The sequence below is a fragment of the Ylistrum balloti genome, unplaced genomic scaffold (genome assembly GCF_031769215.1).
Source record: "Ylistrum balloti isolate Yb309-2 unplaced genomic scaffold, AGI_CSIRO_Ybal_v1 Utg371010, whole genome shotgun sequence".
Lineage (NCBI taxonomy): Eukaryota > Metazoa > Mollusca > Bivalvia > Pectinida > Pectinidae > Ylistrum > Ylistrum balloti.
Genome location: NW_026782562.1, coordinates 1 through 52,818, shown reverse-complemented (window position 1 = coordinate 52,818; position 52,818 = coordinate 1). Strand labels below are relative to the sequence as shown.

Here is a 52,818-nt window from a genome sequence, read left to right as displayed (position 1 = left end):
TAAGGTCACGATCACACTATTCCAGAACGTCCAGGCACCAAAACTGAAGATGAGACATTGGGTCCTGTTGACATGCTTTGTAATGAAACAGAGAACAGCTATGAAAATTCAGGAAAAAGTCAGCTTCCACTGAAAACGTAACCATGAAAAATCCTCAGTGAGTCGAGCTGACGTTATCTGTACCCAAATCAGCATCGGGTGTAATTCTCAAGTGCAGGTCTCAAAGGCGATCAGTTATTATCCTAATAAAACACAATTGTCACTCAAAAAAAGTCAATTCACATGTTTAATGGTGTCGCTTGCCAAGTTAATTTTTTTTGTCTAGTGTTTTGCTATATAAATCATCTCTTTCATGCAGAATATAATACTATTGGTTGATTAATGTTGAGATGTTTTACAGCCATTCAAAATATCTAGATGCATAAAGCTTGTGCTGTAAGGTAAAAATAATACCAAGTATAAAAAAATTAGGAAAATTATTAGAAAATGTTTTCGAAATAAAAAGTATTAAAAATTATATCAAAAGTTAAAAGCTGTCACAATATAAATATATTTTAAAAGGAATTTGTCCTGAATATGTATAGTAAAGTCAGCAGTTATACAATTTGTCAATGATTTTAAGCAACACTTCTCAATAATATCACTTAGAACTTTCAAAATGTTCATCCATGGGCAGAAGTTACTTAATTTGATATCTCTGGTAAAAATTCATCGTCAAGTGTTCATAAGATCTTTGATTTTTTTTCTCCTTCAAATTTTAAAGAAGCTAATTAATTATTGGCACATGTTTGTTAAAAAATTAAAATCCGCTTTTTTTCCCAGGTCTCCATTCATGATTATTCTCGACTTCCTACACACTTAATCCATGCTTGTATTACTACTGTTGTAATATGCCCATTCATACATATGAAAACTAGTACACTATTCACTCAACTGTATTTCAACTCACAAGCTTTTCCGACTTATTACACACACAAGGATAGTAAAAAAAAATTGACCAATCAGATTCATGCTATGATGTGCCTAAATCAGACTGATCTGTTTCAGCTGGACTAATAAAGGACTGGAGTAGTTATCTGAGGGAGCATATAAGCTACCCACAACAGGTGGCAAAGAAAACCTTTATCTCCCCTCAAGAGAGACAAATTAATCACTGTAGCAAATCCAAATGCAGGAAAATTTTGACATGAGTAGGAACACACTCTAGTATGGTAGTGTCTCTTCCTCCTCCTCCTCCTCCTCATCATCATATACAACATCATCACTGTAGATTAATAGCTCAAACCAATACCTGCCTAACTTTCTGTTCCAGTTTATTTCAGTAAATTTTGCGATCTCCAAGGTAAAATTTCAATTTCAAACAAGAGATTTTTAAAAGCAAAATCTCTTAAATTTCTTAAACTGATGTAATAACAATAAAATGAGATGAATATTTACTAAAATTATTGAATGCAATTCATATATCTGACAATATCTAATTTGTGAAACACCTTCACACTGGAGATTTCCAGTGTCCCAGTTTTGACTCCTTGGCAGCTATAGATATACAAACCTTCAGAACATGATATACTTAACAAATTCAAGGGCTTCACCTCTAATATATTTATGAAATATTATCAAATTAGCATCTAGAAGTGGGACATTTAAGGTACCTATGAATTAAGGTTATCAAAGAGCTAATTCAAAATAAAGCCCCGAATCATTATTGCATTGCTTAACAGGAATTACTTTATCTTCACAAGCTTTGTTGGGTTTCATTCTAAAACATCCTGGTTCTATCATATCTATAAGGCTTTTGATTAATCAGAATTAGTCATTTAAATGTTTTAACAAGTTTTACCTCTGTGGCTTTGAGTCAGGGTCAAAGTGACTTCTTTCAGAAAGCTTCATTTAGGACATATATCATAATTCTAGGTCTTTGGTTTAATCAGGAAATGTTGTTTGAGGGAATTGACAATCTTTTACCTCTGTAAATTTTAACAGATAGATGTATAAAGGTCATTTTTACCCAAAAATTGCTTGACATGATACATGAAACATACTGGGCAAATATTATTTGTGTGTGTAAAACTTCCTAGGTTTCATCCCAAGTTAATCCCAGTTAATGAATAGACAACAAATAACTAAAGATCCAAAACTTAAGTTAAAAATGTGTTTTTAACTTTTTGATATGTATTACTTGACTTTCAGTCCTTTGTGCTTTATGAAGCCTATTGTGGTAAGATTAATCAGTTTTTATTAATTATATACAAATTTAACTAGTCAATGTATCAAAGTCTACCATACAAAAGAAAATCAGTCTTTTGTCATTGATGGCCACTAATATAATGATTTCCTCTCTATCTTTATCACAACAGTATCACTGTTTTCTTCATGGTCCATAATAACTATGTAGTGCTTATCCAACTATGATACTGAAGGTACAGTCCCTCACAGTGAAAAAAGTACAACTAACTGGTGGCCCTCTGTGAGTGTCTATCTGTGGGAGCATACAACAGGACAAATCTGTCTTAGTGAAATACATGTAACAGAGCAGGTATATATAGTATACCTAGTATATAGTACATACCGTATACCTCAGTAGTACATACAGTATACATTAGTAGTTACATACAGTATACATCAGTAGTACACATAGTATACATCATTAGTACATACAGTATACATCAGTAGTACATACAGTATACATCAGTGGTACATACAGTATACATCAGTGGCACCTACAGTATACATCAGTGGTACATACAGTATACATCAGTAGTACATACAGTATGCATCAGTAGTACCTACAGTATACATCAGTAGTACATACAGTATACATCAGTACATACAGTATACATCAGTAGTTCATACAGTATACATCAGTATACATACAGTATACATCAGTAGTACATATACATCAGTTGTACATACAGTATACATCAGTAGTACATACAGTATACGTCAGTAGTAAATATACATCAGTAGTACATACAGTATACATCAGTAGTACATACAGTATACATCAGTAGTACATACAGTATACATCAGTAGTACATACAGTATACATCAGTAGTACATACAGTATACATCAGTAGTACATACAGTGCACATCAGTACTACATACAGTACACATCAGTAGTACATACAGTATACATTAGTAGTACATACAGTATACATCAGTAGTACATATACATCAGTTGTACATACAGTATACATCAGTACATACAGTATACATCAGTAGTACATACAGTATACATCAGTAGTACATACAGTATACATCAGTAGTACATACAGTGCACATCAGTACTACATACAGTACACATCAGTAGTACATACAGTATACGTCAGTAGTACATACAGTATACATCAGTAGTACATACAGTGCACATCAGTACTACATACAGTACACATCAGTAGTACAAACAGTACACATCAATAGTACATACAGTATATATCAGTAGTACATACAGTACATCAGTATACATACAGTATACATCATTAGTACATACAGTATACATCAGTATTACATACAGTATACATCAGTAGTACATACACATCAGTAGTACATACAGTATACATCAGTAGTACATACAGTATACATCAGTAGAACATACAGTATATATCAGTAGTACATACACATCAGTAGTGCGTACAGTATACATCAGTAGTACATACAGTATACATCAGTATTACATACAGTATACATCAGTAGTACATACACATCAGTAGTACGTACAGTATACATCAGTAGTACATACAGTACATCAGTATTACATACAGTATACATCATTAGTACATACAGTATACATCAGTATTACATACAGTATACATCAGTAGTACATACAGTATACATCAGTAGTACATATAGTACATATACATCAGTTGTACATACAGTATACATCAGTACATACAGTATACATCAGTAGTACATACAGTATACATCAGTAGTACATACAGTATACATCAGTAGTACATACACATCAGTAGTACATACAGTATACATCAGTAGTACATACAGTATACATCAGTAGTACATACAGTATACATCAGTAGTACATATACATCAGTTGTACATACAGTATACATCAGTACATACAGTATACATCAGTAGTACATACACATCAGTAGTGCATACAGTATACATCAGTAGTACCTACAGCATACATCATTATACCTACAGTTTACATCAGTAGTACCTACAGTATACATCAGTAGTACATACAGTATACATCAGTAGTACATACAGTATACGTCAGTAGTACATATACATCAGTAGTACCTACAGTATACATCAGTAGTACATACAGTGCACATCAGTAGTACATATAGTATACATCAGTAGTACATACACATCAGTAGTGCATACAGGATACATCAGTAAACATACAGTATACATCAGTAGTACATACAGTATACATCAGTATTACATACAGTATACATCAGTGGTACATACACATCAGTAGTACATATAGTATACATCAGTGGTACATACAGTATACATCAGTATTACATACAGTATACATCAGTAGTACATACACATCAGTAGTACGTACAGTATACATCAGTACATACAGTATACGTCAGTAGTACATACAGTATACATCAGTAGTACATACAGTATACATCAGTATACATCAGTGGTACATACAGTATACATCAGTAGTACATACAGTATACATCAGTGGTACATACAGTATACATCAGTAGTACATACAGTATACATCAGTGGTACATACAGTATACACCAGTAGTACATACACATCAGTAGAACATACAGTATACATCAGTGGTACATACAGTATACATCAGTAGTACCTACAGTATACATCAGTAGTACATACACATCAGTAGAACATACAGTATACATCAGTAGTACATACAGTATACATCAGTAGTACATACAGTATACATCAGTAGTACATACAGTATACATCAGTAGTACATACACATCAGTAGTACATACAGTATACATCAGTAGTACATACACATCAGTAGAACATACAGTATACATCAGTAGTACATACAGTATACATCAGTAGTACATACACATCAGTAGAACATACAGTATACATCAGTAGTACATACACATCAGTAGAACATACAGTATACATCAGTATTACGTACAGTATACATCAGTAATTCATACAGTACACATCAGTAGTACATACAGTGCACATCAGTAGTACATACACATCAATAGTACATACAGTATACATCAGTAGTACATACAGTATACATCAGTAGTACACATAGTATACATCATTAGTACATACAGTACACATCAGTAGTACATACAGTGCACATCAGTAGTACATACAGTATACATCATTAGTGCAGAGAGTATACGTCAGAAGTACGTACAGTATACATCAGTAGTACGTACAGTATACATCAGTATACATACAATATACATCAGTAGTGCATACAGTATACATCAGTAGTACGTACAGTATACATCAGTAGTACATACAGTATACATCAGTAGTACATACAGCATACATCAGTAGTACATACACATCAATAGTACATACAGTATACATCAGTAGTACATACAGTATACATCTGTACTACATACAGCATACATCAGTAGTACATACAGTACACATCAGTAGTACATACACATCAGTAGTACATACAGTACACATCAGTAGTACATACAGTATACATCAGTAGTACATACACATCAGTAGTGCATACAGTATACATCAGTAGTACCTACAGCATACATCATTATACCTACAGTTTACATCAGTAGTACCTACAGTATACATCAGTAGTACATACAGTATACGTCAGTAGTACATACAGTATACATCAGTAGTACAAACAGTATACATTAGTACATACACATCAGTAGTAAATACAGTATACATCAGTAGTACATACAGTGCACATCAGTACTACATACAGTACACATCAGTAGTACATACAGTACACATCAGTAGTACATACAGTATACATCAGTAGTACATACAGTATACATCAGTAGTACATACACATCAGTAGTACATACAGTATACATCAGTAGTACATACACATCAGTAATACATACAGTGCACATCAGTAGTACGTACAGTATACATCAGTAGTACATACAGTATACATCAGTAGTACATACACATCAGTAATACATACAGTGCACATCAGTAGTACATACAGTGCACATCAGTAGTACATACACATCAGTAGTACATACAGTATACATCAGTAGTACGTACAGTATACATCAGTAGTACATACAATACACGTCAGTAGTACATACAGTATACATCAGTAGTACATACACATCAGTAGAGCATACAGTATACATCAGTAGTACCTACAGCATACATCATTATACCTACAGTTTACATCAGTAGTACCTACAGTATACATCAGTAGTACATACAGTATACATCAGTAGTACATACAGTATACATCAGTAGTGCATACAGTATACATCAGTAGTACCTACAGTATACATCAGTGGTACATACAGTATACATTAGTAGTACATACATACACATCAGTAGTACATACAGGATACATCAGTAGTACATACAGTATACATCAGTAGTGCATACACATCAGTAGTACATACAGTATACATCAGTAGTACATATATTACATAATAGTAGTATATTGATTGATATGATCTTCAGAGTGTGCCATTGTCATTCATTCTATTAAACCTTGTAACCCTTTATCCCAGCATGCTACTTGCCTAACATGATGACCCTTGTTGATATGGATAAATGGTTCATAAAAGATTTTGAAGCATTTAACACCTCTGACCATTAATGTTGGTCAAGGTCACCTGCTACAAACTTTCATCCAAGCAAGTACAGTCCCTGTATAAATCATGGCCCTTGGACTTTTGGTTATCGAGGAATTGTCTTAAGATTTTGGTACATTTGACCCATGTGACCTTGTAAGTGGATCAAGGTTCTTTATTTGAACAAAATTTATAGTCAATGAGCAGTTGGGTGGTCTAATGATGAAACCTTTGCTTTTCACTTATGTGACTAGGGTTTGATTCACATAATTGAAAAGAAGGTATGAAATCACCTGCCTAACATGGGTTTTTCTAGAAACACTGGTTCCTACCATATAAGATTAGTATATACACTTTATGTGCTTCAACCCAGGCCAATGAGAATGATTAATATAACCTGTTAGCTTGTTTCACAATTGATGTAAAAGAAAGTTCATATTTATAGGTTGTTGTCTTTTTACATTAAATATGGTATGAATCCCTTACTTGGATATTTTTATTTTTATTGTCAATGTATTGCTGAGCTACTAACATCCTTACACTACAAAACAAAACCTTTATATTCTGACTGTTTGTCTTACCCAACCATTCAATTTTATATTCCAAAGGTGGTCAAACTGAACAGGATTGACTCTATTTTTATTAACATTTTTACATTAAATGTTGCAATCAAATATCTAAGAGTATAATATATTTTTATCTCCAGCCGACACATTGATACATCTCAGCAGTCTGTTGTGTTATCTCCCCTCCTGGTCTCCCATAGCTATATTGATACTGTGATTGATACCGGCCATTACCCAAAGTAATTCCTGATAGCTCGCCATGTGAACCATGAAGATATCACACAGACTAAAAGCAAACCGATTTTCCACCATTTCTCAACTCTAAAACAGTTTAATCTCATTTTAGATTTCTAGTCAAAGAGCTTGACTTTTAAAACAAACGAAAAAATGAAAAAATGCGTAAAGAAAAATACCAGGTGGCAATTGACACATATGTTCTATTTCACTATAAATATACTTAATCTAACTTTATGCTTGGAGGTCTCACTGAAGGGGAGATAACACACATTAAAGTACTGTGGCCTCACTATTTGACTTCTGCATGACCTGAAGATGACCTAATGACCTCTACATTACAGTATCTTTTGAACATAGTGTTTGAAATTAGGTAGAGAAGTCAAAGTGCCTACCATTTCTGCTTTACTTTGAACTCATAAAACTCAGTTTCAGCAATGGTAATTGTTTTAATTGTATCACAAATCATTTTTTTAATCTACTTCTGTGGTGGTATTCAGTGAATAAAATTAAAACAGCTAAGTAAGCATATTTTAAAACAATTTACTGAAAAAATCCAATTCATTCAATGATATAACAAGCTGATTTTGGACAGACTCCAGAAAACTTGGAAGCATTTATCCAGACAATTAGAGCTGGACCATCAAAAGAAAGCTTCAAAATTTCCAATCAAATATCTTATACAAGCTGAGAAAAATATATTGTGGATATTCATTGTCATCTCTGAATTCTCAACTGGAACTTTATTTTGAAATTGCGAAAAGAAATATGTCAATCTGTAAGAATTATTGCAATAATGAGAAAGCCAAAGATTACTGTAAATTCTTTTGTGCACTACATTCTTACCTGACAAGCCACATGATGTCCTGGACAAACAATATAATGGAATTCAAAAAATGTGTATGTTGTAGATTATTTTTTGTTGACCTTTTAGTTTACATAAATAATTTCTACATAAATCTGATTATATAATTAAAGAAACCATATGTGAATTAAAATTACTTTCGAGTGTAAATATGAAATCCAGATGAAAAATCAGTTGTTTTTTTTCTGAGGATGCAGGTTCCCTAAAATAAGTCTCAAATTCACATCAATCAGGTCATACAAGGCGCTGAAGATTTCCTAAATTGAAAAAAAAAAATAGTACATACTATACCCTATGATATGAACAGGACATGTCTAAATGTATTCCTTAAAGTATAGTTGACCTTTCAACTCATCAACATAGAATTTAACAGCTTTAATTTGTACTTACAAATCTTTTCCATCCAACATTACATTTGTTCTCGACCAAGGGTATTAAAATGACATGTTGAATTTCTGTCAAAGATTGCCCGCCTTCACACTTCTCCCGGGATACCAGATCATTTTCACTGACAAGTGTGAATGGGCCCTGAGATATACTGCTATCCCCATAAAGACACTCTACAGATCAGTTGAGGTGTCCAGAAACAGTAACACATTGTGAATCATCACTACAGATCACATATATCCTAAAGTAAATGAAATTTTTTTGCAGACATATAAAACTGAAAATCTATATATTTTACACTTTTAAAGCTTACAAAATATCTGACTGTGAAATCCAAATCAGTTTAATCTAATTCAAATAAAGATCTTTTTTCTTTTTTTTTTTTGAAAAATAAGTGGTATCATTGATCCCCGTCTCTATACTGTATCTTGGCATTAGAAACAGTTAAAAAAAACCACCTCAACTTTTACAAGATGGATGTTTAAATAAGAGATAAGCATGTATCACAACTGATTTGATTATTTCATCTATACTGACCAATATATAATTTATACATCACTGTTCTCTCTCTCATAACAAAATACATTAGCAAAATGTGCCATGTTATACATGTATATCTAAAATATCTAATACAAGTCAATAAACCAATAACTTTAGAATTGTTCTGAAATACAATAAGGCCCACAAAGTGCCAGCTCAAAATTCCTGGATCAAAGTCTGCAGTAGATTGAATTCATATAGAAAAAATGCAATTAAACAGCAATGGATTTGAATTGTGATTTTTACAGACATAGAAAGAGGCTTCTTATGGCTGAGATTTAAAAAATGACAGTTTACACAAGGGTCAGATTGGACAGGGTGCTAGGACACTTACATGTCAGATTACACAGGCTGACAGGATATACAGGGGTCAGATTAGACAAGTTGACAGAAAACTCATAGTTCAGATTACAAAGGCTGATAAGATACACAGGATCAGATTAGACAGGTTGACAGACTCTCAAGGTTGAGATTATACAAAATGAAAGACAATTCTTGGGTCAGATTACACAGGCTGACAGAAAGTGCCCAGCTCAGATTAATCAAAATGACACAGGGGTCAGATTGGACAGGGTGCTAGGACACTCACATGTCAGATAACACAGACTGACAGGATACTCAGGGTCAGATTAGGCAGGTTGACAGAAAACTCATAGGTCAGATTAGACAGGATGCTAGGACACTCACATGTCAGATGACACAGACTGACAGGATACTCAGGGTCAGATTAGACAGGTTGACAGAAAACTCATAGGTCAGATTAGACAGGATGCTAGGACACTCACATGTCAGATGACACAGACTGACAGGATACTAAGGGTCAGATTAGACAGGTTGACAGAAAACTCATAGGTCAGATTAGACAGGATGCTAGGACACTCACATGTCAGATGACACAGACTGACAGGATACTCAGGGTCAGATTAGGCAGGTTGACAGAAAACTCATAGGTCAGATTAGACAGGATGCTAGGACACTCACATGTCAGATGACACAGACTGACAGGATACTTAAGGTCAGATTAGGCCAGTCGACAGAAAACTCATAAGTCAGATTAGACAGTTTTATATGATTATCATGGGTCATTTTAGACAGGTTGACAGGATAAACCAGACCAGATTAGACAGGTTGTGTAAACCATCAGTGGTTACTACTGTAACACAATGATAATTCACACAACACAAGTCTTCAGTATTAAATAAAGAAAGTGACTTAATTAAAATAAATAAGTATTTAATCAACACATATCAAACACATGAAATAAACTTAAATAATTCTAACTTAAATTTTCAAATATCTCTGAAATGAAATACAGCATCCCCATCACCACCCCCATCCCCATCCTCGTTCCCACCCCATTCTTTTTTATATATATATTTTTTCTATTATAGGCCCTCAACAGTTTAATATCAAACCTTTTCCCTGATAAAGCACACTATTGATAATTACAGTATTACACAGGATTGGGAAGGTGTGTGATGTGGTTACACATTAATTAATATCATTAATACCACCAGGTGGTATATTAATTACCAGGACCAGAAAACTTGAATCAATCTTATACTTCAGTCAGAGTTGAAATTATAGGAAACATTTACATTTTAAAGATAATGTTTCAAAAATTTTGCAAATTGATTTATATTTCAAATATCAACTTACAGAAATTCTAATGATGAGATAATGAAGTTTGTAATTTTTGACAAGAATTGTGATTAATTATTTTATGATCCTAAGGCTAGGCCACATCAAGTTATATGTTTCCTTCAATGTTTAACACAAATCAGTAAGGACATGTTTTTTTTCAATACGGAGGAGGATTTTCTGCCAAACTAATGCAACCTTTCATTCTACTGTAAATATCTTTTATCATTATGAAATGAAACAAACAAAATGATATGTCATTACTCTGTGTTGTAATGTACATGAACAGAACTCTACAACACAAAATTATTACAGCTTCAGACGCTTGTAATTCGTATAATACAGAAGGGAAAGAATATATTATCTTCAATCAGTCAGAACTACTTCAAACAAGCAATAATATTTGAAACTCTTTTATCATTTCTAGTTTGTGTCTAATGTTTGACCCAAAGAAAAAAACAGCCATTCAGAGGAACTCATTACTTTTGAAACCCTGCTCACAACTCACTTTAAATAACCATCTGTATATCAAATCTCTACATTATTTACAATTGATATTCTACCAACTTGTGAAGTGGATCCCATCTGTGAGGTGTTTAAACATACATTTGGTTTTGTGACGGTACTGCTGAGAAATTAAAAATTAATTTCGAACTGTCTAGCTAACTTTTTATTATTAAGCATAATGAGCCGACTTACTTTTCATCAAAGTTCGAGTCAGTTCATCTTCCTTGTAACATGAACCAGAAAACGTAAAGTAATCATCAGTCCGGAACACAATCAAGAAAACCCCAACCTCAATAAACAAATTAAATAAAATTTTCTGAATCTACATCTAGAACTTGTATTGCAGACATTAATGTCATTTTCTAATTTCGGAAAAATAAATTATTATCCTTAAGGTACATGTATGGACAGACATGTCCTTCATTTCTAAAAATTCTTGTCTGATTCCATCAGTGTAAATTAAATCAGATTTGAAAAGATAGAATATATTGCGAAAAATACAACGTATATTAATCCTGAGGGAAAAAAACTTTAATATATAAACGAAAAATCAATACAATGCAAAACCCGCTTATTATCATGTTCTATTTGTCAAAAAGATGAAATATATATTTAGTAATTTGTGTTGAATGCTGAACAGCATTACTGAATGTCTGTCTACTTTGGCAGAAGTTCAGGACAAATAGCACTTAACTATTATAAATTATTACTTTTTTTTTTAGATTTAATATGAAATTCAATTTCACCAGTTTCAATGACATTATTTTAGAAAATACAAGTAGATCTTAATCCTTTTTATCATGCCGATCAGAAAATAATATGCACATGTCAACGAAAATTTTCACATTAAAATTTGCACAAGTACGTATCTAGTTCAAGGTTGCTGATTTTTAAATTAGTGATAGCAAACAAAAAATATATCAGATTGCATGAAAAATCTTTTACAATTGAAGTAAAACGATTTCGCTGTAGTAACTCTTCCAACCAAAGCCAATGATAGGTTTAGCTTTGCATTGGGAAACATATTAAACAGATCAAGCACATAATGTGCAGAGTGTGTAATAAATCAAATAGTCAATGAAAGTCAAATTAAGTCTGTGGTGACTTTTAAATCAATGAAACAAGAATTTCCTGAAAGAGAAAATGGACTGTGAGATTTGGATGGCCATGTGGTTGTTGATGAAGTGACACATACAATTAGCCAGCTGATCGTTAGAGACATGAAGGAAGTCAGGTGTAAATTTCATCAAAAAAATTAGAAATGGATGGAAATCAAATTAGATTACACTTAAACTGAACGATTCCATTCAAAGTTTTATACTCAATTCATTGAATTCAGTTACCAAGGACAATTAGTTTCATGACTTGTTAGCTTGACGACAATCCTGAATTCCTTATACTAAGGAATGATTGATTTAAAAGCCAAAGTATTATATCAATTTTCAAATATTTTTTTAAACTACATACGCATTACACAATAAATTTCAGTAGAAAATCCTTATATATAACAACTTTCAAAGGCAAATTTCTTCTGCTTTCCCATGATATACTAATAAGGCTTTACAAAACAGTCTGAACATTTTGCATCAAGCAGATTTTTTTTCTGGCAAGAAAGAATCACTTTACAGATGTTTTTTGTTGCAGATTTACATGCATCATTTAAAAAATACTGGTTTAATTCAATTGTTAAAGAAGACTTGTGTTTTATTTGATTGATAATTTTGTTTACAATGATCTGGGAATTTGTAAAAGCTGTGTGTGTTCCCCAGTTGTAGAGATTTGACTCTAAATTACATGTAGATGGTGATACACCAGCTGTTTGTTTAAGTCTAGATTTACATTTTTGTTCCTTGGTTGTATAACTACAACACAAATATGGTTGAAAAGATGAAATAAGAAGACATATATGGGATTCACAGGTGAAGACATGGCATCTAAGAGATGAAAGGGCAGAAGATAGGAGGAAGATAAAAATTGATGGATAGGATAAGAGGAGAATGGAGGTGACAGACAGATTGAAGAGAGATAGAAGGGGTGAGGCAGATAGACAGAAGGACTGAGAGAGATGGTCAGAAGAGGATGTGGTAACAAGCAAAGGAAAAGATAAGTGGATACACATAAGGGTTTAAGTCAGTAAGTAGTGGAAACAAAACTGAAAGGCTGAGGCAGACAGCAGAAGTAATGAAAGACAGAAAGACTGAGTCAGAGAACAGACGAAATGAGACAGACAGAAAGGCTGAGTCAGAGAACAGACAAAATGAGACAGACACAAAGACTGTGGCTGAGAGCAGAGGGAATGAGACAGACACAAAGACTGAGTCAGAGAACAGACGAAATGAGACAGACAGAAAGGCTGAGTCAGAGAGCAGAGGAAATGAAACAGACACAAAGACTGTGGCTGAGAGCAGAGGGAATGAGACAGACACAAAGACTGAGTCAGAGAACAGACGAAATGAGACAGACAGAAAGACTGAGGCAGAGGGCAGAGGAAAAGAGACAGACAGAAAGACTGAGGCAGAGGGCAGAGGAAAAGAGACAGACAGAAAGACTGAGGCAGAAGGCAGAGGAAAAGAGACAGACAGAAAGACTGAGGCTGAGAGCAGAGGAAAAGAGACAGACAGAAAGACTGAGGCTGAGAGCCGACAAAATGAAAGACAGAAAGGCTGAGTCAGAGAAAAGAAGAAACAAGACTGACAGCAAGACTGAGTCAGACAGCAGAGGAAAACTCACAGAGATACAGAAAGACAGAAGGACTGGGGCAGGGATCAGCAGGAATGAAAGACAGAAGGAGAAAAGGGATGGGTAGAAAATAAAAATGAAAAAAAAAAAGTCAGAAAGACAAAAAAGGCAAAACAGTGAGATGAGTGGAAGGGAAAGAGGTAACGTCAAAGCCAAGTGACAGTTCTAACTCTAAATTCATTTTAAAATGTGCCATTCACTTGTGTGTCTTCTGTACAATCATTTCTACAGTATTTACCGTATAGATTTCCTGTCATAATCTACACAAACTTTTCTGTTCTTTGCTGTAATGATACAACACAGTGTCTATGTGTTCATACTGAACAGTTAAACCACTGTTACAGTATCCAGCTACCTAATGGACAGGATTTGGTTTCCGATCTCATTTTATGGCCTTTTTATGTTATCCCAGGACTCTTGATCAAAGAAAACAGGACTCATGGTGTGCCCAGACTATACAAGAGATAGACTCCTTAAGGAGCTGAGGCGTGCAAAAAGCCTGACACACTGCAAGGGATCAGGAACTGTGTTCTTCTATGGTGGCATCATGATGGCTCACGACTTTCATTCACGATGACCAGTCAATCACTATCACCCGTAATTCAACCCCATATTTGATGAGCAGAAATAAAAACATCCCTTGTAAATAAATCCAAAACATTATACACAGGTAAATGTCGTTTTCGTTTGCTCATACAATGGTCGACAGATCAGAGTGGTACGGAAGTTGAAATATACAGACCCCCAAAGTCTATAAAACTGGGTTTTTTCTTTGATGACAGATACAATGAGATGGTTTTTAAGACTATGTCACATATTTTTGAGACCCCTACAATTTTGAGGTTTTCTATATGATTAGCAAGCAACCACCCAATAAACATCTGGTTTCTGTATCAAAATCACATTTTCCTTCCTTTTTTACACACAACACAGGGAAAATATGCTGAATTTTAAAAAAGAAATATACAAGTCTATAGAAATCAATTTGTGAGTTTGGGATAGTGTTGCAGGGAATTGAACCCTAACTTTTGAGATTTCTCAGCATGCTAATTTAAAAGACCTAGAATATATTCCAAAATATTTACCTGTAATGTAAATCTTTACTGAAATTCACAGTAGATTTAATATCTTCCCTTTAAATAGTGATTGAATGCTGTGTACGTATATATTTGTATCATCTTCATGAGAAATAAGCTACCTTTTAGTGCACTTTAAATGCTCAGTGTTATGAAATCAGTAGAAGTTAACATCTGAGATATCCGAAGTGATTATACATGTAAGTATCACACAAAAAGTTCTAAAAAAAAACAAGACGAAAAACAGCTGTAGTTTCTTTATTTTTATTTATCTTCTCAATACTGATGATACAGTGCTCTACATTTTTGTCTACAATAGTCAGCAGCCGCAAAATTTCAAATGCAGGTAATATTTTTAAAATCAATTTTGACAGTTAAGATTTGGAAGCCAGTTTATTGGTGCAACATATGTGCATGTGTTTTACAGGAAAAAGTTCCTCTAGCTTCAGCAGCAGGTAGAATGTGAATGATTTTTTCAATATTTATGATGAATATTGTAGGAGTTATAGCCCTTACTTTTACAAACATTTGTAAGCAAACCAACTAATAAGTAAATGAAATGAGTTTTATTTCAATATTTGACATTATCAATAGTGAAAAACAATAAATAATTTTTACATCAAATAAATTTCCTTTAATTTTAAATAATGTAAAATGTTAAAAATAGCATCAACTCCCTATTTCCATTGATTATACTTTTTATATTTTCCCATTCACTGAGAAAATGGATATGAAAATGATTATGAGATAATGGTGCAGTACGGTTTAAACAACAACTTGCACCAAATAAACCCTAAAACAAAGCACTGTTACAATGAGTCAGAAGAAATAGAAGACAGGTATGTTATGCACTGACAAACAAACCTACTAATGATATGTATTATGTTGTGCTTGTTTTTTTTTCCTGCAGTGATATACAAAAATTTAATTTCGGTAATAAAAGTCATATTATTTGGTAATTAATCAAGAAAAGTACAATACTTCACCTGTTTCCTTTAAAAGCTTTTCTGAATTGTACAAAACATTAAGCAGGAAATTGGGTCATAAATATGACTCATTTCAAAGAGACAACAGGATTTAGCATATAGTTATTAATTCCCAGGTGTATGTCATCATTTTGAAAATGAACATGCATTTTTTGTAAATGGATTATCTCTGAAAGGTTTATAAGTTTTAAAGAGTCGTTTTCACAAAATCCTTACAATACATGTACTTTAGTCATATTTGTCCTACTATAAACTCAAGGTCACTGGCAGTAGGACTTAATACAGACAGCAGAAAAACATGTATGGTGTTAGTCATACTAATTAATAGTGTATAATTCAGGACTTTTTCAGTATATTTTTTCGGTAGTGATAAGTACAAAATCAAACAAAGTGTTTATTTGATATGAATGAACTTTTTGTGTTCACTAGAAAACGTCTGTAAGACCCCCTCCCCAGTCCCTCCTTTTTTCTCCATGCTTCTAAGTATTACTGTTGGGTGACTTTTCGGAAGTAGTTAAATGTAACCTATGACTTTTTTACCTTAACTAAGATAACCAACTTGATATATGATAAGGTGCAAAAAATGATGCTATGATAATGTAGGGTAAATATAAACCATTAAATCTTTTGAGAGAATCTCAAGATATGACACTAATTCTGAACGGGATTTGTCACAATGGGGTGCGACGGGACGCGACAGACACACATGAGTAACACTATATGCTCCCTCGTCATAAAATGCAGGTGTCATAAAAAGTAAAAGATAAATGAATCATAAAGAAGATGGCTTAACATATGCAACATTTTTTCCAAGGCAAATTAAGAAAAAAGAAGATAAAAGGTAAATCATAAATATAAGTTATAAATATGAATTGAAAGTAGGGACCTAATTTGTTCCTTAAAAACAAATACCTAGAAATGGGCACAGAATCCAAAATATCATTCTGGGAAAAAAATCTGTGGAATGTTTACCATTAACTCTGGCAGGTACAAAATTAGATAAGGGGGATAACTCCCATAAAAAACACTTACTGAAGATCCATGATTCTAGAACATTCCAAAGTGTATAAAACTGTTGGGGAGTGATGCAGGCAAAATATGGTCAAGATTTTTTTTTAAATCATTGATAAAAAAGACTCTACCGGACAAAATGAATGTACTACACAGCTTCAGAAGGTTGCAGTAAAAACAGAAATGAAGATTTTGTAAAATGTACATATATTCACAGTTCTTTGATTAAAACTCTTCAAGTATTAACTTCATTCCTTCATTCAAAAGAAATGTTTTGAGAAAAAAAATATGATGAATAATAGCAAAAAAAATGTCCTTCAACTACAATGTATCATTTCTTGACAGTAAAAATGAATTGGATTGCAAATTAATACTTTATTTTTAAAGTCTAAAACTAGTTTATACTTCTTACACTTTTAATTAACATAAGTACAGGAACAATTTTCAAGTTAAAAAAAAAGTAAAGTAAAATTTCAGAAAGCAACAAGTTTTCCAAATGCATGTGCGTAAATAATAACTAATTTGGTGTTGTTTTGTTTGCATTAAGTTTTATGGAGATATATCCTAAAAGAAATAGACATTGTTCAACGGAACACGTACATTGTCGGGGTGTTATTATAGTACCATCCTACTGAAATGTATAGACTTGGGCAATTTAACACAACATTCCATCCAGTCGTACTTTACAGACAAATGAGTTAATTCTACAGACAAAAGAGTTGATTTAAGAAGAAAAAATATTTATTAAAGTGTCAAATATATTTTGCATCAAAACACATATGTAAAATATGTCAAGCCATAATTTCACTTATGAGACATTAAATTCATATTTATTTAAAACATACAAGATATCTGAACATAAAAAAGTCAAAGGAACACGTATGATCAGATGCGATGGTGATTGTATGGCCTATCCCTAACGACAACTTGTCCAACTCCCATCATCGGAATAATGATAACATAGCAAATATATTAAATTTCATCTAAAATACATTTTTCATTAAAAAAAGGAATAATAATGAAATAAACAACTGAAGGATGATGAACGGTGCAAGCATCGTGATGTTGCCCACCAACGACAACAGCCAGGGAAAGACATATACAAATGCACTTGTGAGGATGGAACAGGAGTAACGAAATAAAATGAAGGGACAGGGGCATGTTAAACGAGATATCTGTTTATCCATCGACGGGCGAACAGTTTCATGCCATTTCTATATATGTATAACCAACACAGATTGAAAAAAACTCACCTGTTACATTCATGCACAAAAACATCGTCACAACTTCCGTTCACGTGATATGCACGTGATAACTATAAAAAGACGGAATGCAACCGAGATTTTGTATATTTAGGCCATTTGAATTTCTGACCATTTAAGATGAGCTTTTCATAACAGTGAAGTTTAGATCTTCCCATATTTTCAAACGTGGATGTGTTCGAATGACTATGTCCCGCCGGAAACGTTTTTGCTTTTCGTAAGGTCCAATTCAAAACTTACTATAAAGTAACGCAAGTGGAAACGATAAATGAATTAAATGAAACGCATGCATGATATGAAAACTACACTGGCATACCTGAAACTCCATATGCCATAATCTGGACGTAAACATGTATAAAAAAGGTAGATCTTGTGAAAAAAAAACTGCCTACTGTTGATTATTACCATAGAGGAACAGCAATCATTTTCTATATTTACAAGTCTATTAATCTTGATTGTTATATCCACTTTCCATTTTCTCTCTCTCTAGAATTCTTCAGCATTGCATTACTTTTTCCGCCAGAGGGAAAGTAATTCTATTTTCCGATTTTAACGTCCTTGCAACAGCTAGGGATATATTGGTACGTGTGTCGTGAGGAACGCAAAGAGTGAAAAATAAACCACACAAAGAAAGGGCAGACAGGAGAAGGAGGAAAATATCAAGGGCCCGAATGCTGCAATGGGGAAGCAGGTCTATTTTGGTCGCTTCAATGTTCTCTTGGTAGAAGACAAGGACGACATATCTTATTTTGCTCTAGACCTAATCTTAGTCGCCTGTTACGAACATCCACTGTAGCAGACCCTGTTCTAGGGATCTGTAATGTCCCTCTGCACAGAAACCAGCTCTTATCGGCAAGGTAACTCACTTCTCACGGCAAGCAAGGATTCTAGTGTCTTTTCTTACCAGGTCATAAAGGTGTCTTTTCCTAACGGGTCATGAACGCGTCTTTTCCTAAGGGGTCACGGGCGTCTTCCCCTACCAGGTTTCGAACGTGTATTTTCCTAACGAGTCACGAACCCGTTTTTTCCTAATGGGTCACGAACGTATTTTTCCACCAAGCGTCACAAACGAGATGAGCTCTTTGGCCGGTTCAAAATCTATACCCTGCACCAATATGGCTTCCATCTATTATTTAACATATTACGTAGGCTCGGTACCTGTACCTTGTACATTCAAGTTAGATTTTGTTAGATGTAATGTTATTTATCATTAGCAAAAATAACCAGGTTTGTTTATCTGTCCTTTATTTCAGTCATAAACGTATTACAGTAAGGTTTTAGAGGATAGAAACTTTGATGGCTGGTTTACAGTATCCTGATTTGTTAACAGTAAGCTGTCTACTAGATCGTTTAGGAGCAGGTGAGAGGAAAAAAACAAACAAAAAACAAACAAACAACAAAACAAACAAACAAAACGAATGTTTGTATCCAGTACTTTACAAGAGTAAGGTTCGTAAAACATGTGCTGTATTATAATAGTATTTGTTTATCAGAATTACTGGTATTCGTAAAGGTATTTAAATACATTCCACACTTTTATACTACATCGCATTCACATGTCGTTTGGATTTTTTCTCCTCCAAGCTGTATAATTATATTGTCGGGGAAGTATTCACGTTTATTTAAGGTTAGTACCTTTCTCTCTAAAAGTGCTTGTCGGGTCGGTCTTTAGCAGCTAGCTCTGTAGAAGTTTTTACTTAATTATTATCAACTGTTTTTTGTTCACGAGGACGTTTATAGCGCCTGTAAATAGATATTAACACTAGCTTTGAGATATTGTATGGACATCTTTGATTTAGTGATGCTGGGACTCCGTATTCTGGACGGTACGTAGGTGGAGATTGCCTATATCTACTTACTGGTATACAGGTCAGTATTCGGGGCGGAGCGATGTCATTTTTGCAGTTATATTATACTATAATAGCCATATACGGAAGCTGCCTCGTGGCAACAGTGATATTTCATCGGCTACATAGTCATTAGAAAAACATCTCACGTTTCACACGAAACTGAATAAACTACTAAAATAGTATATGTTTTAAAACTTATCACAAATTATGATATAATGTTTTGCATTCTTAAATCTGTAGATATTTTGCCGGGGATATTGTGAGGATATGATTTATGTGATAAAATGACATGAACGGATACAATTTAAGGTCTATATACAACTAATATACACACACAACAGGGAACTCCCAGACCGTTACCGATCATGATTTCATCACCCACTATTTTTTTTCTCTAAATACCAGTCCCTGGGAAAGGCGTGCGCCATGCGCCATAGTCCCATAAAAACCGAAAATGTCACATCGATTTTGGCTACTAATGCGCCGTGTCTCTTTTCGATTTTTATGATCCGTTTTGGGTACGAAGTTTTTGAGTACGAATCACGCAGACGCTTTGATTCGCTCCTTTCATTCAAAACAAGCGCTCAAGTGATTTACACATATTTCAATGACGTCACTGGTCTGCGTGCTCGGTAAAATAGTCAGCATCGTCTGTATCTACATCCCTGATCGAGAACGTAAAGAAAAAAGTAAAAAGAAATTAAAGAGACCGTTTGATCAGGGTCCCATCAGTAAATTCTTTCAGTCGTCATCTAGTCAAAATATGTCAAACGATCAAATTTCATCGGAAACACTGCCCGATCCCGAGTCTGATGGACAAGCCGTCATTAAAAAATCAAATGTCGCAGATGAATCTACCGCGTCACCCATTGTAGATCAAGACTTAGTGGCCCCGTCTGAACAAAATGTGCCGTCTATCAGTATTCCTACGTCAACTGAAAATGTCAAAGTTACGAACACTAGGAAAATTCAAGATAATTGGTTGAAAATTTGGCCATGGCTCTATGTTGAGCAAGGTGCACTTTTTGTCGAATTTGTGTTGAAAATAAGCCGAAGAATGTGTTTGCTACTGATGGCTGTAAGGTATGCAAAACATCCTCAATGGCACGTCATGAAAAGTTAGATGAACATGTAGCTTCTGTAAATTCTCCACAACTTGCAACAGCTTTTTCACAGGCTTTACAACAGGCTATTACAAAAACTGATAGTAAGCAAGATGTTGCAATGCGGAGGTGTCAGTAAATTGAGTTCAGTTCAGTAACAAATTTAAGTTTCTTAGTGGAACGAGGGCCAGGTCTTGGAAAATTGAAATTTAAGGGCATTAAGTGTTTCTCAAGGACATTCACTTGTGTGATTTGATATAATTTTATTTGTGGACACAGTCCAATTTTATGTCAATCCTCTATGTAATCATGTGAAGGTTATGATGATTATTCAGATTTCAATAAAAGATGTGTGTAAATTATATTGTTATTTATGATATGTCACATAAGATTTTGAAAGTGTCACATAGGTTTTGAAAATTGATTTTGGATTAAGAAGAGCCATTGTCCCAGGCACTGAAATACTGTCTAGTATCGAGTTGGTAATTTGATTTATTGAAATATTAAAAATATATTTATTTAAAAATTAACAACTATGACAGTGAACGAAAGATTGTGGTACGTTTGATAGAAACGCTGGGAAGGTGTATAATAATAATGTGTCTCCCTTCCTTCCAAGTCATTCATCGCAGAGCACTTAAAATCATCTGTTGGTGATAAAGGCATACACCAACTTTCATTAAGATATCTTTATAAGTTTAAAAATGATTGTCCAGGTAAGAAATTATTGGGAAAATTTGTACTTATTTGACATTTTAACTTGAGGTCAAGGTCGTAATGATTCAATGGCAGAGTACTGTACTTTCCTTGCGAGTGAAAAAGATGTGAAACAGATATCTTTAATCGTTTATGAGTTACTGACAGGATGAAAAATAATTGTAAAAAAATCGCGGTATTCTGCAAGGTTTCTCAATCTATCTGCAGCGGTTTAGAAGGAACAATCCCGACTAGAAATTATCGGAAGAACCAGAATAACTCGTATTTGTTTAAATAATCATTAATGAGATTCTTGTTAACCTGTTCATTAATACGACCTCATCGTATACTCTGTGACAGTATAGATTTAGGCAACTGATACAATGCATACTTATATGCGTGGGCAGGTAAAGTTTTAGGGAACCAGATTAACGTGAAATAAATTTCAGAACTGTTGAATGGTTCCTGGTTTCATTTTCTGTTACTAAATCCTTGCTTTATGATTCGTCAAAATTGTCCAATAATTGACCAATGCCCCTAGCGGCAGTCGTATGCAATAAAAACAATGCGGGCATCTTTCAAATAGTATGAGACAAAATGTGTTATACTACGAACTTACCAAAATAGACAGGTTAGGTCTTAGTTGAGATTGACGTCAATCACGTGCTAGAATTGCTCTTGATTGCAGAGAATTCTCCGTGGCGTGGCGATATGCAGAGGATTATGGGATCGTTGACCTTTGACGTTCAGGTCAAGGTCACAGTGACCAAAGAGAAGTGCACTGCATATCGACGTAAGTGTGTTGCAATGGTATACTGCAAATTTCTTCATGTTATCTTCAGCAGTTTAAAAGGAATTGCGCAATCAGATAATCAACATTGCTAGCGACATCATAGATATGATCACAATACACCTTTCTACTAAATTTTAGGTTCGATATTTATAAAATCGTTTGAGTAATATAGAGTTTATTTTCCTCGATCGCCGGCGGCACATGGATACTTTGTGTATCACAGTCGGGGTCAGCGTATTCAGCTACTATGGAAATACTATATAAAGTAAGTGACATCAAGATGTATGTACTTAATATGATTATAATAAATTAATAACGATGTTTCAGTTATATATATGAAAACAATAACCATGGTTAATCGTGATACGCCTTCAGCCTAAATTCCTCAAAGTTAGCAACATCAGACGATGTATCATTTACATCGTTATTATAATGCATCCTTGTCCCGGGTTTCAAGTTGATATTTGTAAAATCGGATGAGTTGCGGAGAGATACCTCGGTCACCGACGGTACATGTGTGTATTGTGTATCACCTTCGGAGCAGCAGCTTATTCTTATTTTTGATTTAACTTGGAATAAAATCCATTATAAGAACGAATTCATCCCAGAATCGTTTTATAAGTTTGATCAGAGACATATTCATAAGACGTTAGCCTCGTCACACAATATTATGCACAAAGCAGGTAACTGCAATCTCCGTGAGTAAAATTTCCTCCCACCTCTGTACTTTAACGAAGAGTAACTGTCTTGCACTACACATATTCATGAGATAATTGTGCGAAACTATCCTTATTATGACAAATATGCTATTATATATGCTAAGTAAGAATAATGAGACCGATTTTAATCAACAATAAATCCGTAGTCTTAAGAGCAATGCAGACTCCGCATACTAATTTGGCAACGCTAACTTCCGCCACCGAGCACCTGGTTCTCTGTCGTGATATACCAATGAGAGGAAGAATAGAATACCTGTCATTTCTTAACAGTAAGTGTTTCAAAAGATCATAATATAAAACGACATATTTTTCAATGTTCCACTCAGGTCTTTACAGTTCGACAATTTCCCGCCTTGCATGTTGCAGTCACGTTTTTAAACGAAAAGGGGCCTCGCAGAATCTTTGATCTTTAGACGGAAAAAAAGTGCGCACTCCCCACTTTGAACTTTTGATTTTTCAAGCAAAATTACGGCTTAACGTGTGGGGTTTGACAGTAACAAAATAAACCTTCTATAATACATGTATGTTGTTGATTTTTGTTCTGGGTTCAATCTCTTGATTTGGAACTTTGAAATGGTTGTGTTCGTGTTCTTGTTCACTTTACACTGATTTCACTTATTTGATATGGAATGAATCCAAAATTTCAAAATTTAGCTGTTGATAGTTATCTTCTATAAAAGGGTTTGGTTGTTTTGCAAGGGATGGATTATATTTCATATTTAAAGTCAACACACACACACACACCCCCTCACCCTCCCTCACACTCACACACACACACACACACACACTCTTACACACCCTCCCTCACACTCACACACACACACACATAGGCCTTCTATACCCCGGCCGAACAATCAATCATATACAAACGAGGCAGGTCAACATCATTTAAACTAGTGCATTACGTGTTGTTTTTGGAAAAAAAATAACATTTGTAGGTAGGAGTTTCCCTTTGTTATAAAAAGCAAGAATCGCTTTATACTAAATATCGGAATCATTTTACCGACTAAAGGGAGACAACTCGAACAAGAGCTGCAGTTTTTAAGCATTTCAATTTTGTGGGTTAAGTAAATAAGTGTTTTCCCTGATAACCAAATTTAATTTTCTCCACCATATGTTTTTATTCAGATAGATTAAGATTTCACATTATGATTTTTTTCTTTTGATTTTTTTTTCTCAGGTTTTAGTTTCGTATTTTAACGGGTCTTTTTTGTCTTCATTACAACATTATGACGTGTTCAATAAATCATATCGATATTGCTAATATATTTTAAACCGAATAAGATGTAAGGAAGTTAGCAATTGTTACGTCGAGTTGTCTCCCTTCAGCCTGTGCCTGTGTCGCAGTTTTTGTATTTTACCTTTTTACCTGTTCTAAAATCGTACAAATTAATCAGCTTCGGTATTCTACGTTTTACCATGCTTGCAAATGGCCGAAATTAAACTGTGGCTGAAGTTTCCGTATATTCAGTTAGAGGGATACACAAATATATACATTGTTCTCGCTGTATAAAGTCCAGGGATAACACATCATCCTAGGATCATTGCGTTGCAGATCTTTGCCTGTGTCAAGCCGGAACACGTGTACCCATCGCAGAACACTTCCTCATCAAACAATAAGTTATCATTCTACCTTACTTATGAAATGATTAGACTATCTATTGCGAGCAGAGGTAAGAAGAAAGTTGTTAAACTCAGCTTTTAAATCGCCACAAGGAGAGGCATGTAGAACGAATCCAGAAAATATTATTACAACCTACTAGCCTACCTTTATTTCGATCAATCCTCTTTGTACGGACTGAAAATTAAGGTGTTTCATTAACGCTTTTGTAAGATATGATTTGTAGGTGCTGAGCTGTAAAATAAGGTGAACAATAATTATGTAAATACATATTTACATTTCGCCGTATGATGCTGTATGAAAACAGTAGATTATGAATTAGATCAGCGTCATATAAATATTTCGTCTTGATTAAACGCTACAAATTAGTTTAGACAAACACATTAACTGCAGTACCGTAAATACAGTTTGGTATGGTGGCTGTTTTCATCCATCTCGCTTTATTACGTTGGCAGGGGCGACAAATGCGACAAAATCAACGCAATAATGCGACAGTACGACAAACAATACGCGCCAGCACGACAGTTTGATAACGTGACCAGGAAACAATCGTTGTTCCCAGTCAAACCGACAAAGGTGCCCTGGTTGTAACGCATCACTCACCAAACACACCGTTCGTACATCGCTCGTACAAGTCAGCACATCGTCCGACATTTTGGAAACATGTAGTTAACCAATCGCCAGTTGGTCCATATAGCCGCGCCCCTTTGCTCTTCCTTATCAACTGTCAAAATATCTACAATGACGGCGGTTTCAGTAACATCTACCAACAGCAGATGTTGAACTATAAAAAAACTTACAAAGCGTATGCTCAACACCAATACTGAAACCAAAACATTACAAAGAGATGCAAAAAAGATACCAAGATCCCAGATTAAGTCGCACTTGCCGTCCATCGTCATAGGTGATCAATCTTTTAACAAACAGCTGCCAAAATTCTCACAATATAAAATATTTGCACACATTATCAGTGACCAAATGTCTGGAAGGTACGAATGACTTGTCTTTAGTGTCCTTCACGATGATAAGTCTGTAAGACTTTTTTCTTCGCACAAATTTTGCTTACGTTTTAATTTTTACAGTCATTTTGAAATACTCCTTGAAAATTCCTCTGTTTAACAGTTTTTAAATAATACTTGATGATATGTAAATAAAAAATTGGCATTTTATAATAAGTTCTTTCGATACTCTGAGACAAGGTTACATCTGACAACAATTTCCAATCATATCTGTCTTTTAACTGAAAATTACGGCTTCAACCTGCAACACTTGCATGTAACCCTTGTACCCCCAAAACACCAAGAAATTATCACCATGATTGACAGCAACGTCGGCTGGGCATGGTTTGGTCACATGTGTGTGTCACATTCATATGTCATAGAGAAGAAGACAGTTACAAGAAAACACCAATGTCAACACAATCATGATCAGAAGTCAAATTCAATAAAACTAGTGGAAAATATAAAGAAAAGTAAGATTTTCACCGAGACTTAATGGGAAGGTACGAGGATAATTAGACCTGATGTCCCGGAAGAGTAAGCGTCTTCAGCTTTATCGATTAAATACGCAATGTAAATATTGGTTAAGTCAAGGATTGTAGAAATAAGTAAAGAACGCCTACCGTATAAACGTTACATTGCAGTCATTGGTTTGGCTCGGTCCAAGGGTCTCATCCAACATCTCACTAGCAAATGTTAATGGCTCAACGCCAGTACGAAAATCAAGATATTAACAGTCGCGGAAATGATTTAGGAAGAAAAAACTAAGACACCTTATTAAATCTCATTTACATTCCTTCGCCATAACAGACCGATTTTTTTTTATTAAATTCAGCAGTCGCTTTTGGTATCTAGTACATGTATATCAAATATTTGCACACGTTACCAACGGCGAAATGATTGTTTGTTACGACGGACTTGACGTAAGCGGTGATAAGATAACAGTCGGACTTTGCTTTACAGGAAGGCACACAGTTCCTCGCTATCTTGGTATGTCTTAAATATCGTACAATTATTTTGAAATACAATTGAAATGCCAATTCTTACCAAAATAACATCGATAGTTCTTTCATAAAACAATCTTGATTTATCCTTAGATATTTTCATAATGGTTTAGCATTTTATAAAGTAAAGTTCACCCATAGTTTTTGATAGAGTTTCATTTTATAAAAAGAAATCGATTATACATTATTTTATTGATAATAACATACATGTAGCCTTGATAATTTATTCCGCCAAGTACAGGTTATCAGTACCACCTCCTAGGCACTATCTAACATGGGACAGACGTCTGTCATATATCATGAAACAATTCCACTAAAACACATGTTATTTCATTACAATGTCATGAAGTCTACACGAGAAAGACGTTACTGAAATAAAACAAGTTGAAAAATTTGGAAAAAATAATTCATGTGAATGTATACCAATGCTAGAATAATTTTGAAAGCTGTCAGTCTGTACAACGAAATATGACTTATCAAGGCTACTTTGTTATCCAAAAGTATATATGTGAGTGTTTTGACATCTGTCTTTTAATGTAATAATTAAAAATAACAATTTGTTTGTTTGGTGTAGTGTTTCTTTCGGACCATTTGTAGAAGCTAATGACCTTTACTGTGTTGGTCGGCCGTTAAAATAATAATGATAAATATTAATATGTATTCAGCTTGCCATGAAGACCATTTGGTTAGTGTGTCTGGTTGTTATTGCCGTACACGGAAAACCGCAGTCACGTGAGAGGCGATACGATGGGTATGTATCATCATTTTTAAAACAATATAGTAACTTGTAAATGAGATCGACAGAAACTTCTTAATCATATGATAACAGTTTATCCAATCAGCAACGAGAACTCATATTGGTAATTGTTAATATGTATTGTGTGCATTATTTTGTTTCGATTTTACATTATTACAGTGAACATTCCTTTCGTTAACTAGAGTAACTTATATTTGCTATGTCAATATTTTATGTAATTGTACACAATAAAGGTTTTAAAACGAAGACAGATGTTTTTTTTTTTTTTTTTTTTTGTTAGATTCGAGAAACAAAAGGAATATTGATTGATAAGATTTCTTTACTCGACAGACATCAAGTTTTGAAGGTGTTCCCTAATCTTCTGGAAAACTTCAAGAACATTGAAGCCTTAGGAGGAAAGTACAATGTAAGATGTGGTAATTAAATATATGTATGTACTATATTTTGGATGCTTTACTAAGTGAACTACCAAGTATATCTCGATCACAAACAGATGATGTGTAATGTGCCAAGGTAATCATTTATTTATTTAAAGGGATATTTCGTCAAATTTGCAAAATTTCTGACTGTTTTGTATCTTTTTAAGAACTCACACTTTTAAAACTGTTGATAGCATCAAAATATCTTTCCTATGGTTAGTTTGGACGGGCGAAATTGGTGGAGACAGTTCCAGCCAATATGAATTTAACCGTATAAATATACCGCATCGGAAAATCCGCAACTCCGCAGCTGAAAGGTTACTGGGTCATAGATTGTATGCAGTTCCCACTAAGGTTGCAATTTCATCACTTCATTGTGATTATTTTTTGTTTGTTTGTTTTTTTTTTATAATTTACATAATTATTTCATTCTGTTCGGCTAATAACAACGCAAACCTGTTATAACGCAATCAGGACATCGCGAACGTTTGTAAATCTATCTATCTAGATCAATAAAAAAAAACTGAAAATTCGATATGGTATGCTTATCTAAATTTTCTTCAAAAGCAGCTGTGAAATCCTATCTTGTGCGGAATATCCCTTTAATGTAAACTTTGCTAATTTGATGAATATATCTCCTTTTGAGGTCATGGATTAATTCATACATCAAATGAGAACAGATGTACGTCGCAATACACGCCATTTAAGATTCAAAATGTGCCAATGATCATAGCAGGTTCCTTTAGCAAAACTGACGTACACAAATTGCTGCATTGGATCTGGGAGTTATGCCGGATGATCCTTCACTAAAAACAAATCGATTGGTCAAACTAAATCTACATTTACGTTTGGCAATATATGGTAGTGCTTAACATTAATAACGACCTCACAATAATGTATCTTTTTATAAATACAGCAATGACCCAAATGAAAGGAGTGCTTTTTTAGTTAAACGGCAGAAATATCTGCGCTATACGTTCAAATGTTATGTCTAAATGCAGCTCTGTTTTAATGTGTCATGTGTCAGCGTTTAGAGATAGGTGAATGCACTGAACTATAGATAATGCAATAAGGTCGATGCGTTATCAAGTAGGTTGAATGTCACAATGTCGTGTTTAAGATATAACGGAGACGATACCATTGCCATTCCTGGCCGTCATCTAGACCTAAATATCATTTTATCAATGGGCGATCAGACGAGCATATTGCTTTATGCCCTCCCCCTCTCTCCCTGTCTTTCTAGGGTTTTTTCCCTGTCTCTCTTATTAGGTTGTAAGTTGTATATGTAAGTGTGTGTGTGTGTGTGTGTGTGTGTGTGTGTGTGTGTGTGTGTGTGTGTTTGGAAATATTGTATAGATGATGGTATTTATGGTATATCCTAGTGATGTTGATGAAATGAAGATGTACATGTAACATCAGTTATGACACTGAAGAGATGTGAATGGTGTATGAAAAGTTATTTGTATTCTTATTGTGTAACGCAAAAATGTTTAAAAAACAATATTAATGTAAAAACAAATATTGCTTACTCCGAAATAAGGAATTACACAGGCATATGTACTATCACTATAAACTTATTACACGATAGCAATGGCTAAATGCACGTGAAAGCTTTCAAGGCATTTAAAGATGATATAACTTTATTTGACCTCGAACAAAAATGAAAATTCAAACAAAGGAAAAAAACACAAAATCACACGGATCTCAGTATTAATCCGATAGGGTTGATTTAAGCGTACATGTGTATTTCATTACTTCTTTAGTGAAATACTTGAGATAATTCCTAAAGAATTGAAATTTACCATAAAATCATATTTCGCGTAGTATTTTTACAGACGTATTGCTTTTCTAAATTGGAAATATAAAGAAAGAATATAAAACAAAACCAAACAAAAAACTTGTTCATGAGGGAAAAAACTTATTATTTCATAAATGTTAGGTTTTCTCATTTGTAATATCAAACATTAAAAACAGATGAAACAGATCGAATGAAGAAGTAAGTCTGAGCTAGATTGACAAGATATGGTTGTCTTAATAATTCCTTGTTTAGGTATCTATTTAACACTAATTTGATTTGATCATATGGTGTTTTTCAGTTGGACTTTTGGAACCAACCGAAACATCAAAATGGCACATACGACATCCACGTGACTCCTGAAGAGGTCGACGATGTTATCTCTGATCTGAAGCATTTAGGGGCAGATGTAAACGTTTGGATCAAAGACATCCAATCGTAGGTCGCTTTGTCCAAATAACGTTGTTGGGCTGGTAGAATTACGATGTCTCCACCGGTTTGCATTATTCATACCCCCTAAGACTTTAGTTGAAATGTTTATTTTCTTAAACATCAGTTATGACTACAATTTTAATGTTGGTTGAAGATTTCCAATGTTGCCATCCTAAGGTCATAACTGTATTGCATTAAATATCCTGATTGGTAGGTCGCAGGTATATGTTTTGAACCCCCTTCTTACTTACTTATCATTTTCCAGCCCATGTTGCTGCGTAAAAGACAACGATTTAATGAAATCATCAGATCTATTATTTATTTTCTGTGCAGCATTATAGAGGAATCTAGGCCAACTGATCGACAAAAAAGGGCGACGAGTGGCTCTCTCAGTATGAACCATTACCATTCGTATGCGGAGGTAGGTTAATGATATTTAACTAATCCGTCAATATGTGTTAATTTCTATTATAATCAGCCGTGACTGCTCACTTATATGAGTATGTACTGTGCTGATTGAATTAATTAAAATATAAAAGATTATATTAAATCAAATGATCTAACGACCTGTTTCATTCAAATTTTCAGATCAACACTTTCCTGAATTCAATTGTGTCTTCAAATAGCCATGCCCATCTATACAAACTTGGAACATCCATCCAGGGTAGAGCCATTAATCTCATCAGGGTAAGTACACTGTTCAGTAAGCAAGTGGGGTCTGATAGAGACACACTTTCTTTCTCTTCATCGTGGCAGATTCAATAAAGGCAGATTACATATCAAGGATGTATGTTATAACATTAAGTGGTCTGTAACCACATGACATGGATATCTGTCTGGTGACAGGTAAATCTTACCACCAAACTCGACGAATATATTGTCAACAACAAATTTTATCATTTCAACAATTCTTACGACAATATTACAATAATGCAGTCATCCCAATACATTCATTTTGATCAGATGCTGCAAGTGTGTAAATGTTTGGGAAATTCATCCCCAAAAGATACATTTGTACATTACATACTGGTTCAGTATCAAGAAGTATGCATCTTAGTTCGCTTTAAAGATGTAAAAAATGACAATCAGAAATAAAATCAAAAGTGACTTTGAATCCATTACATATTCCCAGTTCTCTACCGGAACCACCTCCAGCGGGGCACACAAGAAGAGCATCTTTATGGATGGCGGAATTCACGCCAGAGAGTGGATAGCGCCTGCCGTCGTTCTCTATATGATTGACCAGGTAAGTGACTATCCTATGTATCAATGAATCACATTACATACATTACATACTATAAAATAAAAAGAAAGAATACCGATTTGGACATCAAATCGAACGGTTCATTTACATATACGTACCTTTTGAACGCATCTACATTTACTAACCGGAATATGTTTTATACACATTTTTGAAAAATTGTTCTGCTAAACAAGAACATCTAGACAGAAGGAGACTTCTGTTCCTAAATTTGCCCACAAACAGCTCAGGATATGGACGATGCTAAAATAAGTGAGGATCGGTAAGATTATTATTTTTCTATATCGGTGTGTTTTGTTTGTAGTTAGCTAACAATCCCAGTAACGACCCAGATATTGCCAATCTGATGGACAAGTTTGACTGGTATCTGGTGCCACTTGTCAATCCAGATGGGTATGAATACTCTAGGAACAGTGTAAGTAATCTCTATAGATCGTTGTTACGTATTAAACTTACCGAGGAGTTCATGCAGGTACAGGAAGTTACTTCTAAATACCAAACTACACAGAAAAAACGGTTTGAAGACTATTGTCGGCAGCGTGTTATTACCATGAAGACCAATAATATGATTATCTTTGCAGCGATAACATAATTCTTAATAGTCGCAAATTAATAAGAAATATTATCATGGATGATAAAAACAACAGACTATTTAATTGTGTTAATTATGCGGATGTCCATTGGCAGGACCGAATGTGGCGGAAGAATATGGCTAGCAGTTACGGGTCATATCATTCGTCTTACTGTGGTAGTGATGAGATGGGGGTGGATCTTAACAGGAACTTTGGCTATCATTGGGACCCGTGTAAGTGATGTATCATTGTATCCTTCACAGTAATGCAGCTGAACTAGTAAACGTAACTGTTTTGTTGCTATAAATGCGTGTTTATCCCAATTCCAAGCATCTTTAATCTACGAAACGTTGAAAGATGACACGTATCTCTTTGATTGATATTGTTCTATTCAGTGTAATTGTTACCAATTGGTGGCCCTAATATTATTTTCTCTGTTGTTGGGCTGGTAAGCCTGAAACACAACTGATCCCGGCGAGATGATTACGCCTATCCTTGGTCATTGTTCGTATTTATCATCACACTACATCAATGTACTTAGATGTACTAGTAGAAGATTGATATGTTGATATTTTGACGAATTCAGCCAACGGTGGCAGTTTGGATCAGTGCACAGAGACATATGCTGGGCCTCATGCTCTGTCGGAACCGGAAACGCAAGCTATAGCGCATGCTCTCGACTCTGTAAGCTCCCACACGTTGGTCTATCTAAACATACACAGTTACGGACAATACTGGATTTATCCCTGGGGATACACAGCTCATCTACCAGCTGATGCCAGCGACTTGGTAACTAATTCGTGTGTTGTGTTAAAGAGCCAAACCCACTCCCCGACCGATATTATCTTATATAAAAAAAATCATGATTTTCTATTTTTCTGACTAACCCTGTAATACCACAATTTTAAAGTAAATCGCTACCAATCTAACGTAATAAACAGTTTTAAAAAAAGAATTCGAAACGACTCAGTGCTAATTCATAATTATGCCTGACGCATGCGCAAAGAACTGTAAATAAATCTGCCGTCTTCCAACATGCCAGAAAGCGTACGAGGGAAGCGGGGGAGAAAACATGTTCTGACGGACTCTGAGGCGAAAAGAAGGAAGATGGCTGGTTCATACTCTGTATCGCTCCCTGTTTGGCTCTCTCGTGTAGTATCAATCTAAAATCATATTTATAAATACTCTTATCATCGAATATTCGCTGTAGATAGATCCATTTCGCGATGTTCTATATGTTCGTTACCGTATCGTAGTCCCCATTTGAGGGCCTTTTTGCAATCAATCGTAGTTTTTCTCGTAATCTGCACGTTTTTGTGTCAAATCTAAGAATTGAAAGATGTGATCAATACATAAATCGGTAAAATATCTTTACAAGCGATATCACATGGACGACTTTATACAAGTCTTTATTTATATATTGTCTGTTAGTATACAACAATATTTCCAGTCAATAAAATATGAAAAAAATATTGATAACGGAGTGGGTCTGGCTCTTTAAATAGTATACCTGTACAATTATTGTTTTTGACCGAAATGCATATTTCTCAGAGGATAAATGTCCCATTCTAAATTTAGTAAATAAGTATAGTCTTCAAAGCATAAATACAGATTCAACAAATATGATATTTGTATTTAAATATAAATCTGGTATGTGTGTGATAAAGTCCGTTGACAGAGTTTACCAATATAAAATGATTCAAAGAAAAAGATACATTATTATAGATAGAGTGTCATTAAAAAAAATCATTGAATTTACGCACCATGATTTCTTAAATGTCTAAGCAGCTACATGTGCAGTCACCGGGGTCTAGTTCTGGTGTCCTTACGATTAACAAATCATAAAATGATATTGAACAGAGTTCCCCATATATAGCGGTACTTTTACAAATCCTGTGGCTTTTCCTTTCGTGCTTTCCAACGTTTTCCAACGGATGGAAAGGGATGAGATCTTTAAAATGTGTGTGTGTGTGTGTGTGTGTGTGTGTGTGTGTGTGTGTGTGTGTGTGTGTGTGTGTGTGTGTGTGTGTGTGTGTGTGTGTGTGTGTGTGTGTGTGTGTGTGTGTGTGTGTGTGTGTGTGTGTGTGTGTGTGTGTGTGTGTGTGTGTGTGTGTGTGTGTGTGTGTGTGTGTGTGTGTGTGTGTGTGTGTGTGTGTGTGTGTGTGTGTGTGTGTGTGTGTGTGTGTGTGTGTGTGTGTGTGTGTGTGTGTGTGTGTGTGTGTGTGTGTGTGTGTGTGTGTGTGTGTGTGTGTGTGTGTGTGTGTGTGTGTGTGTGTGTGTGTGTGTGTGTGTGTGTGTGTGTGTGTGTGTGTGTGTGTGTGTGTGTGTGTGTGTGTGTGTGTGTGTGTGTGTGTGTGTGTGTGTGTGTGTGTGTGTGTGTGTGTGTGTGTGTGTGTGTGTGTGTGTGTGTGTGTGTGTGTGTGTGTGTGTGTGTGTGTGTGTGTGTGTGTGTGTGTGTGTGTGTGTGTGTGTGTGTGTGTGTGTGTGTGTGTGTGTGTGTGTGTGTGTGTGTGTGTGTGTGTGTGTGTGTGTGTGTGTGTGTGTGTGTGTGTGTGTGTGTGTGTGTGTGTGTGTGTGTGTGTGTGTGTGTGTGTGTGTGTGTGTGTGTGTGTGTGTGTGTGTGTGTGTGTGTGTGTGTGTGTGTGTGTGTGTGTGTGTGTGTGTGTGTGTGTGTGTGTGTGTGTGTGTGTGTGTGTGTGTGTGTGTGTGTGTGTGTGTGTGTGTGTGTGTGTGTGTGTGTGTGTGTGTGTGTGTGTGTGTGTGTGTGTGTGTGTGTGTGTGTGTGTGTGTGTGTGTGTGTGTGTGTGTGTGTGTGTGTGTGTGTGTGTGTGTGTGTGTGTGTGTGTGTGTGTGTGTGTGTGTGTGTGTGTGTGTGTGTGTGTGTGTGTGTGTGTGTGTGTGTGTGTGTGTGTGTGTGTGTGTGTGTGTGTGTGTGTGTGTGTGTGTGTGTGTGTGTGTGTGTGTGTGTGTGTGTGTGTGTGTGTGTGTGTGTGTGTGTGTGTGTGTGTGTGTGTGTGTGTGTGTGTGTGTGTGTGTGTGTGTGTGTGTGTGTGTGTGTGTGTGTGTGTGTGTGTGTGTGTGTGTGTGTGTGTGTGTGTGTGTGTGTGTGTGTGTGTGTGTGTGTGTGTGTGTGTGTGTGTGTGTGTGTGTGTGTGTGTGTGTGTGTGTGTGTGTGTGTGTGTGTGTGTGTGTGTGTGTGTGTGTGTGTGTGTGTGTGTGTGTGTGTGTGTGTGTGTGTGTGTGTGTGTGTGTGTGTGTGTGTGTGTGTGTGTGTGTGTGTGTGTGTGTGTGTGTGTGTGTGTGTGTGTGTGTGTGTGTGTGTGTGTGTGTGTGTGTGTGTGTGTGTGTGTGTGTGTGTGTGTGTGTGTGTGTGTGTGTGTGTGTGTGTGTGTGTGTGTGTGTGTGTGTGTGTGTGTGTGTGTGTGTGTGTGTGTGTGTGTGTGTGTGTGTGTGTGTGTGTGTGTGTGTGTGGTGGGGGATATAGGTCTCAGGGTTTGATAATATGGAAATATTATATTTTTCTGATGTACACAAATATACACACAGAATGTGTTCAGTATTTGGAGGGAACAAATTTATTTATTACCTTTTCTTTTTCTATCAATCGTTTTATTAAATTATTATTGAAACGTATCAAATTGATAAAATGAACTTGTCTATACTTGTATTTCATTTACTGATATGTGACCAGTCAGTAATAAATAATTTAATCCAAGATGAGCTTTTGTAACGATTATACATAATTCGTGGAAAAACTAAACACATACTGAAAGCGTCATTTTATACAGTAATACGGGTTATCTTAAAATAAAGTAAAATAAAAACACACACACACAAAGAATACATAATTCGCTTTCTCAGGATGATATCACACTTGTGTGTGTGTTCCTTTCACCGATCAATCTGTTAAAAGAAACTCTCCGTCTCTTTGGCATATTTTCTGTTAAATATGTTTTGTATATCAAAGGATCATCTAGGCCGAGTAACAGCATCCGCCATTTACCATGTGAACAGAAATCGTTATACTGTTGGGGAGGACACAGTCGTTTTATGTAAGTAGACGGTTATATAGTATATATAACATTTCTAGATAAATCCCAGAGATCTTTGGAAACTGCTTCTGAGCCTTAAATATCATTAATGGGAACACGTATTGGGAATGAACGAAATCTAGACGTCAAAATTTCAAAACTTTGTTCCAGTGAAAAGTGAAACGACAGAAATTGTTTTTTTTTCATAAGTCAAAATACAAACTTTGTTCTAGAATAAAAAAAAATCACCAAGTCAGCATTCACATATTTGAAATATGTGATAATTGGTGTATAATTTATGCAAAATATTGTTGAATTCTACACAATACCTTTAAAATAATATTAAAGAGAACTATCCTAGCAAAGGAACCACGCTGACATTGCTACCTTTCGAGTTAGAAAAAAATAAACAATAAAGCTTTAATCGCTCCAGTCACGTGACTTTTGTTAGACTTGGGCATTTTTGGTCTAGGGCATTTTTGGTCTATGACATTTAGCAGCAGGGGAATTTCAAGCATCAATCTTTCTTTAGCAAACGAAAAGATATTAGAATCAAATTTTATTCATTTAAACATTTCATGACGAAACTAATTCACGCAAAGAAATCTGAATGACAAGTTTCTTGATTATCACATTACTGCGGGAAAATGTATGTTTTTCTTTCAACACTAGCAGTGTTTTCATTAGATAAATGATTTATCTCCTCTTGTTCCAGACTCTGCCGCTGGTGGCGCTGACGATTACGCTAAAGGTCATTCTGGTATCAAATATGCTTACACTGTAGAAATGGGTGACCTTGGTCAGTATGGTTTCCTTCTTCCGGAAAGACTTATTCAGCCTTCCTGTCAGGAACTCTGGGCCGGGGTGAAAGCAATGGCTCACGAATTGATTAAACTTTACCATCTCTAAAAATGTCATATTTTAAAACAAAATAAATTACTTTATTATTGCTTAGTGTTTTAAATATATTTTTATGAACAAACCTTTCATCTTCACTCAAAATATTTCGATTCTCAAATACTTTTCCTAGCATTAGAAGCAGACTAGCTAACATTGGATATAGGAAAAAATCCATTAGAAGTTCGAGAAAAGGACATGGTCAGGTGAGGAAAGGAAATGTATGTTTAGAGGAAGTTCACTCCAGATGTTACAGTCGGTATACACTATGTATATAGTGGTTGTTCCCAAACAGTGTCTGCTTCTAACAAAAAAGAAAATTATAAGTAAAATGTCTACATGATCATTATCCAAACTCGCAACTAGGGTAAAATATGAACAGGTACAAGGAGAACAAGACCATATGTTCCGGAAGAGAAAGTGTCTTGTGTTTCATCTACGACATCTGCCATATAAATTACTTTCCAAAATGAGAAAACAGTAAACTAACGAGAACCAAACACTTAATATCACACAGTAACATAAAATATTTCCAAATGACGATCAAAAATCGTCATTCAAACCCTGTGTTGAGTTTATCTGTCAGTCGTCGAAAATCGTAGTATAGATAACTAGCATATAAAACACAAGAGATTGGGGATGCAGGAATTTTACCCTCCAGAAATGGAGGCATTCGTCAGGGAAACTGGAATAATCGCACATGTTTTAGTTGTTAGAAACGATCCAGGTAGGAAGCTGATGTAGAAGAGTCTGTTGTGTCCTTGATTTTTAATCCTGGTGGGTATATACTTATGTCAACAGATATATTTCAACCATTTCCTTGTCATCTAAAGACAATACCTCACCAATGAATTTAAAACTGATCAGTTTTGCCAAGTTGAAAGCCAAAAGACGAATTTAAGGAATCGCTATATTTTACTTTGTCCCTACAGGAAATTCATTTCGTATCATGAAACTATTTTCGTTTATACAGGAACAGAGACGGTCACCACGTGACATCAGTTATCCAATGGAATGAGTGAATTGTATTCCTAGGTAAAACAAACTGTAACGTAAAGCAACATAAAGTGCATGTACACCTAAATAGACATGGTGACATATGGACATGTATTAGTGTTGATGATCCAAATTGTTGCGTTCGTCTTGAACTTCACATCGGTCAAATTCGTTTATATCTTACTCTAGAACATATCCTACGTGCTAGTTGAGGCTCCCTTTCTGCATGCTCTTTTATCTAGGAGGATTTTGCTAAAAGACAGACAGATGGACTGACACCAAACGAGGCGTCTTGACATAAGCTCTTTTAGGCTCCGACCAGAAGAGCTTAAAACAAATATTTAAAGGTTTGCTGTAATTTAGCGACAGGAGTGCATGTATTTATAATTCGGAGTCGATCGAGTTGAACGTACATGTTGTATCTTATTTTTATATACAAAACACCGCATTAAAGACACTCCATAGTCAAACGTAATGGCTACTTCACAGAATCATGCAATATCTGGATTTCTTACCTCGTGGATTCATACTATTTTCCTCGTTATACAATGAAAAGGATATAAATTCACGTTAATGTTTAGTACAAAAAACTGCGAAAATTAAGGACGAAATGAGACTGATGTCAAGTATTTAGTGCTTAAAATTAGCGTCCATTAAGGACACCTAAATTATATACGTGTATATATACAAAACAACATGACAAAAAAATATTGATAATATATTATAACATGTCGCCTTTACCCAAGATTTATCAATTGAATAATCATTTTGCTTAAACCAAAATCGTCCTGATTGAAAATATCGCCATCTTCGTCGACGTATTAATGTTCCTAAGTCATGTGGATGTGAACTACATGTAAAGTTTCCTCTCCATCGACCGAACTCTCTTCCTCGTCTAAATAATTATCGTCTTGTGAGATGTATGTTCTGTCTCCTCAGGACGAGGTGTCCCCAGCAGCGATATCGTCTCACAATCGTCTACTCCCGACGAGCTTGTTACGCTGTCCTCTGTTTCTTCCTTTGTAGAACTGCTTTCGTCTACTCCTGTTGACCTAATATCGTTAGCCCCATTCAGAACCAAAGTTGAATCACCATTTACGATTTCAGAATTTAGCTCTGGAGATAAAACACTTTTCACGTGAACATCATGTTTTTTCCATGACACACTTCTGCACGTGCCGTTTGTTGTGATGATGACGTTCTTTCTCAGCAAGTTTCGTGTTGGATCTCTTGAGTTTACGAGATGAACGTGCGTCCTTTCCTTCGCTACTCGTCCAAATACGAATTCAAGGTCAGAAATGACATCCATATAGACAATGGAGTTGTCCGAGGCACGTTTTACATACACCGGCAAATCTCTACCGTCCGGAAGTGACACTGTCGTTTTAATTTCAAAGTCAGCTGTACTGTTTCGTTCTGACACTGACAGTGTCACCTCGGCAGTATGGCCACTGACTATACTGACGTCATGGTTTATCGCCCACGTCATCGTTTCTTCGAATGTTTCACCCTTTCTATCGGTGATGACAAGCTCTTCACTACTACTGTGTCCCGCGGACACCGCTACTAATTCAATTGGTATTTTGAGTTCTATGTTATAATTTGTACCCTTGGTGTACGTGTTTAGGATTTCGACGTTACAGGAAGCCTTTGTTTCACGTGTGGCGTTGACGTTGTACGTCTGGCCTACTGGTGTGTGGTTCGCGTACTGAGCCTTGTACAAAATGATATTTTTATTTCCGTGTCGATTAACACATTCTCCTCTGCATAACCTCGACTCTTGACTTTTGGTTGCCACTTCCGCTACATGCGAAGGGAAAGAATCTTTGCGAATCTTGAACTTGGTGGTTTCATGCTTGAAATCTAAGTAAGCCCAATTGAAGTCGACGGTGAAATGTGTTTTCCTATAGAATGGCCGACGTAAGAGGGGCTTGGTCTTCACAAATCGCTTCCACGTATATGTCTGTATTAATTCCTCAATGTTTATGGTGTCACTTTGGTATCTTTCTTTGTCGCTTGCCATTTCTTAACCTGTTGAACAAGAAATTATACTAAATACTAAGCTTTATTAGGTCAGATTAAATAACATCTTTTAACCCACGATTGTTTCGTGTAATTACGTCACAATGACGCTGACGTTTGTCGGTGAGACAACGCACTTAGTGTCATGGGGTTAAAAGAGCAAAAACAGACCTTAAAAGTTCCATGATACATTGAAGTTGTGTATAGTGTGCAAGATATTCCGCAAGATTGTTGTAGCCATCCCCCACGACCGAACATCACATCTAAACCTTACGTATGATACTAAGCGGTTAGATGTTGGTATCTACATTAATATATTTTGTGAATTGTGAACTAACACTACGTTTGAGTTATTTTAATAGATTCGCATCCTTTAACTCTGTTAGGTGAACTTGAAAAAAGGCTCTCTTCACCCATACACCACCGCTCTCTACTTAAATCCTAACACACATAATTTAGGAACTTTCAAAGATAATTGTCCCAAGTAACAGGACCAAGCCGAGCGTCGAGTTATCTCCATTCGTCCCCCCCCCCCCTGTAGTAATTCAAATTCCCCACAGGTTCTTCCAGTTAATTCGTATCTGGCGATGCCCGCATAATGAGCCATCTAGATATTTAGATATTAATACGAAATTAAATCACATAGAAACTCGAAATCGTATCAAAAGAATGACGTAATTAATTAGCGGACACTGATAGTTAATCTAGACAATTTTATTCGAATTTCAAACTTACAAATAATAGGTTCCATTAATTCCTAAATAGACAAAAGTATACATGCAGCTCTACAACGTTGATGTCCGTGTTTAGTGAGATGATTTGTTTAAAATAATAAACTACCAAAAAAGAGCCAAAAAAAATCAAATAATACGAACTGTTGAATTTCACCCACGGTAATATCAATAAAAAAAGGATTTGGTATACTATGCACAAATAATGGAATAAAAACAAAATGCTTCTTAAAAAGTGTATAAAGTGTTTATATGGACCAATATCATGTTCATTTACATCCATTAAAAGTATTATTTATAAATCAATACAGGTGAAAAGCTCTGCATGGCAGTAATTATTTGTAACAATTTATCAACTATCATACGACACTGTTTAAATTAAGAATGACTTTGTGCCTTCTTACCTTGTATCTAGAAAAGTGTTTAAGTTCAGAAGCGGTTCACGTCTTACATACAGGGTGCTATCCTTGATCCCAAGGGTACATATTATTCTACCGTGGTAATTTCGGAGTTTTGAGATGTAGCACACGATTTCTACATACCACTTATCACGTGACAGATACAAATGTACGTCCCACCACGTGACATGTAAAGGTATCCAATCAAACAGGTCGACCTTAGGTTGTCGACACATGTGTGTATATGTACAACTGAAATAATATTTTGGCTATATTTTTGAGAATACATTTGTAATAATTCACTGTTGGCGAGTGACGTATTTCTGCTTCTATGTGTACATAATTACAATATCAAACTACCATCCTGTTCTATTTTTTTCAAATTAGGGTCATTTTGCAATAAGATAAGCTTATTTGTTTGAGCTAAACATTGTAAGCTATTCCAAATATGAGTTTTTGTGAGATGATATTTTTGGGTCAAAATGGAAATTTGTAAACTGAAAATTTTCTTCTTATATTTTCTGCTAAATTGTTACCGGTTTTAAAGAGTGAAGTTGGAAAAATAAATTCATTGACTGGGCCATTTTTAAAGCAGATAAAAGCACTTCAGCACGCTTCCATTTATGCAGTGTATTTCATTCTGTCTTATCTGGGATATATGACTATATACATTGACTTATTTAGTCAATTTGAACCCTTTTGACCCCGCCCTTCATGTGGTCGGCGGGGGTAGGAGGGGGGCAATATCATTCAAACACCAATGTTTGGTTTATCTAGGTTTATCTATGGTTCATGGAAGGTTTCTGCAAAATTTCACTTAAATTGGTTCTGGGGTATGAAGAATTCGAAATTATCGATCGATATCGAATGTACGAAGAATGACAACTGACAAAAACAGTCCGTTTTACACATTTTTGTATTTAGGTAGTCACTGCTTTTTTTCACGGGCCCTCGCGGCACTTTTGAACTTTTTCTTGTTAGATTTGATAACATCTTAATGTTATTTGAAAAAAAAAATATTTAAAGTTTTCTGTAACGAAATGCAAATTTTGAAAATGTTTTGTAGATATACAATATAAAAAGGTAATATTGGTAAGTAAAACAGCTCTACATAACATGTTACGTAAGGTACAACAGTGTCGATTTGCTTGAATTATCAGTCACGCTGACCACACTCAAATGCCCGGAGGTCAGTGTGTCATTGGCCAAAAATCATATCTCTATCACACTCTTAATGTCATTGTGGAATGTTTGACTCAATATGTACAAAAGAGGCCGCACTCGCCATTTATTTCCGAAGATAGCTGAAGGTGTAAAATCTTATCTGTACATACGGAAATGTTTTTATAGCGTATTAGGCAAACTTAATGTGAAATTTAATCAAAATAGCTAAAACTTCAAAACGTCATAAACAACTGCATACCACCGTTATGTAGATTTCCGCAAAACAACCTCCAAATGGTGTAAACAGAAACAAATTGTTTGTGTAAAAGTATCAGAAAATGGCATTACAGGAATTTGAAAAATATTTTGGTTGAGAACATTGATATAAAAATCGTTGATAACATAAATTATCTTGGTGTTACATTGAACTGGAATGGTAAATTCACTTAAACTCAATCTGATTTTGAAACTCATAGGCTTTCAAGGACGTCAATGTATATTTAATAATTTGTAAATTTGAAATAATTTGACTGTAAATGTTGGATCTAAACTGAATGTGTTTGCTGTTACACTTCATCTGTCCTTTATTACAGGTGTGATGTTAGACTGTGAGACATTTCATTCAGATTGGAGAAACATTGGGGAGGGGTTGGGGGGTTAACGGGCCATCGTAACAGAACTCTACTACATTGAAGAAGAAGAGTTCCGTTTTATTCTAATTTGTCCTCCATAAGTAAATGTAGATAAAAAGTATATCAAAAGACTTTTATTTACTTTGGTAAATATTTACAATCAATTTCATCGTTACATTCCAAGCCGATTGTTTATTATCTAATCATCATTTATCTTTTGACGGTTACTTCCCGTAAAATGATATAGTACGGTACAATTCTTACTTATATACGTGTAACATTCGCCTCAGATAATCACTAGGATATGTGAATTCAACTCTCCGCCTAGCTATCGATGTTCTTGTCTTGTACAATGTAGGACAATTTTATATAACACTTTAACATTTCATATTACATGTATGTTATAATAGCTATGTATTGTACATAGTATTCTTCTGTGTGAGTCGTCAGGTTTTAAGTAAATAAATAATATAATACTTATAAAGTGTTACATGTAAAATCTACCTGTATTGTGAATCTACCTGTAAAATCTAACTGTATTGTGAATCTACCTGTAAAATCTAACTGTATTGTGAATCTACCTGTAAAATCTAAGTGTATTGTGAATCTACCTGTAAAATCTAACTATATTGTGAATCTACCTGTAAAATCTACCTGTATTGTGAATCTACCTGTAAAATCTAACTGTATTGTGAATCTACCTGTAAAATCTAACTGTATTGTGAATCTACCTGTAAAATCTACCTGTACTTGTCATAAGTATCACAAGATACACGTATATCAGAGTCACCAACTCACCCACTTTCGTTAGGCCGTCATTACGTTGGCAATTGCCTGACCTGTTTTAATCGTTACAAATGCTAAAATTACCTGGTGTTGCATTAACAATATCAAAGAATTTCTAATTCATTTTCTTAATCTATTTTAGTCTCAGTAATGTTGAAACACAAAAAAGTCAACACTAGACAAATAAACAAAGTATCAACGTCAACACTAGACAAATAAACAAAGTAACAATGTAAACACTAGACAAAGAAACAAAGTAACAATGTCAACACCAGACAAATAAACAAAGTATCAACGTCAACACTAGACAAATAAACAAAGTAACAATGTAAACACTAGACAAAGAAACAACACCAGACAAATAAACAAAGTATCAACGTCAACACTAGACAAATAAACAAAGTAACAATGTAAACACTAGACAAAGAAACAAAGTAACAATGTCAACACCAGACAAATAAACAAAGTATCAATGTCAACACTAGACAAATAAACAAAGTAACAATGTCAACACCAGACAAATAAACAAAGTATCAATGTCAACACTAGACAAATAAACAAAGTAACAATGTAAACACTAGACAAAGAAACAAAGTAACAATGTCAACACCAGACAAATAAACAAAGTATCAATGTCAACACTAGACAAATAAACAAAGTAACAATGTCAACACCAGACAAATAAACCAAGTAACAATGTCAACACTAGACAAAGAAACAAAGTAACAATGTCAACACCAGACAAATAAACCAAGTAACAATGTCAACACTAGACAAAGAAACAAAGTAACGATGTCAACATTAGACAAATAAACAAAGTAACAATGACAACATTAGACAAATAAACCAATTATTTAAATAAGAACAACTTGAACATTATACATAAAAGTATGATATATCTATGTCATTACCATGTTCCTGTAATACTCTGTGTTTGTATGATTCCATTGATATTGTTTGACGTTTAGCGCTCTTTTTGGTGTAAGGATTACAATGTTTTACAGTTTTTATACCATAAACACAATACATCTCTATAATTTTTAGATCAGCTTTCTACAGTTTGCAATGCGCCATACCGTAGGGGTTTCTTTTCCTTTTGAAGACGAACAAGACAGATAATGGAAAAATTATATTCACGTGATATGTTAAATAAGTTACACACGTGCATTTGAAAAAATTACATAGTGTCGACGTTTCATTGGTCAAAATATTCATATGTTTATCGATATCATGTAATGATCTTCGATTTTTTTTTCAACGTTACTGTGGAATATTTCACTCGATCTGCACAAAGACGCCGGCCTCGCGATAACACGTGCAATACAGCCAAAGGGACTATGTCGCCAGGTGCCCAAAATTAACACAGGCAATTAATCTTTTTATTTAAAAAATCTCGCCTCTCAGATACAATATCAGATGTCCCTGCAGTTCAATGTATTATCACATTGTTATATTGTTGCAGTTAACGAATGTAGTATGTGAACATAAATGAAACAATTCCTGGCTACAGTGTACATACAGTTTAATTCATCACGTACAAAATGCAGTTCCAAAATGTGATATAATTATCATGAAACACTATTTGCTAAAATCGATCCATCACACAATATGTAGACAAACAATAGTTCCTTTGGTAATTAATAATATGTGTTATTTAATCAGCTGTCTCGGAGAATTGTTTACACGTATTGTGAATAAGACTCACCTGTTAGTCAACATTCGTCGATTTCAGCAAAGCATTTGACACGTTAAGGAGAGTTTGGAAAAAAGCTACGTAAAAGTGAAATAAGAGGCAAGTGCTTTATCTATATCAAATATATATATATAACTTTATCATATCGTGTGTGAAATTAGAAAATAAAAAATCTGAATTATTTCCTTGCTTAGTAAGAGTAAGACAGGGCGAACATTTATCTCTGTTCCTATTAAATATCTTCCTGGTTACTTTTGTTTTTAGATAAATAGTGTACTTCCGTTTGGACAGCAAACAGATAAATTTCAGACTGAGCTGAATATTTTGGTAGATCTTTTCGTCCTGTTATAAGCTAATGATACTGTTCTTTTGTCCGACTGAATGTCTGAATAAAGCACTTGACGTCTTCCAAAAATATTATTGCAACACATGGAAACCTAACGTTAATACGAGAAAAAAGATTGTTTAAGCGGAAATTAAATAGTAAACATGTTTTTAAAATCAACAGGCAAGTTATTGAAGGGGTGGACAGTTTTGGCTATTTAGTAGTAACTTTCAACCATAATGGTGATTCCCTGAAATGTTATCGGAAGCTTTGTAAACAAGCCGAGAAGTCCATTTTTCAGTCTGTCGTAATATGAAGAATCGATGCCTTCCAATTACGTGCAATTTAGAATATTTTATGCCTTAGTGAAACCTGTTTTACTGTACAGATCTAAAATATGAACAGATTCATTTGAAATTTTTTAAACGAATTTTAGGGTTAAGATCCACAACCCCAAATTTTATGATGTACAGAGAACTGGGTCGATAAAGTTTTACAATACATATGAATGAATGAATGTTAGCTTAGTTGTGTTATGTGCCGATTAATGTTCAAACTTCATGTAAATATTTTGTGTGGGTTTAAATGGATAGACAAAAGATGCTTCGATGAAATTGAACAGAGCGCAATTTTTCAGAACTTTGAACCTGACTCGCCATTTTAGAAAATGCAATGTATATTGACTTTATGTAAATTTAGACGTCGTTTCATGTTTTACCTTGTGACTTCGTCGCTGCACGTTTTACCATGTGTCTTCCTCACTGCACGTTTTACCATGTGTCTTCCTCACTGCACGTTTTACCATGTGTCTTCGTCGCTGCACGTTTTACCCTGTGTCTTCCTCACTGCACGTTTTACCATGTGTCTTCGTCGCTGCACGTTTTACCATGTGTCTTCGTCGCTGCACGTTTTACCCTGTGTCTTCCTCACTGCACGTTTTACCCTGTGTCTTCCTCACTGCACGTTTTACCCTGTGTCTTCGTCGCTGCACGTTTTACCACGTGTCTTCGTCGCTGCACGTTTTACCATGTGTCTTCGTCGCTGCACGTTTTACCCTGTGTCTTCGTCGCTGCACGTTTTACCATGTCTTCGTCGCTGCACGTTTTACCCTGTGTCTTCGTCGCTGCACGTTTTACCCTGTGTCTTCGTCGCTGCACGTTTTACCCTGTGTCTTCCTCACTGCACGTTTTACCATGTGTCTTCGTCGCTGCACGTTTTACCCTGTGTCTTCGTCGCTGCACGTTTTACCATGTGTCTTCGTCGCTGCACGTTTTACCCTGTGTCTTCGTCGCTGCACGTTTTACCATGTGTCTTCGTCGCTGCACGTTTTACCCTGTGTCTTCGTCGCTGCACGTTTTACCCTGTGTCTTCGTCGCTGCACGTTTTACCCTGTGTCTTCGTCGCTGCACGTTTTACCCTGTGTTTTCATCATGTGTTTCATCATTACATTGTTACTTGTGTTTTCATTGTTACATTTTACCCTGTGTCTTCGTTGCTGCGCATTTAATCCTGTGTTTTCATGGTTTTACGTTTTACCCTGTGTATTCATCGTTACATTTTTACCCTGTGTTTTCATCGTTACATGTTTAACCCTGTGTTTTCATCGTTACAATTTTTACCCTGTGTCTTCGTCGTTACAATTTTTACCTTGTGTTTTCGTAGCTGCATGTTTTACCCTGTCTTTTTCGTCGTTTTTGATCCAGCAAATCGTACAGTACCGATGATACACGCTGACCAACTCGCAACTCTCGAAATCCTGTGTTGCAAATCATTGTCGACTGTAAACATCTTTCAAAGAAAGTGTGACCTTGAAAGATCGTGCACTTGCTGATGAATAAGATGCTTACCTCTAGTAATCTGTAAGTCTTTCCGATGTCATCGTTACACTAAAATATGATGAGTTTTAAGTAAGATTTGGTTAACATGTCATTAACTCTTGTTATTTATCCCAATTTTGATCATAATCAAGTCTACCAGGTAACTACATTTAGCCCTCGTAATGAACACGTTTGGAGAATATCAAGATAATGTAATTGATCGGTAACGAACGGCTTCTCTTCAGCTCGATCGGTTGATAGTAAGACTAGTATGCCAAAGCAAATACCCGGGTTCAAATCCTAACGAATGCAGTAAAATAACGAATTGAATATATAATGACCTCTGTTACATTGTCGGCCATTTAGGGACTTGGGAATAAGATGAAACGTCTTGAAACTCTAGGACTAGTTCAGTCCTGTAGTGGTAATTTGTAACCCTTATAAATACTAGCTGCAATAAACCGTTAGGGTAAGATACCTTCTTTCCAGTGCGACTGGTTGAGCGTATGACTGGTAAGCTAGAGGTCACGGGTTCGAATCGAAGCGGAGGCAGTTTTTGAATATGCCTCGCCTATGTTATACTTACGTCCTGTAAGTAAATATTGACATGCCTGCAGTTTACTGTCGAACATAGAACATGTGGTATGATGTGCCGTCAGAAGTCTTTATATATATAGCTATAACATGGATGTACCGATTTTGACTTAAATTTTGCTGATAAAACACGAGAATCGCCACTTCTTCCTGTTGTAGATTAGAATTCCCTACATCATTGCGGAAGTATATGATATTTTCCAAGTGGTGACGTATGTTACAAGTTTAAAGTACAATAACGAAACAGATCGGTAGTTTAGATTAGGGAGTTGTCAGGAAGGGTGAGGAACAAGCACGGGGAGGTTTTAACGGTAAGGCTTTTTGTTCGATACATGTGTAGTTTAGCCTTAAACAGGTATGTGACTAAAACTACGATATATTAGCTATAAACATATACATGATGATAAGGTATGTTATTCAAAATCGTTGGTTGAAATTCTCATTCCAGAAAATATGACAGTGTCTAGCTAATAAATTATTGATTTTTTTGAACGAACACAGAAGTACATAAAATGGTTGTGCCCTGTCATTTATGTATCCCGGCCGTTCACAACTGATAGGGGACCCGAATGAGAGTAAGCACACCTAACATCAGGTGAAGATCAGGTGCGATACATCGGCTACCCGCTGCGGTTTGTTTCTCGGGAAGGTAAGACATGAACAGGACTGTGCCTACGTAGTTGTGTCCTTGAGCAGGACGCTGTACGTTGATTGCTCTAGATGGCATGCGACGGGGCCTCCTTAGGTTGTTCAGAGAGATTAGCCACCAGGTACTACCAGGATACTCCTCCCCTAACATGACCTTGGCTGATAAATTAAACAACGAGAAACCTCAAAGCTGACACGTGCCCACCTTACTTTACGGAAAGAAGTATGGCGCTTCTCTGTGACCAAGCACCTTTTTCCAGTTCATCGCCTTGCATTGGTCAATCTAAAAATACATGACACTAATGAAAACAAGTGAACGTGCATTCAGAGTCACCGTGTCTAAATATAGATCCTGCACATCCGGGAAGTGGCGTGTTTAACGTGTATGTTGCTGGGGATAAAGTGTATGTTGCTTGGGGTAACGTGTATGGTTGCTGGGGATGACGTGTATGTTGCTGGGGATAACGTGTATGTCGTATATATGTGTATGAGATATGTACAAGAAATGGCAAAACAAAAGATTATTTCAACAGCCGGGTTACTCCTTAATATGTGACCTGTTATATAACCCTGTAGATACACCGAACATTGTGATGGCATTCTGCCTTGTTCCCAACACTGTCTATATCACTAGCATTATCGTGTAACTCATCGGATGAATTCATTATCACCAAAGATAATAAGTCAGGTTTTGGTCAGTAATTGAGATCGAAAATGCGACCCCCAGAAATCGACGAACGCCGTCTGTGCTACGTCTTAATCATTAATTCAATATCGGAAGCATTTTTAGCCCTTCACATTTTTTATCCAACTTGAATATTTTTTCTTCAAATTTTCGGCAACAACGCACACTTGTATCAATTTTCAAGAATGGGATTTGAGGTCCATTTGATCATACTGGATCAGGTACAGTTGCCAACATGCTGTGTGACAAAGTTACATTTAAATCCCGGAAAACTCCTATGTTTAAGAGAATATTACTTTAGATACATGAAAAAACTTTGACGATCTATAGAAAATAACACATGAAACATATTTATAGGGAGAAAGCTTAAAGATTATCCTACAGTGTATACCTTACAGCACTATTTATGTCGGTGTGTATGTATCTCAATGAATGAGTTAATGTATAAATTAATCGAGACTTAAGGATGTATGCTACCTTACGGTACTATTTTTTGTATTTCTTCAAGAGGAATGAATGAATGAATGGAGACTTAAGGATGTATGCTACCTAACTTAGATACGTAAAAGCAAGGGTACATGCTATCAAAATGAATGAATGAATGAATGAACGAACGAACGAATTATGGTTGTAATGTCACTGCAACACGGAGACTTAAGGATGTATGTTATGTCACAGCGATAGAGACTTGGAGACATATGTTACCGTACGGTAATGCTGTTATACCTGTACCTGGGCAGCAGTGCAAATAACATATATTTATCACCTTTATATTGATTATCATGTAGATCTATATATGACCTATAAAACAAGTACAACAAATTTGGAGGACAAACTATTGTTTTCCTGATAATTGTTAACATGTGCAATCATTTCTTAGATACCATGGAGCTCATTTTTTCTGTCCTTGTCATATCGGCCTGTTTGCACTTCCGGTGTGGAGCGGAAGTAATAACAACAGAAGAGGAAATACGAGTACAGAGTGTCATCCGGAAGTACATACCAACATATTTGGATTCAAGGGTCACAGGGTCACGATCTGGTGATCCATCTGGGAATGGTACTTCATGTGGTATGTAATTTCACTGCCTCGCTTTTGAAATTCTTGTCACATATAATATTTTTTTCTTTTCTTTGTGACTTATTAACACTTTTTCGAGACTTTGTAATAGTGTATACACCCTGTAATGCAGCATCAGACATCAAACCAACCCCCCCACCCCCCACCGCACCAACCCCATACCCCCATACCCTACTTCCGACATCCGACATTTTACTATTTCGTAACACATAGCACACCGCATATATAAAGAGCAGATTTAAAACGATTTTGTATCCCAGCACTACCTTTACATTTTTAACTTGACCCAAACCCTGATAAGAAAATCTGTGCTATTTTATGAGTCCCCATGTCCCTTACACCTGTGATAAGGCTGTTTAAATATACCCGACACCCTGATGTGTCATTCAAATAAACAATGATTACATTTTAAGAATTCTATAAGTACTATTGAGTGAAAATTTAATTCCAAAAATATTTAGTCGAATACTGATGTAAATATTTCAATGATAATTTCAATAAAATCGTTCTTAATCAATTAATAAACTCTCATGGTATAGGGTGATGTGTAAATTTTACAATTGTGCCCAAATTCTACACACACCTAAGAGTAAACTTCATCACACTCGCATAAACATTGTCAAGATACATGTGATAAGTTTGTGTCCAATTCAACTACGGCACTTCAAACGCCACAATAAATATTGAGTTATCTTGTTGGTATAACGTACCTGTTGACAGTACTTGTAAAATGTAGTATGAAGAAACGGTGTCCGTAACGCGAAATTTGATAAATGGTCGTAATATATTTCTGTGAGGCGATGCATTGTGTCGATTGTTTAAATCCATTGATACCCAGACTTACACCAAGCCTAAAATTTTATACCGTCTACATTAGATCTATGCTAGCCTGCCCACACCCGTAGATGGCACCAGGTAGATGTTTACCGTAGTGACTATCAGAGACTGGCTAACAGGATAACCGTGAACCAAGGGAAGTAACTTATCAATGGCAAAACTAATACGCGAAAGGCGGTACGTAAAAGTTATGACATATTTAGTGACTTCAAATCTGTCGTTCGCGTAACCTAAACGATCAGTATTGCCATTTTTTGTCTTTCTAGAGGATGTGTTTTAAATTCAGGATCCAGACAACTTCAGACCCTTAAGGCGTATGATAAAATCCATCACTTGGAAGTTTGAAACTTTCATCATAAGGTGATTGTCATAACATTCAGTCAATCTTGGTCATCTTTGTGGTGTATTATCTCAAAAATGTGGTCAAATAGTGATATCATAAAACGATTACAAAATGACGTCACAACAAACTATATTATAAAAATATTATAAAAAAGCGACGGTCACATCAGGAGAGTCCGAGGGATTCTTAAAATCTCATCCTCGATGTTTTATTGGTTATTCCCAAACATTTCTAGACCCTTTTCACATATCAATTCATATCATGTCTGGATCAGTTTTTCCTGCTTGTTTTTCCTTTAGCAAATCAAAACCAAGAAAATGCAATGGTTTCCAGCTATAATATCATGTATTTTTTATTCGTATAACAGAATATATGTTTCAATCGTATTTTGCAATTGTGAAAAAAATATTGATAATCGTGCACAGGTACCAGTCTCATCTGTCAACACACGGTAATTTATCTGGGACCAACAGAATCAGACACTGAATCCCTATAAATTAGCTTCAAAGACATTTTTAAATGACATGTACGCGATTCAACGTAAATTCAGTGTTAACAGAGGTCCTTT

At 35.3% G+C, this 52,818-nt stretch overlaps 1 protein-coding gene and 1 pseudogene across 1 annotated transcript; one reads left to right on the top strand and one right to left on the bottom strand.

Annotated features, from left to right (window-relative positions):
- Nucleotides 1-3,392: 3,392 nt before the first annotated feature.
- LOC132560055 (uncharacterized) lies at nucleotides 3,393-6,423 on the bottom strand (annotated as a pseudogene).
- A 14,584-nt stretch (nucleotides 6,424-21,007) lies between these two features.
- Nucleotides 21,008-37,510, top strand: LOC132560054 (carboxypeptidase A2-like). Its single transcript, XM_060224710.1, has 11 exons — nucleotides 21,008-21,483; nucleotides 28,422-28,497; nucleotides 30,607-30,743; nucleotides 31,071-31,158; nucleotides 31,326-31,435; nucleotides 31,893-31,983; nucleotides 32,303-32,413; nucleotides 32,686-32,803; nucleotides 33,157-33,254; nucleotides 36,538-36,622; nucleotides 37,317-37,510. The coding sequence occupies exons 1-11, from the start codon at nucleotides 21,008-21,010 to the stop codon at nucleotides 37,508-37,510; spliced, it is 1,584 nt and encodes a 527-aa protein (XP_060080693.1).
- Nucleotides 37,511-52,818: the final 15,308 nt, after the last annotated feature.

Excerpts from the sequence above, each read along its gene's own strand:
- LOC132560054 (XM_060224710.1), top strand. The coding sequence starts at position 21,008 with ATGACGTCACTGGTCTGCGTGCTCGGTAAAATAGTCAGCATCGTCTGT. Across the intron at positions 31,159-31,325 it reads ATTACCATTCGTATGCGGAG|ATCAACACTTTCCTGAATTC; the intron begins GTAGGTTAATGA and ends TCAAATTTTCAG. Across the intron at positions 32,804-33,156 it reads TGGCTATCATTGGGACCCGT|CCAACGGTGGCAGTTTGGAT; the intron begins GTAAGTGATGTA and ends TGACGAATTCAG.